Source organism: Hibiscus syriacus, unplaced genomic scaffold (assembly GCF_006381635.1).
Source record: "Hibiscus syriacus cultivar Baekdansim isolate YM2019G1 unplaced genomic scaffold, ASM638163v2 tig00000452_pilon, whole genome shotgun sequence".
Classification (NCBI taxonomy): domain Eukaryota; kingdom Viridiplantae; phylum Streptophyta; class Magnoliopsida; order Malvales; family Malvaceae; genus Hibiscus; species Hibiscus syriacus.
In genome coordinates, this window is record NW_024061787.1 from 1,795,404 (window position 1) to 1,867,492 (window position 72,089).

Consider the following 72,089-nt stretch of genomic DNA (forward strand, 5'->3'; position numbering starts at 1 on the left):
TCACCACACGTAATCGACTCTCGAATCCTTCAAAATGAATCTTTGATAACTCATACCAATTTTTGTCTTAAAAAATGATTTTTCTTAAAATTGTTTTAAATGATGTTTTTAGGTATTCAACCAACCTAGCCCAAAGGTCGATGACGGCTCCCAAATTAATTTAATCAAAATAAACACAAAATTTCAATTTTCCCCAAATAAGTCATAAATTCAAGGTTTTCATCGAAAACTTATTCGTTCATAAAAAAAGATGTTACGACAACTTGGAAACTCCGCTAGGGACACTTTAGAGAGTCAGGCTGTAAGTCGCTTATACATTATCGTAGTGGTGGAAATTATGAGTTCAAGTCTATAGTTAGCTTATGATCCTTTTATTTAAATTTTTCATTACTATACACTCTTTATGTAAATAGTTGTACTAATGTTTAAATTCATGTTTTCAAACACCTCACGTGCATTTGCATGACATAAGCTCTATACCCGAACTTCTTCCCAAGTAAGTAGGGGTGAACGTTTTGCTCTCGTAAGAATTTATTCTTCACATGAGCTTTAGCAAATAACCTCTAGGGTACACATGTCTTATACCTTTGTAGGGATTTATTCCTCGTATGGGTATAGGGAAGTGAATCCCCTCAAATTGAACTCGATCTGTTTAAGCCTATGATGGGTGAGGATTGACGGTTTGGCAACAACAAGGAAAATTCGAGTACCTTTCCCTGTTAGAGCCGAAACCATTCATATAGTGAACCATAAAGTGGTCACCCTAGGTAGAGCCATACAAAACCTCTTTTCGTTAGTAGGCACCAAAATAAGTGTACACGAAGGAGGAACGACTCTAAACCTTTACATTTTGCTTTAAATTATTTTCGAATAAAAGTTGTGAACTAGATACTATGCGATATGATTAATTTCTCGAAGTAAATCATTTTGGGTAGAAAGCATGTTCTGGTAGGATTGTTATTTAATAAAAGCATGTTTTCGTAGGTATCATGACTGGGTAGGTGCTAATTTATCTTTAAATAGCATTTTTTGTCTTTATTATCTCACCTATACTAGCTCATTTCTTCTCATTTTTGTGTCATTCATTTATCACATTTTTTGCATTGTATTCTCATGACATAATGGAAAGTTGTTGATCTCCAATTGACTATCGAATAGAAATGTTTCATAAAAGAAAGAAAGAAAATTTTTCAATCAAATAGCCGTATATACAAACGTGCACTGATGGCTAAAGAAAGTCTAGAGAGAACAAAGATAAAACATCAATATACTTTAGACCAAGCGAGAGTATGCCTATAAAGATGGACTATATTGTAATAGTGAAGACTTTTGTCTCTAATGAAACTTGTTTTATGATATTCTTCTTTAGGATCAACACTTTTTGCATTCGCATCTTTGCATTCTGTGTGGCATTTATTTAGGCATTTTTACATGTATTAATCATGGATACATGGATTTATTTCGTAGAGGACTCTGAGGAGGTGTTTATAATTGCACAACTTTATTCACACGATGCTAAGAATTGAAGCAAAATTTGAGAAACTAAAGAAAGAACTGGAATAGAATTTGCAAAGGATACAATCAGATTGGGAAGATATAATGGAGCAAGCGCAAAAGGCCACATATCACATCTTTCAAAACCAAGATAACCTGGTTGACCAAATTATAGCAAAATTGACTGGGATCAACCAAGAAAGAGGCAAAGAGAAGATTTCCTCGACCATGGAAACCTCTGAGTGTGTGATGGTACACACTAATCTACAACTACTCATTTCACACGAGAGGCTTCCAAGCCACCAATCAGGCTTCTCCACCAATAAGACTCAAGCAATATGTTAGTTCCTCAAGATATTCCTACTGATCACAACATATTCGATCCTGATAAGATGGGAAAAGCTAAAAATGAGATCCCTGAGAACTTAAAAAACTGGTGCAGAGAAACATTCAAAGGAGCGAGAGAACAAAACTCTAATAATGAAATGAATGCAGTAGAACTAGTCTTAGTTTCTGACTTAGTGCTCCAGCCAAAATTCAACATGGCTAATTTTGAAAAGTACAATGGAACCAGTTGCTCTACTACCCATCTCATTATGTTTATTTGAAGGATGCCTAGATACACTAACAACGATAAGATGTTGATCCACTGCTTTTAAGATAGTTTGACTGGACCCACTTCTAAGTGGTATACTCAACTGAGTCGTATTCAAATCCGCTCCTGGAAGGATATATATCATGCATTTTTGTGTCAATACAAACACATTACTGATATGGCCCTGATCAAACAATGTTGCAAATATGGGAATGAAGCGTAATGAGGGCTTCTGACAATATGCACAACGATAGAGGGATGTTGTATCTCAAGTGCATCCACCAATGATTGAAAGGAAGTTCATCACTTTATTCATCGATAGATAAAATCTCCATATATTAACCACATGTTAGGGGCTGCCACTAAGAGTTTTCTGACGTCATCATGTGTGGAGAAATGATTGAAACAGTTGTCAAGAATGGCAAGTTAAAAGTTACTAGCAGTTCTGATATTGAGAAAAGAGCTGAGATTAACACAGTGGGATCTTATATAGCTAATAAGGGGACCAAAACTCATAAGGTGTTCCTGAAAAGACTCTTATCAATCCAATTCCAATGACATATAAGGTATTGCTCCCAACGCTAGTGTGAGAAGAACCTTGTGACTTTATTTCAATCCGAACCAAAAGAGGCCCCATATCCTGAAGGATATAATGTTAACGCCATATGTAGCTATCATATAGAAAGATCAGGGAACACCACTGTGAATTTTGGGTTATTAAAGCGCAAGGTCCAAAATCTGATTGATTCAGGGGCATGGACACTCAACGTGTAATGGAGAATTCTGATCATTAATGGGCTCGACATCCATCAGGAATTTTTGTTGCACTCACATCAAAAGCATTTTATCTTGTTTGAACTTGTTTTTATTTATTTCTTCACATGTTTAAATATGCATAAGTCATTTGACATTCGAACATTTTAAATAAAATGTTACCATATGAGGTTACGAGCAATAAGAAAATTTTAATCTTGAAATTCTTTGAATATCAACTCAATTAAAAGCTCTTTAATAATTTAGGTTATAAATCTTTGAAAAATGACAAGATTGAACCCATAAAAAACAAGGACCATTGATCTTAATCTAAAAGCTACACCCAAATATCACACCCTTCTCTTACTGGGACCAATATAACCATCTAATACTACGAAGAGACAATCAAAGGGCTTGGCATTTATATATGTGTTAGGAGCAGAAAAATGGGTCATCTCATGTTTATAATCTTGCAAAGCTGATTAGATTATACTTCTAAGGATGACATTCAATGATGATCATGATCTTCACAGATGGAATAGTTGGGTAAATGAATTTATTTTAGGTCAGTTACTTGGAAATTGAACTCTAAAGATGAAATTCTCTTATCTCCATTGACACCCATAATATAACAGATTCTTCTTAACGAGCTTAAGAAATCTTGAATCCTGATACCCAGAAAATTAATGAAATGTTTTTATAAGGTAAATGGAATAAAGCTAGAGCTATTCCGCTAAAGCAATTGGTTAGAGAGATAACTCAAAATCCCTGGATTTATTAATAGATTATATTCAAATCGTGACATTGATCAGCTAGCTGACAGTTTAGTGTTTGCTCTATTGTGGTTGTCAAGTCAAAGACTTTGTGACAAAATGAATCCCTTAGTTATGCCAAAATAATGGTAAACTAAATCAAAGCAAAAAAATTCAAGAAAACAACAAAAGTTTAAGGTTTGAATTAATAAGAAGTATCGATGGATGATGGACTAAGGAGTTGAGAAACATCTATTATAGTCAACTTCACACAAACACACATGAATTATGTTTTTGGACCGATACTTCTGCACTGATTCTAAAAAATCTAGCAATTGACTATGCTAGTTGTGTCATTTTGTCCGTATCCGATCAAAATGCCAAGCCACGAAAGAGAGCATGTCATAATGTTCACAAGGACCGAAAAAAAGGACGAATCGATGAAACAAACCTTAAAATTTAGGTAACTAACCTCAAAACCAACCTTTCAATCCTGAAACTTGTCAAAGAATTGTAACTATGAAAGGCTAAAAGAGTAATTGATTCTTTTCATTTTCAATGAACTTATGTTTTGTGATCTGCTTCAATTGCGAGCCCAAAGATGGGACATTATTTTAGTTTCTTCAACAATAAAAAATTCACATATTTTTCAAAATTTCTTCATCGATTTTTTTTCAAATGAAGAAAAAAAAATTCAAGCAAGATAATCTCTATAGAAGTATATCTTGGAATTCAACAAATATCTCTTAGATACAGAAGTTCATGATTGAAGTTGGGGCAAGGGAAGATGAAATTTTTTGGGGGAAATTTAATGAGGTAAAATGAACAAATTTTCATAGGTTGAAGTTTGCAAGAGTACACTCTAGTGGAAAATTAAGACAACCAAATTAGGAAGAGAATGAAAATTACTCGTGCGTCCATTGATCAAGAAAACATGCATCGACATAAACATACACGTCACACGAATTTGTACCTTTGCATCATACATTCATCATCGCATGTAATAAAAAACTTTGTTTCTTGATAAATTCCTTAAAAGTCTACTTTAAGCCCTTTTTCACATAAGTTATTGTTTGTTTAAAAGCTCATTTTAGTCATTTTAGGATCATGTAGTTGTATATAGTTGCATTTGTGGTGGTATTCCTATTTTATCTTTTTAAGGATGTTGTATAAGAGAAAGGAGCAATTGTTTGTGGTGTGCAAGAAATAGCAAGAAGAAGGTCCCATTGGGAAGGAATGCCATGGTATCATATGTTGATGAAGAAGATTGAAATGCCTCGATATTTCTGGCCGAGAAAAGGAAAGAAAAATATTTTTGTAAAAGGACATCTGACACAACACGTGAATGATAGTTTTAACCGCCTACTGGGGGACCACTGCCACATGGAGGATAAGGTTCACGCACAAGGAATGACTCTAGGGGTATGATGGGTATTTGGAGTGCAACAACCTCATGATTACCCTTAGATATTTTTATTATATATTAAACCTCACAAGAAAGAAAAAAGGAAGAAAGATTTTCAACAACATTTTTTCTTATCTTTTCACCGTATCCCTTTCTTATTTCTTGAGTGGTGCTCCTCCATTGGTAAGCTCCAAGGAGTGGCGAGCTAGACATCCGAGTGGAGCTAGAGGATAGCTCCGGTGGCGCACATTGAAGGCTTCTTCTCCTTTTCATTTGCTGTTATTTTCAATTTATTATTGGGTTGTTTGGAACTAATATTTCATGGCTTGTTCTATGGATGATTCGAACTCAACCATGAACTAACCTTATTTGGTGGGGTTGTTTGATAGATGTTTAACTTTATTTTAAGGGTAGATTTATGTTTATCTTTTATATTTGCTTGCTTTGCTTATGAATGATTCATCCTCTAAGCTTGTAAGAGGCATGAGAGTGTCCATTTCTTAGATGAAGGCTAGGTGTTTGAGAGAAACTTAGCTAAAAATACTTGTAGTATTCGAGAGAAACACAAGAAAATATCCACATAAGCAATGAGCTATAGTATTTTCTTAAGCTTTGAACCAGCCTAGTAATACTATATCCTAATCACTTAGTACTTGAGAGAGACTAAGTATGATTTCAACGACTAAAAATGGTAGTTTTTATTAATAGCAGAAGCTCTTTAAGTAAACCCTATGGAGCAAGTCAAGTTTAGATAGATTAAATCTGCCTGAGAGATAAGTTTTAGCATCATTAATTCAATCCCTACTATTCATTCCAATGGAAGCTTGTCGTGTGAGGATTATCAACTTATCATTTATTTGTTATTTTTACTGTTTTTCATTGCCTTGACATTTCAATCATTCTCAACATTAAAATATGTTCTTGCCACTACATTTCCATTTGCTACACCATCAAACCATCAATCTATATCCACCAACGTACACTTTCAATTATCGTGACCTTTTTCATTAGTACATATCAACACTAACTATACTTAGATAGAGTAGTGCTTTGCTTTGGTTAAACTTTAGTAATTTCAACCAATCCCTGTGGAGACGATACTTACTCGTCACTTTATTACTTGAGTGATGTGTATACCTGCACACTATTTACGTATAATTTTATAGTACTCACAACATGCAACAAGTTTTTGGCGCCGTTGCCAGGGATTGACAACCTGAATTTAATTAGTTTTGCCAGAGAATTTTATTTTTGCATCTTTAATTGTGTATAACTTTCTTGATATTTTTGCTTTATTATTTTTCAGGTTTATTTAGTGCATGCCTAGAAGACATTCTAAATAGCCATTGGAACTGATAGAACCTGAGATTCAAAGACTCTTTAGACAAAGGAAACGTGCCCAACATGCTAGAGGAAATATGTATCAACCTAAAACCAAGGCATTGGTCACGATGACAGAATTCTGGATGTCGAGGCATTACAAAATGTTGAACCTGCTGATAGGCCTCGTATTATTTATGATCATTTAATTTCGATATTGGATTACTTGAATCCTGTAATTGTGGCACCTAAAATTCAAGCTGTACATTTCGAGCTTAAACTAGTCATGTTCAACATGTTGAATTCTATTGGGATGTTCGGGGGTATGCCAACTGAAGATGTTCTGAAATTTACTGGAAGTCTTGATTCTTTCTGCCAAGAAGGAGTGTATGAGGATGTTCTGAAATTAAAGTTGTTTCCATATTCATTGTGTGATCGAGCAAGGGCTTGGTTGAGTGGAGTTCCATCCGGTTCGCTAGAATCATGGGCTGATCTTTGCAAGAGTTTCTTATTACGGTATAACCCACCGAACATGAATACCCAACTAAGGAATGACATAGTATCCTTTCGCCAGGGCGACGACGAATATATGTATGAGTGTTGGGATCATTACAAGAGTTTGCTTCGAAAGTGTTCAAATCATGGTTTTTACGATTGGACTTAAGTAATTATGTTTTATAATGGAGTCAATGCACCCATGAGGATTATGCTAGATGTCTCGAAAAATGGGACATTGCTGGATAAATCACCTACTGAGGCGTTTACTATCTTGAACATAATTGCTAATAATGAATATCAATTTCCTTCCTCAAGGCTTGGGAGTGGGAGAAAAACACCTAGAGCATTTGAATTAGATACCAAGGATTTGGTGTCTGCTCAACTCTCAGTTATCACTAATATGCTAAAAAATTTACAACGTTCCACTGATGTGAAGGAAGTGAAAATAACTGGCTTGGCATGTCTGTTATGCCAAGGTAATCATCACGAGAGTGAATGCCCGACCAACCATGAGTCCATTTACTTTGTAGGCAATTTCAATTGAGGCAATAATAATCCTTATTCTAACACTTAGAATGTTGGATAGCGTCAGCATCCCAATTTCTCATGGGGAAATGAAAGAGCCCACAGTACTAGTCAGCACACTCGGCAACAGAATCAGAATGAACCTCAAGGTTACCAAAATGTTATGCCATGGTATAATACCAACAAAGAAGGTTCATCTTCAGCGAGCATTAGTTCATTGGAATCTATAATTCAAGAGTTCATATTAACTACGAAGACAATGATGCAAGACCATTCTACTTCAATTAAGAATCAAGAAGCTTTACTTCATAGTCAAGGCTCCTTACTTCAAAGCCACAGCTCGTCTTTGAGAGCTTTGGAAGGTCAAGTTGGTCAGATTGCTATGACATTGCAACAGCGTCAGCAAGGACAATTGTCAAGTGATACTGAAGTCACTAAAACGCATGGAAAAGAGCATTGCAACGTGTTAACTCTTAGGAATGGAACACAAATTAATCAACAAGTCAAGGTTAGTGGGAAACAACATGATGACTCTACTCCCACTGCTGACATGGGTGAAGTTGAATTACATGATGATATCATTTCTGAGAAGGACAAGGAGGAGGGTTCTACTAATGATCCTGCCAAGGCACAAAATTATGATGCCAAGGAAAAAGCAATTCCTATTCTTACAGTTAAGGAAAGTAGACCCCACCACCATTCTCGCAAAGATTGAAGAAGCATAATGATGAAGTTCAGTTCAAAAAGTTCGTAGACATTCTTAATCAGCTCAAGAGGAAAGTAAAGACTTATGAGACTGTTGCCATGAAAACATAATTTTGTTCTTCATTGAGTAAGTTGTTGCCAAAGTAAAATGATTCGGGCAACTTCATTATTTCTTGTTCTATTGGAGCTAATTTTGTTGGAAAGACACTATGTGATCTTGGTTCAAGTGTAAATTTAATGCCAAAATCTATATTCTTGAAGCTTGGCATAGGAGATGCAAGACCCACATCGATTATTTTACAACTTGCCGATAGATCCCATGTTAAACCTGAAGGAAAAGTCGAGGATGTCATAGTAAGGGTGAATAAGTTTGTATTTCCAGTTGACTTCCTAATTTTAGATTGTGAAGTTGATGCCAAGGCACCCATTATTCTGGGAAGACCTTTCCTAGCCACTGGTCGTATTTTGATAGACTGTGAAAAAGGTGAACTCACCATGAGAGTGGTTGATCAGTGTGTGTCTGTCAACGTGTTTTGAACTCTCAAGTATGTAGATGAAACTAAATAATGCCAAGACATATCTGAATTGAACTCAGTAATTGAAGAAGAAATTGAACAAATTTTCCAGAACAATTTTATTCTGCTAGCAGAAAAAGACTATTGGATGGATGATGAAAGCTTATTGGAGTACGACAACTTCCCAATTTTGGAGAAACAATCTAGCTTACTACAAGCTAGATCATGTATGAATTTTGAACCCCTGAATTTTGATGAATTTAATCCTCCTAAGCCTTCATTATTGCATGCAACTACTTTAGAGCTTAAGACTTTGCCAGGGCATCTTAAATATGTTTACTTGGGTAGCGATAAAACTTTACCGGTGATTATTTTCACTAACCTTAATGCTAAACAAGAGCAAAGTTTGTTAAGTGTTTTGATGCAACATAAGAAAGCAATTGGTTGGACTACGGCTTGCTTAAAAGGAATTAGTCCCACGATTTTCATGCACAAGATTCTGCTCGAAGATTGCCACGAAAATTCGATAGAACCATAAAGAAGACTCAACCCTGTTATAAAAAATATGGAAATGAAAGAAATTCTGAAATGGCTTGATGCTGGAGTGATTTACCCTATATCAAATAGCTCATTGGTGAGCCCTGTACAATGTGTTTGAAGAAAGGAGGCACGATGATGGTTACCAATGAGGATAATGAGCTATTACCTACAGGCACTGTTACTGGATGGAGAATATGCAAAGATTATCGTAAACTCAATAAATTTACAAAGAATGACCATTTTCCTCTACCTTTCATCGACCAAATGTTGGATCGATTGCCAAGCAAAGCATTCTATTACTTTTTGGATGGGTATTAGGGGTACAATCAAATTGCCAACGCACCAGAGGACCAGAAAAAGACTACATTTACTTGTCCCTATGGCACTTTTGTCTTTCAAAAGATGCCTTTTGGACTCTGTAATGCCCCGACAACATTTCAGCTCTGTATGCAAACTATATTTTCAGACATGGTTGAGGATTTTCTAGAGATATTAATGGATGATTTTTCTATTTTTGGAGACAATTTTGAACGATGGCTCGGGAATTTGGAAAAAGTTATCAAAAGATGCGATGAGGCTAATTTGGTCTTGAATTGGAAAAAATGTCACTTCATGGTGGCTGAAGGCATTGTGTTAGGCCATAAAATATATAACAAGGACATTGAGGTAGATAAAAAGAAGATTGAAGTAATTAAAAAATTGCCACCACCAATTTCGGTCAAGGGTATAAGAAGTTTTCTTGGACATGCTGGATTCTATAGAAGATTTATCAAAGTTTTCTCCAAGATTTCTATGCCCTTCTGCATATTGCTTCAATAAAACCAACCCTTTGTGTTTGACGAGTTATGCTTCGGCGCATTTACTAGGTTGAAACAACGATTGATCTTGGCACCTATTGCAGTTCCTCTAGATTAAACATCACCATTTGAGCTGATGTGTGATGCAAGCGATTATGTCGTAGGAGATGTTTTGGGGCAACGCCGAGGTAAACTTTTTCATGTTATATATTACTCTAGTCGCACATTGAATGAAGTACAATTGAACTACACTACCACTGAGAAAGAATTACTTGTCGTGGTATTTGCTTTTGATAAATTTAGACCATACCTAATAGGCACTAAAGTGATTGTTCACACTGACCATTCGGCTATAAAATACTTAGTGAACAAAAAGGATGCAAACCCTAGACTTATTTGGTGGATCTTACTTTTGTAAGAATTCGACTTAGAGGTGGTAGATAGAAAAGGAACTGAAAATCAAGTTGTTGATCACTTATCTAGGATAGAGAACAATTCTGAATGCCATGACACTGTAGATATTCAAGTGGAATTTCCTGATGAGAAAATTTTATATGCCATGACAATCCCGTGGTACGATGATCTTGTTAATTTTCTTGTTAGTAGAATCTTGTGTTTTGATTTGAACAGCCAGGGTGAAAAGAAGTTTAAACATGATGCAAGGTATTATTTTTGGGATGAGCCATATTTGTTTAAGCATTGTGTCGACCAGCTCATTAGACGATGTGTACCTAATGAAAAACAACGCGACATTCTATACCATTGTCATTCAGCCCCAAGTGGAGGCCATTTTGGAGAAGCAAGGACTGCTGCTAAGCTCCTGCAATTAGGCTTATACTGGCCAACTCTGTTTAGAGATGCTCAGACATTTTACAAATCTTGTGATTGATGCCAACAGACTGGAAACATATCCTTACGACATGAAATGCCACTGCAAAATATTTTGAAAATATAAATGTTTGATGTGTGGGGCATCGATTTCATGGAACCATTCCCATCTTCCGGAGGATATCTATATATCTTGCTTGTTATGGATTATGTATCAAAGTGGGTGGAAGAAATAGCAACATCAAGGAATTACTCTAAAACCGTACTCAAGTTTTTTCACAAGTATATTTTCACTCGATTTGGAGTACCTCGAGCTATCATTAGTTATGAAGGAACCCACTTCGATAACAAGTTGATTACCAAGGCATTAAGGACATATGGAGTATGACATAATATTGCCACGGCATATCATCCGCAGACAAATGGCCAAGTAGAAATATTCAATCGATAGATCAAGTAGATTTTAGAAAAAGTGGTGAACCCAAAGCGAAAGGATTGGTCGTCAAAGTTGGATGAAGGAATTTGGGCATATAGAACAGTATTCAAAACTCATTTGGGAATGTCACCATTCAAACTAGTGTATGGAAAGGCTTGTCATCTCCCAGTTGAACTTGAACATAAGGCGTACTACGCCATTAAGCGATTGAATTTTGATACTCAGTTAGTTGGGGAGTAGAGATTACTGGAACATAATGAAATAGAAGAGTTTAGAGCACAAGCATATGAGAATGTTCGAATATACAAGGAGAAAACCAAGAAGTGGCACGACCAAAAATTGATGCCATGGCATTTTCATGTGGGCCAACAAGTATTGTTTTATAATTCCAGACTCAAACTTTTTTTCTAGGAAGCTTAAATCTCGATAGTGAGCTAGTTTTTCTCAATAGAGCAGTTGACATTAAGAATATAGACAATGGGATGATTTTCAAAGTCAATGGCCAGCGTCTAAAAGTTTATAATGGGGTTCCACCAGTGCACAGTAAGATAGTGTGTATCTGCACGATGTTGAAGCATGCTCAACTAAGAACCAAATTTAGATGCCACGATATTGAATTTCGTTGACTGTTCATAAATAATAATTTTAATTTTTCCTTTACTTTTATTTTTATTCTTATTTTATTTTGTAGATAATTTTTATTTGTTTTGTAAGGACCCACAGTACTGCAGTCGTGCAAGGAGTGGTTACCAAGGGAGGAAAGGACAAATCAATCAATTGGAGGAAATATTTTTTTGATTTATTTCTTTTTCTTTTATTTTATTTCTGATTTTAACTTTTCTCTCTCAACTGTTTTGTCCCATCACCATCACCATTACTTTTACAATTTATTTTTTTCTTTTCCCACTTACCCATTTACTCCCCATCCCTTCATTTCTTTCAACCGTCCTATCACTCATTTCATTTTCACATTTTATTTTAATCTTTCCTCATTTTTTCTTCTTTTTCCTTCATTTTTCCCCATAGTCAAAATTCTTCAAGCTTTCAAAGTACTCAAAGCTTCTTTCTTTTTCATTTTTATTTCTTCATAATATTGGAAAAATGGTGCGTACAAGACCCACTGAAGGCGAAGCTCCCATTTTCTAGCAGTTCAAAAATGATAAAGCTAAAGCAAGGTTTCAAAACTTCAAAAATAGGATGTTTTTCTTTGAGTTGGGGTTTATTTTTACGGATAAAGTTGACGGCGGTTTTTTACCAAACGTGATGGACATAGTTGCTCCACACAAATGGAAAAAGTTTACAAGGCACCCTGGTTCAGTGAATGCATCCTTGGTGAAAGAGTTTTATGCTAACATTTCCAAACTAAACCCACCTTCCATTTTTTTGTGAGGTAAGCATATTCGGTTTACACCAACTGCGATTAATATATACTTTCATTTGCAGGGTGTTGAAGGCCAACATGCCAAGTTCGAAAATGACTTTGACACTGGCACTTATGAAGGAGTTTTGGAGGACTTATGCTTTGCCAATACCTCATAGAATGGTCCCCAAACTAGCTGTTATTCGGTTAACCGTGAACATCTCCAACTGTGTTCCAAGCTGTGGAACTATTTTGTAACACCCATATCCCGTATACCTTTCCGTATACAAGCTACAGATGTCACATCACTTTTTAAAACAGTTCCTCATTTGAAAACCAGTAATATTTTGTTTTGTTTATAAAACATTTTAATTTACTTATAATAAAATATACATTTACTAAGATAAACAACAAAAAGAGATGTTCAATACTTCACCGTTTTATAGAAGTTTAATTCAAAAGCTTTTTAGAGCATTTCTTTGTCTAAACCTATTACATGACAACTAAAATACATCAAAAGTCATAATGTTACTAATGAGGCGATTCCGCCTTAGATGTCTATTGATCTCCTTACTCAGTTGGTATTCCACCTACACGTGAAATAAACACACGTTACGTATTACTTAGTGAGGCATACTTAATCATAAGTAAAATTCTAAACACAATTTATTTTATTACAATTCACATTTCAAAGGATTCTTTCAATTAATTAAACATTCTATGATTTACGTTGCTAATGCTAATACTATCATTTCTCAACCATTACTAAAATTTGTGTGGTTTGCATACTCATTACCAATATAAAAATCCACTTCCTTATTATAAATTTCTTATGTTTATACACATATATTTCCCATACGGAAATTCATACACATAGTATGAATTTCTTATCCTTTTTGCACACAAAGTGCCCAATATGGAAATTCATACACTTAGTATGAATTTATTAACATTTTTGCACACAAAGTGCCCAATACAGAAATTTATACACTTAGTATGAATTTCTTAACATTTTTGCACACAAAGTGCCTAATACGGAAATTCAGACACTTAGTATGAATTTCTTAACATTTTGCACACAAAGTGCCCAATACGAAAATTCATACACTTAGTATGAATTTCTTAACATTTTTGCACATAAAGTGCCCAATACGAAAATTCATACACTTAGTATGAATTTCTTAGCATTTTTGCACACAAAGTGCCCAATACAGAAATTCATACACTTAATATGAATTTCTTAACTTTTTGCAAACTTAGTGCCATTTGGTAATCACCATACATACATCAATAATTCCTACAACTATGACTATTACAGCATCTATGTACATAATTAAATGCACTCACCTAGCTCGCCTTCCTTAGATATCCAAAATGAAAAGATGATTACTCCGGGACTTAGCCTTTGCCTTTGGCTTTACTCTACGTGGGAGCTTGATTTCGATCTATTCTATATTCATTAAATGCATGTATAATATCAGTTGTTAGTATATTTCCTAAAAATTATACATAACATTAATCAAAAGTACATATTATTAACCTTTCTACAACAATATCAACCTATCTTAAAATTTCTGGCTCTTCAGTATCGATACCCCTACCATGGTATCAATATTACCATACTATGGTACCGATACCATACTATGGTATCGATACCATTTTTTCTTTCTGTTTTAAAATGGTATCAATACATTACCTTTGGTATCGATACTCCCCCTTCGGTATCAATACTGATTGAATCAATATCAATACTACGTAGCTGATTCATGAAATTTTAGCCTATAGTATCAGTACTGTTCTATCATTACCGATACTTGTGCCCAGATTTTCCAGTTTTCAACCCGAGACATACCCAAAATTAGTCAATTTTCAGCACATTTACCCCTAACAAAACTATGCAACTCTTCTATACTTATCCATACTAACTTTCCTTGATTTAGAAACTTAAAACATCTAGTATCCCTCAAGAGCATTTGATTCTAAGAATCACACCAAAATTTATAACTTGTTTTTACACTCATCCAATGCTTCTATTCTTTCATTTACCTCTTTGGCAAGTCAATTCTACCAATAAACCTCAGTAAACACTCGCATATTAATATATCATTATAAAACCAATTTTCTAAAATCTCCTTTATTTCCCTTACCTCATTGTTTTAATCTCATCTAAATCTTCCTTAAGCTTCCATCATATACAAGGCTTCAATAACCAACCAAAAATGAAGGAATAAACTAGTAAATTGAAAACTCACCTTTGAGCTATGGAGGAGAGCTTTTCTAGGGGGAAAGAGGAAGAAAAGGAAGAAGACTTTGTGATAACCTAATTCCCTTTTCCCCTTTTCTTTAATACTAATTTAAAATGCATTTTAAATTCTCTTTCATTTAAACGACCAAAATACCCACTTAATAATCCATTTTCACAATTTAGTCGAAACCATTAATCCTAATCATTCTCATCTTTTATCATTTAATCGAATAAATCCTCCTATTTTCAAATCCTTTCAATAAAGTTCTTAATTCAATATTTGGGGCATTACACATTTCCTTAAGCACAAACTAATGCCTACATCCCACAATACGATAGTATCTCTTACTCGTTTAATGCTTTTACATTCGATCATGGTAACTTATCCTATTGATGTGGGTTAGATCATTGTTCAACAAGTGCATGAGTGTTTAGGTAAAAAGGCAAGTGCTTTAGCATTAACAAATTTGATTATTGCTTTGTGTCGAAAGAAAAAGGTAAGTGAGAATGCTTTTGATGAGATTTTATCTGGAGATTTTTACCAATATTGTTGGGACTTGAAAACCCAAAATCTAAGGCCTCTGCTTATGAAAAGTCTGCAGGTGATGTACAATCTAATGCCGAGGCAAGGATACTTACTCTCGAAGAAGCTGTAATGTAAAATCAGACTCACTCACACGTTTTACAAGGTAATATTCACAATTTCTTTGGTTATGTCAAATAGAGATATGTTGTGGTGGAAACGATGTTCCAAGAAATCCTTCCCCACGTCCAAGAGAATTTTTCAAGATAAAATTCTGTCTGGTTTCAATGTCGAGGAATCTCCCGATCTAGAGCAAGTTGATGACGATCCTCTAGTTGAAGAAATAACTCTCGACCCTCAATATTCTGGTACCCCTGACTCACCTGTTGTTCCTGCTGAAAAAACACCCAGTTCAATTCCTATACCTGACCCTTCTCATGCACAACGTAGTGGCCTACGTACCAAAACCTCAGCTAGACACATCAATATAGCGTATTACTACTCTACCTCTTCAGAGTCCAGCCTTGCACCACTGTGAAAGCGCACTAGACGAGGAGCTGTCAGTACATCCAAGGTAACACCACCACGCAAAACATGAGGTACCTCTACTTGCATCCATTTGCATTTATTTTGCATTTCATTGCATGGCATATAGTTTTTATTTATTTTAGTTATCTTTAAGCATTGATGACAATGCTTCCCTTAAGTTCAGGGGAAGTAGTGTTCTCAGTAGAGCATATGCATGATAACATTAGCGTAACATTATGTTATGGCATCAGTAAGTGGTAGGACAACTAAATAAAAGGTCTTGTTGATGCCCGATGATGATGAACTTGTAAGGCTAGAAATTGAATATAAATAACTATTGAGAATGATAGAACTGGCTATAGGGCTTGGTGCTTTGTGAATTAATTTTACATGATTTGTATGTTCTCTATACTTAGAAAATTTAGAAAAATTTTATGAAGGAAACCTAGTTAGTTTTGACATTGAAATTTAGTATTGCGCTTAAAAGATAAATAAAAAATAACTCCCTTATATCTGAGACTATGAATAAATGCTTAGGCATAAATGTAGAGGGACACTCCGCTTTGTCGTGGCATTGCATGGAACTCTCTTTATTAAATGAAAGCCGCGCACATATGAGTGAATGAAAGTAGTCACGGGATGACTCTACTTAACTAGCTTGGGGGATAAAGGTATGCTCCCTTTCACCTAGAGTGTGGGAAAGTAGGTTTGATGTACTGACTCCCTTCATAGCATCATTTGTAAAAAAAAGTTCAATAAAGAGGGAGTAAAATTGTGTTTAATGAATATGTAACTACCTTAGCAAAAACTAGGGGACTTGATTAGAAACCGTTTAAATTTGCTAAGTATAGATTGGATACAATCACATACACACACTACCCCAAAGAATCTTGACCTAGGCAAAAGTAGTTGAATTCTTGATATCTCTAGCATGTTGAAGCCAATTTTTATGAGGGTTAAAATTTAATTTTTGTTCTACTTTCCTATTGTTGAAAATTGCCATGACATTTTGTTTATGATAATTGATATCCATTGCTTGAGGACAAGTAATAGCTTAAGTTTGGGGGTGTGATAACTTCCTTAAAATTCTACTTTTAAGACCTTTTTCACTTTTAGGAACATGTAGTTGCATATAGTTGCATTTGTGGTGGTATTGCTATTTTATCTTCTTAAGGATGATGTATGAGAGAAAGGTACAGTTGTTTTTGGTGTGCAGGAAATAGTAAGAAGAAGGTCGCATTGGGAAGGAATGCCATGGTATCATACGTTACTAAAGCATATTAAAATGCCTCTGCATTTCTGGCGCAGAAAAGGACAAAAAGATAATTATGTAAAAGGACATCTGGCACAAGACGTGAATGATGGATGTAACTGCCTGCTAGGGGACCACTTCCACCTGGAGGATAAGGTTCACGCACAAGGAATGACTCTAGGGGTATGATAAGTATTTGGAGTGCAACAATCTCATCATTACCCTTAGATTTTTTTATTATATATTACACCTACCAAGAAAGAAAAAAGAGAGGAAGCTTTTCAGCAACATTTTTCTTATATTTTCACCGTATCCCTTTCTTCTTTCTTGAGTGGTGTTCCTCCATTGATAATCTCTAAGAAGTGGCAAGCTAGACGTCCGAGAGGAACTAGTGAGCTACGACGAGTCCTGATGGTAGAGGACAGCTCCGGTGGCATACGTCGAAGGCTTATTCTCCCTTTCCTTTGCTTTTATTTTCCATTTATTATTGGTTTGTTTGGAATGAATATTTCATGGATGATTTAAACCCCACCATGAACTAACCTTATTTGGTGAGGTTGTTTGATGGATGTTTAACTTTATTTTAATGGTATATTTAAGTTTATCTTTTGTATTTGCATGCTTTGCTTATGAATGCTTCATCGTCTAAGCTTGTAAGAGGCATGAGATTGTCCATTTCTTAGATGAAGGCTAGGTGTTCGAGAAAAACTTAGCTAAAAATACTTGTAGTATTCGAGAGAAACATAAGAAAAGATCCACATAAGTAATGGGCTATAGTATTTTCTTAACCTTTGAACTGGCCTAGTAATACTATATCCTAATCCCTTAGTACTTGAGAGAGACTAAGATTTCAATGACTAAAAAGGGTAGTTTTTATCAATAGTGTAGGATGCCATAGCTGAGACTGAGAGGAGATGTCGTGGCATTCTATTATGTTAGGTTCCTTTAACTAGAGAGAGCAGTAGCACTTTCAGCAAACCCTGTCGAGCAAGTGAAGTTTAGATAGGTTAAATTTGCCTGAGAGATAAGTTTTAGCATCCTTAATTCAATCTCTACCATTCATTCCAATGGAAGCTTGTCGTGTGAGGATTATCAACTTATCATTTATTTGCTGCTTTTACTGTTTATCATTGCCTTGACATTTCAATCATTCTCAACATTAAAATCTGTTCTTGCCACTACATTTCCATTTGCTACACTAACCATCAATCTATATCCACATTCACTTTCAATTGTTGTGACATTTTTTCATTAGTACATATCAACACTAACTATACTTAGATAGAGTAGTGCTTTACTTTGGTTAGACTTTTGTAATTTCAACCAATCCCTGTGGAGACGATACTCACTCATCACTTTATTACTTGAGCGATTATGTATACTTGCACATTATTTACGTATAATTTTATAGTACTCACAACACGTAATATTTCCCTTATCGTGAGATAATTTTTGTAATTTCCCCTCGAAGAAAAAAAAATGATTCATCATCCAAAAACGAGTAGCAAGAAATCATCAACCAAAAATAGAGAGAAATCGAGAGAGAGAAAAGAAAAATAAGGGAATGAAAAAGGAAAAAGAAAGAAAATCTTACCTTCGAGTATTCAACGTGGCAGCACCGGTGGTTGGACGACAGATCTGAATGGTGAAAAGTTGCTATTGATGAGGAGACTAACATACTTTGGAATAACGATGATTTGACGGTCTGATGGTGAGATTGGAGGTAAGAAAGATGGTAAGTCTCGACCTTGATTCATCAACACCGGGGTAATTTTTCAGTGAAACTAAGGTCGGGTCCAAATTCCCAGTGTCGATACAGACTTACCCTTGAAGTTTGGTGACGAACAGCCACCGGAGAACGGGAACGAACGACGGTCCTCTCTTTCCTAGTGGGATGTTGCAACACTCTTTCCTCTCTGCTTTTTATTTCTGGTATATGTGTTTTAATTTTTAAACCATATTTCATTTATTGGGTAAATTGCCTTCTTAGTCACTTGACTTCATTATTAATCATATGATAGCTTTCTTTTTTTCTTTAATTTTGGTACCTTATTATACATATGTTTCATTTTGGTCCTTGTATTTTAATATATGTGTATGTCTCATATTCTTTATGTATTTTATGTGTATACACCATATGTATATATTTATTTAAAATGTCCTTATATTTAATAGTAATTTTCAACATTTACAAGTATATTTTCAAGTTTTGAGCTTAGTATTTTATTTCTTTTGATTTTCCCCTAGTTAGTTCATTATTGTAATTGTTAATATTTATGATTTGTGCTTAGATTTTTTGTTAACTTATATTTTGGTCCATTGTTAGTTGTAGATATTTATTTATCTTCTTCAATTTTAACATGGTTTTTATTTCCTATCGATTTAGTCCTAAGATAAATTTTTATTTGATTATTCCATTTATTTGATGTTCGATTGCGCATTTATATTTGTATTCAATCTAATCCATGTTTAACAATTTTCTTTCTTTTAATTCTGACTTGATATTTTTTCATATGTTTATTTAATATATTTTGACCTTTATATATTAATGTGCATATTTTGTCCTTTTTTAGAACTAATATTTTTGAAAAATTTACAAAACAATCATTTTATTTGCCACTATTTTCAATGTCTCTTGCTCAAATATTTTCAAGAACACCTGTCGTAGAATGGGCGTGGAAAGCAGTACTTGATAGAAGTACTGCAAAGCGATACAACATTCGAACGAAAGTGAACTCGAAATAACTCAATTTTGTCTCATTTGAAAAGGTTGTAATTAATTCATTATTTTATTTTATTACAAATAATGGCAATATATGTCTCTTTAAATAGTATATTATTTTATTTAATTACCGACATTCAATTTATATTCGATTGACAATCTTTTTTATAATAATAAGAAGGGAATATTCTTGTATAGATGAGAAATAGATAGGATAGTCTTCCCATTGGAGGACGTGTAAATCTCGTGATTTCTTCTCTAATAAAATCATTTTCCCTAATAAATAATCTGAAATAAATTAATAAATTTTCAAAAGAAAAGAATCACACTTTAAATATTGATTCGAATATTTCCCATCACGACAAAATATTAGCGATTCGGTACCAATTTTTGGCGTTGTAGGGGTGCTAACCCTTCCCCATGCGTAATCGTCTCCTGAATCCTTCAAAATGAATCATTGGTAATGCAGACCAAATTTTGTCTTAAAAACTATATTTTCTTAAAATTATTTAAGATGTTTTTAGGTATTCGGCCAACCTAGACCAAAGGTCGATGGAGACTCCCAAATCAATTTAATCAAAATAAACACAAAATTTTGATTTTCCCAAATAAGTCGTAAAATCGAGGTTTTCATCGAAAACTTATTCGTTCGTTAAAAAAGTCGCTACGACATGTTAAATTACTAGTAATCAATGCATAACCTTTATGAAGGCACAGGACATAAAAATTCTTATTCCTGAGCAGAATTTTGGATACTAAATTACTAAAAATACCTTTTACGTCTAAGTTGTTTGAAATGTCTAAATTATATGAAAATACTAAATCAAATTAATGCACTAAAATACCCTCAAATATTAAAATGTACCAAATACCCTCATAAATTAGAAATAAGTGGATGTCGTTGGATAAATTATGGAAGCATAGATAAGCTTAAGTATTGTATAACCCTGTAGGGTTTAGAGCATGACCCAAGCACTTCGGTCATTATAGATACGATTGCAATACAGAAATAAAATAAATACCATCAATATACTTGTTTAATTCCTTAAGATTCGTTCAACGATGATTCTAAAGGTAGTTAGCTCAACTATTATAGATAGTATCAAGAACTAAATATTCATGAAGTATCTCAGCTCAAATGATTGGCAAATATCATGGTGTTGGAATCTGTTTAGTTCAATTTGACTTGATATATTGATAATTAGATATAAATCTCGAAAACTACAAATCATCATTTTACTCTTATTGGTTTAATTTACTGAGAAATATATAGGAATCAAAATGTTTGGAATGCCCCTAATGGTCTGAGTAATGAAATCACTTATGTTACATTCGATTCTTAAATAATTTTGATGTAAGGTTCCTCAATATCTTTTTGATGCACCCGAAATCCTAAATAGTCCTGAAGCATCAATTTCTAGATGTTTGATTAGATCTATTAATGAACGAACTCTTTTAATAGGGAAATGATTCTGAAATCCAATCAATCTATAGAAGTTATACATTTCTCTTCTTGATAATTATCAAGTGCCTAAAAAAACTAACTAAATCTTTTAGTGCGTTCCTTATGTGTTATATGATTTTTTATCTGTTATGAATTATGATTTGCTATCTGATTTGAGTTATGAATATTTTATCTGATCGAAATTCAGATTTCATGATTTACCGTTTATGAACTATGTTTACCCGATATAAGTTATCTAGTTACTTGTTTTTACAGAAAAATATAAATATGTCCATTTATGGATCATGGAATTATAGTTAACTATCTAAACTATTTTATTAGGATGTTTTCTGGCTAGGAGTCTAGAGTTATGGAGATTCAGCTCCGATCAAGCTGGTAATTCCTTACAGACTTAAGGTCACCCTTGGTTAGGCTCTTAGGCCCCAAGATACTCCCTTAGGTTTGCTCATATACTTATTGGGTATAGGGTAAGTTCTTATGGATACAATTATGGGGGAATACATTTTGGTGTGTGGGTAGAGGGCATTTATGGGATTTAAATAAAATTTATTGTCACTTTTACGATATTCTACTAGATCACAATTATGAGATTATAGTTTACTACTAAATCTAATTTTTATTAGGTACTGTCTAGGTAGGATTCTAGAGTATTTGTAGGTTCAACTTTGATCAAGTTGGTAATTCCTTATGAACCTAAGGTGACCCTTGGGTAGGCCCACACGCCCCAAGGTACTCCCTTAGGTTTACACGTGCACCCAATGGGCCTCGGGTAAGTCCTTATGGATGTAATTTTGGGGAACTATATATTGGTGTTCGGTTGAAGGTATTACAATGATTTGAAAATATATTTTCCTAAAATAAACTACTACTGTTTTTAAACTATATGAACACTCATTTCTAGTTTCGTGGAAGCACGCTATACACCCATTTATAATCTCTAGAATATGTCTCTCTGAATATTTCTTTTGAACTGTAGGTTTCTTATTGTTACCTGAAGAATTGATTAATAAACCTCAACTCATCACTATAACATGTATAATTCTGGATCAACAAGAAAGTTTTATGCCTTGTCATATATATATTTGTCCTTTAGCATCATCTGATAGTTCTACATTATTGAGCTTTCGAAAAGCTCGTTGTGTTACTTACCATTTTAGGTTAAAGGAATTGATCCTGTGCAGTTATCGAAATTAGTAATGGGAGTTCCTTCAGCTTTGTTTGACAGAGTATGGTACCAGTATAATTAGGGGGTATGTAGGTCACATTTATTTTCATACAAAGTTTGAAACATATACGATACTGTGTAAGATTAAATTATATATGAATGATTTTTGAAAATGTATTTCAATTTATAAATTGTTTTACGATTTTAAAATGGTTTAAAAGATATAGAAAAAAAGAAATAATACTTTCAAATAGTGGCCCTAATATGACACTTGAAATTGGATGGGGTCACCCATATCGGTTTGAGGGTGTTACACAGGGATTGGAGTGAAGTTAAGTAAAGAATATGCACACTAAATCTATAAACAAATAGTATATATATATATATATATATATATAGTATGAATAAGGTGAGATAAATGTTGTAACAAAATAAGAAGAGTGGGAAATGTTGTAACAAAAAACTAAGGGTTAACTACACAGATGATCACTTATGTTTCTGTGTTGTACACTTTTGGTTATTGATTTAAAAAACATAAGATATGGTCACTTTCGTTTTTATTTAATTAAGATATGTTCATCACGGGTTAATTGTTGTTAAAAATTAATAGAATATGTGATGTGATAGTTGGTATAATCACACATTTGATCCCAGTTATTTACATATTCTCTCAATTTAGTCATACTTTTAAATAAACTTTAACAAAAAATATTTTTTTAAATGAACATAAAAATAAAATATTTTTAAATTAAGTTAATAATAAAATATATTTAATACTTTAATATAAAAAATGTTTTTTAAGTTAATATTTATCAAATATTATGAATTTAAGTATTTATACACTAAGATACAACATATATACATGACGTTGTCTACTTTAGACCAAGAAATGGTCTTGGCTTAATGGTTAGATTCATGTTTAGTTTCCTAAGTGACCAAGGTTTGAATCTTTTTTGCCTCAATTTGCTTTCCTTTGTTTTATTTTAACTAGAGGATGAAACATTCACTCTTTGATTAGTTGAAATAAATATATTAAAATTAAAATAAAGTTAGTCTTCCAATCGAATAGTGACATGTGACATCATTTGATTGGAGGATTAAATTTATTTTAATTTATTAAAATTATGACTAAATTGAGAGAATATGTAAATAACATGGACCAAATGTGTGATTATATCAAAATATTTAATTTTTGTTAACGACAGTTAACTCGGGTACCACATATTAATTAAATAAAAACAAAAATGATCATATCTTATGTTTTTTGAAATCAGTGACCAAAAGTGGGCAAAACACAAACATAAGTGATCATCCTTGTAGTTAACCCAAAAGGTAATGTAGAGGAATGATGTCGAATTTTTTTTTTGAGAATTGGGTTATGAGATAAGAAAACGATAGGAGACCTCACATGTGTGAAACACTTAAGTAAGATAAACGACTAGGTCTACTATGGACTCCTATAACTTGTCTTTAATGATTGGTTAACATATCCCCTTAATATACTACTCGACAAAGTTTTACTAAGGTGATTCTAAGCTATCTCTATTAAGAAACTGATAGTGGACATGCCCAATCAATACATCTCTACGTAAACCCTAACAAGTTACTATTTATTAAGCTCAACTCTTTCTAGTCGTTGAAACCATATCCTTATCTCTAAGGTGAGTTAGGGTTTTTATTTTCAGTTCAACCCTGTCATCCACATAGATCTAAGCTTAACTTTCTCGAATATTAAGCATCAGACATAGATAAAGGCTAACTCTCGCAAGCTCTTATAAATCTAAGTAACCAAAATAATGAACAAAGCAAGTGTAAACCAATAAATGCTTCAACAATCATAAAGATAAGTTATAATCATTCATAATAAACCTAAATCTAATAAAGATAATTAATGGCTTGGTATAAATCATCTATCACCATTCGAATATTATAATTTGAAAAGAAAAATAAAGATAAATAAACTAACACTAAGGAAGAAGAATATCATGTAGCCATGAACCGCTTCTACCTTGATTCTTCTCTCAAAGTGTAGTTTGTTATCCCCTTAGAGCTTCAAAAATGGAGGTCACCACAAAGAATGAGAGAAGAAGAAGAGCATTCACCTTTTTCTCCCTTTCTTATCTCAAAAATTCCAACCTGCCTTTAATGTGGGTGTCATTTGCTTTATATAATGGGGGCTCCTTGGTTTTGTGCCATAATTCCTTGTGTGCCCTAAAGAAAAGATTCTTTTCACGTGTGGGGCACAACTGGCTTTGTAGGTTCACATGAACAACTACGACAAATATCCTTTTTTATCCTTTTTTACGTTTAGAAACGTTGTCCAAAATGTTGTAGCATAATTCCATTTTCCATCAAAATTGTTTAACATGCACATCCAACACTAAAATACCACCTTTCTCTCATAGCAACACTATATTATGAACAAATTAAGCTCATATAAGAAAACTCCACCACATGTATGATATATATATATATATATATATTTATACAACTAAATGAACTTGAAAACAAATAATAACCTAAGTAAAAAGGCATGAAATATACCCTTTTTACAGGGTTAACACACTCCCAAACTTAAGTTATTACTTGTCCCCGAGAAATGAGTAGTAGCTAACAATGAGAATGTTATGGCAATGTTCAGCATAAAGAAATGCTATGGCAAAGTTTTAATCCTAAAAAATAATTAGCTTCAATATGTTAGACATATCGAGACTTTAAGAACATTTCCCTAGGACTAGATTCTTCACAGGTGTCTGTGTAGTTGCATCCAATCTATGCTTAACAAAGTTAGAAACATTCTAAGCATGTTCTTTGTTCTACCTTAGTAATTGTTTAACCTTTAAGAACAGGTTTACTCTCATTACCTTAACAATTTTACAAGGGGAGTCAGCCTATCATACCTACTGTTTTAGACTTAAAATGAAGTGGAGTAAACGCCTCATCCCCTATTCTATTGAGTAAAGTTATCTCGTGACTACTTTCATTCCCCATATGCTATGGTTTTTATTTATTCAATGGGTTTCCAGGAAAACAATGCAAAGTGGAGTGTCCCTCTACAATTTATGCCATAGCATTTGTTCATAATTCAAAATATTCAATAAATAAAAGGGACTTTTATTTAAGCCTTTCATGCTTTCATTTATCATTCATATTCAAATATCAATTCATACTAAGGCAAGCAATATTTCTTCATAAAAAGTTTTAAAATCCTTAAGCATAAAGAACATGAAATCCTGTATAAATCAATCGTAAAGAATCAAATCCTAAAGTCAATTCCACCAATTCCATCAGTCGTGTACATTCAAATATAACCAAAAAAATTCTCATTATCAAACATCATCAACTTATTCAACAAATTGTCTCTAAATCAAACAAATGCAATAGCAAAATATGTTAACAACTACAAATGCAAATGACAATTATAAACACTACCTCCCCCAAACTTGGAGAAGGCATTATCCTTACTGCATGAATTGTAAATTAAACTAAACTAAATGAAATGCAATGCAATGCAAGGTACCTTGACTAAATATACTTTGTTGGTGGTTAGGTTGAACTTTACGCCATGTACTTGACGCATTTTTCCTTAATGCTACAATGGGTTGGTCAGTGTCGACTTCAATGGATGATTGTGTTTTTTCATCAGACCCCTTTAGTGGAGAAGTCCACACACGACTGATTGTACTCTTCAAGAGACCCTTTGTCATTGGTGTTGGAATTTGTTGTGGCATTGGTGTAAGAGGGAGAACATCATAAAGAATCTTGTAATCATCACATTCTAAAATAAGGGGTTCCGGCTCTTATGCTTGGCTTGACAGCTCTTCCAATGGAGATTTTCCTTTATCTGGTTGCGAGTAAGGGTTGCTGGTAGTGGGCTCAACTGTGGGTGGCTCCTTGTAAGATGTCTCTTCTTGATCAGTTTCCTTTTTTTTAGTAGCAACTTAATTTGGTGTCATGAGTAGGGACTCTGGGAAGAGAATAAAGTCAGTTGAGGTCTGGGGCAACTTCTCTTTGAATAAATATGCTAAGACTTCATACCTCTTCTTCATATAAGTGAATAAAGTTCTCAAGTTGCTCTTTATCTTCTCAAGTTGTGCCTTTGTTCATCGGGAGGAGGCAACCACAGAGGCCAATCTTGCTGCAATAATTGTTTTCTCACTACCATCAAGTGTTTCTTTGGGGCTGTCTTTATTGAATCCTATCAAACTTAGAATTTTATCCTTGGTCAAACTGCTCTTCTTGGGACAACCTCATCAAATATATCCTCGTAAACATTCTTCATTTGATAAAGAACGTTGATCAAGTTGGGTAAGATCAAAGAACTTGACTTGCTTTTAAAGCACGCATAAGCCTCATCAACAATTACATTCCCTACGTCAATTGGTCGGCCCATGATAAAGGAATGGATCAGTAGCATTCAACTAAGGGAAGTGGTGGTGTGGTGAGAGGTGGACATCAAACACATTTTGAGGAATGGTTATATAACTTGGCATTCGTCTTAAGGGTTTTCCTCTCCATGATCATTTTGTTAGTGGTGAAATCATCCCACTTGGATCCTTTGACGCGTAAATCCTAAAGGATTTGTTTATAGGTATGGGCATCCGTACTCGCAAATAAAGAGAAGTGTTGTCAATAATGTTTTTAAACTTGAATAATTTGTTGATCGTGGTAGCGTTGAATTTAATATATTATCCTCACCCAAAAACACTAGATTGAGCAGGGCTCATGAGATGGACATAAAATTCCCTTACCAAGGTTATAGTAATGGGGCTGGGTGTTCAACAAACGTTTTTCATTTTTTTTTTGTTCACAACGTCCATGATATTTTTACTGAACCCTTCCTCATCACCGAGATAGAAGATGAGGCCTTGCTCCAAGTAGACTCTTTATCCCTTGATTTTCTGGAAACATTTTCTTGTTGCCTTGTTTTAGAACTTCTCAATATGAATCTGTTGTGGCCCCTTCACACTGTTCGAAGCACTTGTGACATTCTTACATTGAGACATATTGACAAAGAATAAGAGAAGAAAGTGAGTTAGGGTTAGGGTTTATTTGATTGGTGTATGGAAAAAGAAAATGATGGAGTTAATGGAATTGAAGGAAAATGTAAGACAAAAAATTTTTTTGGAAGAAAAGAAAGGCAAAAAGGTTGTGGGCTAATTAATGGGCTAACGATCGAAGGGGTTTTGAGAGTAGTGGGATATGATGGGAGTTAATGGAAAGTACTAAATTAGGAGAAATGATGTGAAAGGTGGAATTATTAGGGTGGTTTGAAATTTAAAAAGGAAACTAACCCTTTTTTTTTATTGTCGCCCAAAAATTGTGAGATTTCGTGAGGTTCCCTTTTAACTTCTAATATTAGGTTAAAGACAAAACCTAAGCCCAAAGAAATAATGTATTCTTTCTAGGTCAAAAGCTTGGTTTGTCGTCTGCATTGTCATGAATTAGTTAACACGAAAAATAAAATGAAAAATTCAACATGAAATAATGAAATAAAAGATAAAATAAAATAAAATAATTTACTTATTGACATGCATAAGAAAAACACTAAAATGCTATAGCAAAAATTTAGGAATGGTGAAGAAATGCAAACGCTCATGCATCATAAAAAAGCAAATATGATTTATAGCAAAGGATCGAAGCACCATTGCATGCCTTCATTTGTTTCCCAATTACCTTGAATATAGTTCCATCATCAAGGTTCTTAATATATACGGCTCCATGCTAATAAATTTATGCACTTCGAATGGTCCCAACCATCTTGATTTTAGTTTCCTAGGGAATAACTTGAGCCTGGAGTTGTAGAGAAAGACTTGTTGTCCTTCATAAAAATGTTGTGGCAAAAGACTTTTTTCATGCCACATCCTTGTTTTCTCTTTGTATAGCCACACATTCTCATAAGCTTGGGCCTTGAATTCCTCCATCGCGTTCAGTTCCAACAACCTTCTTTCTCCAGCTAGTTGAGCATCCATGTTGAGCTTTTTTATGGCTCAATGTGCCTTGTGTTCAAGCTCAACCGGGAGGAGAGATGACTTTCCATAAACAAACTTGAAAGGGGGTATTCTAAAAGGTGTCTTGAAAGCTATCCTATAGGCCCATAATACTTCATCTAGCCTTAGTGACCTGTCATTCCTCTTGGGGTTGACCATCTTCTCTAGTATTTGTTTGATCTTATGATTGGAGATCTCATCTTGGTCATTGGTCTAGGGATAAGATGTTGTAACAATCTTGTGTCTCACCCCGTATCTCTAAAGGACTATAGCTATTAACTTGTTGTCAAAGTGGGTTCATTCATCACTTATGATGGCTCTTGGGTTTCCAAATCTTGTGAATATGTTCTTATAAGAAACTTCATGACGTCCTTGGAGTCATTTATTGGTGTAGCCACTGCTTTGAACCATTTTAATACGTAGTCCAGTGCTAGCAAAATGCAGAGATCTCCAAATGATGAAGGGAGGGTCCCATGAATTCAATCCCGGTACATTGAAGAGATCCACCTCTAAGATGTTTTATAATGGCATTTCATGCCTTCGTGAGATGTTCCCTGTTCGTTGGCATCTATTACAATTATAAATAGTGTAGGCAAATAAAACCCAGATTTTGGAACTTTGCAACAATCCTTGAATCTCCAAAGTGGCCTCCACACAAAGCTGAATGAAAATGGAATAAGATCTCTTTTTGTTCCTCTTCGTGGGCATACCTTCAAATCATATGATCCACAAATTGCTGGAATAGGTAAGATTAATCCCAATAGTAGAACTTGACATCATGACTGAATTTTTTTCCTTCCCTGGCTATGTAAATCAAGTGGAAAATACCACTAATGAGAAAATTAACAATGTCATCATACCACGGAATTGCCGTAGCAAATAATATTTTCTTATCAGGGAATTTCTCCTTTATCTCCACTACTTAATCGAATTGAGCCTTGTTCTCTAACCTAGAAAGGTGATTGATAACTTGGTTTTCCATGTCTTTTCTATCCCTGAACTTTAGGTCAAACTCTTTCAAGTGAGGTATCCACCTATTAAATCTGGGTTTTGCATTATTTTTAGTTGTTAAGTACTTAATACTTGAGTGTCGGTATGCCCTAAACTTATCAAATACAAATACTACAACCAACAATTCTTTTTACGTGCTTGTGCAGTTTATTTGTGCATCATTTTAGTTAGGCTAGCATAATAAATAACATGAAACAACAATGGGTGATAAGATAAGTGGATCCTTCAAGTACTTGAATGTGTCATAGTAATTGTCATCAAACACAGACGGCTAATTTTTGTTGTAGCAAAGTGCACAATGGCTTGGAGATTTTGGAGAAGTTTTTTAAACCTCCTATAAAGCATGCATGTCCTAAGAAACTTTGAATGTCCTTCATTGTGGTAATAGAGGTAACTTTCTAATGACCTTCACCTTTGCTCTGTCCATATTGATTCCTTGTCGAGAGATCTTGAGCCTAAAACAATCTCCTTGATTAACATGAAGTGACATTTTTCCCATTTTAGCATTAAGTTCACCTATTCACATCTTTTTAGCACTTTGGCCAGATTGCCAAGGAATAAATCAAAGTCGTATCCAGAGATTGAAAATTCATCCATAAAGATATTCAAATATTCTTCAACCATGTATGAAAAGATGGTTAACATACACCTTTGAAATGTATATGGAGTGTTGCAAAGTCAAAAAGGCATCCTCCTAAAGATGTAGGTAACTTATGGGCATTTGAAGGTAGTTTTCTCTTGGTCCTCTGGTGTTATAGCATTTTGATTGTATCCCTTGGGAGCCTTATTGAGCTTTCTATAATCCTTGTAGATTCTCCACCCTGTGATAGTCCTTGTAGGTAAGAGCTCATTGTCCTTGTTGGTTAATAGGGTCACACCTCCTTTCTTTGGAACACATTGCACCAAGATGACCCACGAGCTATCAAAAATTAGGTAGATAATGCCACCATCGAGCCAATTGATTATCTCTTTCACCACCACCTTCTTTATAACTGGTTTGAGTCTTCTTTGGGGTTCAATAGAATTATTATGGCATTCATCAAGCAAAATTTTATGCATATAAATAGTAGGGTTTATTCCCTTCAAATCATTAATAATCCAACCTAAAGCTTTTTTAAGTTGAGCTAAGACATGTATCAAGTTACTCTTTTGTTCATGTTTAAGACTAAATGAAATAATCACAAAAAAAGTTCCATTCCAACCCAAATAAACATATTTAAGGTATGATGGCATGGGCTTTAATTCTAATGTGTGTGGGTTCTCACGTGGGAATTTAGATGACTAAATTCATCAAAATCCTTGAATTTCATACCTAGTCTAGCTACGAGTAGGCTAGATTATTGTACCTCTATAGGAAATTCATCGAACTCCTCATCGTCATCTTCACCAAGCTTCAAGTAATCCTCCAATTTTAAAAAAATTATTGTAGCAAAATTCTACAACTTTCTCATCTACCATAGAATCTACATATTAAAGACGTTGACACTACTCGTAATCATTCACATATTTGAGTGTGTTGAAGACATTGATGGTTACCGTCCGATTAGCCACTTGCAAAGTAAATTCACTCTTTTCACAATAAATTAAGATTCGGCCCGTGGCTAGAAACTGTCACCACAAAATGATGAGTGCATTATTATCAGCTTCGCAATCAAGAATGAGGAAGTCAGCTGGGAAGCCAAACTTATCCACCTTCACCATTACATCTTCGATCCCCCCTTGGATGAACGTGGGATCAGTCTACCCATTATAAGATAACCGTGGCGGGCTTCGTATCTCCCATGCCCAGCTTAACAAATATTGATTTGGGCATGAGGTTTACACTTGCACCGAGATCTCAAAAAGCTCTCCTTACATAGTTTTCACCCATGGAGCATGGAATAATAAAGCTATCAGGATCATTACTTTTAGGTGGCAAACTGTTCAACACAGCCAAACACTCAATTATTGTGGCAATTGTATCAAGCTCTCCCACTTTCCTCTTCTTGGTGACTGTATCCTTCAAGAACTTCGCATATGCAAGCATTTGATCAGTGGCCTAAAAAAATGGGACATCGATGTAAAACTAGTTCAAAATATCCACGAACTTCTTGAATTAAAGGTCTTGATTTTGTTTCTTTCATCTTTAAATGAAGGGTAGTGGGGTTTATCTTTTGTTGTAGTAATATTTTGCCTATCATCCTTAGATTCGCTCGTTGAACCCTCAGCCTTGTTCTCCTTCGAAGGTAAGTATTATTGCAACTCAAATTTTTTGTGTATATTTTCAGTGCTAGAATCATCAAGTTTTTCTCCCCATACTTGTCTTCTTTGTTCTCCTGGGTGCCACTCTTTAAGGTGAGTGCACTACATTGCTCCTTGCTTGGAGCTTTAGTGACTTCAGTGTCACTTGGTAAAACGCCTTATGGTCACATATGTAAAGCCTAGGAAATTTGACCTACTTGTGTTTCTAAGGCTCTTAAGGAGGCATTGTGGCTTTGTAGTAATTCTCCTTGGCTCTTGATAGAGGTTGCATGATCATGAAATAAAGCCTTTATGGTCGTCATAAGCTCTTGGAAAGTTAATTAGAGTTTGAAGAAGATGTTGAACCCTTGTTGTTATTTTGCCACGAAAAAATTTGTTGAAAACCTGAGGGTTCAGTCATGTTATCTTGTCGATTCGAGTTTTTCGCATTGTTGGCTTCTTGATTCCCCCAAGAAAATTAGGATGTTGATATCATCATGTCTTGTAAATGTTCGAATAGGGGTTGTTGTTGCTCCTATTAAAGTTCCCCACGTAGTTGTTAACTCGTGACTCTCAGAACACTCACTTAAATAGTGATTTCCATTGTAAAGAACACAAGAAGAACTTGCAACCTTGACTTCCTTCACCTCACTAGGACGTTGAAAGTTCTTCAACATGTTGGTAAACGCTGATAATTGAGCTGAAACTGAATTTTTTGTATCCAACTCAAATGCCCTTCAGTCTTCCTCCCTGTTCCTAGTAGCAAATAAGGAAATTAGTAGTCTTTATTTACTATCCTATCAAGGATATCAAATGTTTCTTTAGGTGACTTTTCCAACAAAGTTCCATTTGCTAAAGCATCCAGCACCATCCTCATTAGAGAATTACACCATTGTAAACATAACAACTTGCGTCTAATCTTGGAATCCATGGTTTGTGCACTTGCATATGAGTCCCTTGTATACATCCCAACTCTCATACATATACTCGTCATCAGCTTGAAGAAAGGAAGAATGGCATTCCTAAGATGGTTGTTAATATTGGGTAGATTATACCACAACAAAAAGCTTTTGCATAGGTCTGTCCATGATTCCATCGAGCTAGAGGGTACTCCACTAAGCCATTCCCTTGCTCGATCTCTCAAATAGTATGGAAATAACTTCAATTTCAACACATCCTCATGTACACCTTGCTGTCGAAAGGAATCACAAACATCCAAAAATGCATGAATATATTATCTTGCATCCTCATAAGCCACACCACCAAATTGTCAAATAGAGTTCAACATGTTGAACATCACTGATTTAAGCTTGAAGTGGGCTACCTAAATCTCGGGAACTATAATAGCAGGGTTGAGATCATCCAACATGCGAGCTAAGTGGTATCTAATAGTACGTGGACGAGATACAACTCCTTTATTGTGGATTGTTGCAGTATTTAGAACTCTTGGATCCTCCACTTGATTTTGAACTCCATACATGGTTCCTTAAGAGCATCTTCTTTCACAAAATAGTCTTTTAATCTCATATTCAAAAGGTAGTAATGATTCTTCAAGTCTTCTTCGGGTCATGAAATAGCACAACATGTGAAAAGATTAATAAAAATAACAAATAAATAAACACAAAAAGAAGAAATAAAAGTGCAATAACTAAACCTAAAATCATCAATTGCCAATCCCCGACAACGGCGCCAAAAACTTATTGCATGTGTAAATGATTCACAAACTATGTAAGTATATGTGTTGCTAAGTAATAAAGTGATGAGTGAGATCAACTCCACATGAATTGGAGGGAAATTAAGTAAAGAATATGCACACTAAATCTTTAAATAAATAATGTATATAAATGGTATGAACAAGGTGAGATGAATGCTACAACAAAATAAAAAGAGTGAGAAATGTTGTAACAAAAAGGTAATGTATAGGAATGCTATAGTAAAATTGTGTTGGGAATTGGGTTATGAGATAAGACAACATAAAAAAAATAAAAATTAACAACTCTATTATTAATTCAAAATTTCTGAACATATTAATTATTAATATAAATTTACTAAAATAAAAAATAAAAAATTACCTTGCAACAAGAGGAAACTCAACTCGAGCTAATATAATTGGAATAAAAAACGAAAATCGGTACTACACTTACAATTATAATGGGACTAAACAACCCACTACATTTGTTTTTTGACACCCTGTCATCACGATTGTAATCTTGCAAAGTTCACAGTACAAAAAAGCTAAAATCACAAAACTCTAACTATATTTACGACACTCGCTAAAATTTTTCATAAATGCAAGATATTGAGTGTGCACAAAATTGTCAAATTAATCATGTAACAATATCCCTCCAATCAATTAGATAAGATATTATCGGGCAGTAAAGATGACCTCTTGCTCGGTAAAATAGTCATCAACTTTAAATTCACTCTCCAACTATGTCATCCATATTCGTAACCCTTCAGTGACATCTTTTAGTGGCATCTTTCCCAACAATTGCTCGTAAATTGAGTCTCGATTGTAATTGTTACATCTCACCAATGTTGCACCATTTGTCGAAATACAAAATTGGTAAGTCACATCTTCCAAAGCAATCATTGCTTCACAACTAAAAAAATTAAACGTTTGAGTTTCGGGTATCCAAAGTTTAATCAACCCTAAAATCAATACAGGCATCACCCCAAGTGATATGATCTCGATTATGTGTTTCGAACCATATACATTGTTGCCCGATCGTGATTCTAGTAAGAGATTGAATTGCTTTCTTTGAACAGAAGATGATGGAAGTTGTAGTTTGGATGGAATGGAAGTATGGCAAAGGTATGGATTGGTAATGGCGTGGAATGTGTAAGATGAATTGAAAAGAAAATGAATTATGATCCGTTAGCTATATATAGCTAATAACCAACAATATAATATGATGGAATCGAGGCGGAAAATGATGGAACGTGACCCGCTAGCTATAGGTGATCTAGGAACCAACGTTATAATAAAATGAAATGGAGGAAAGCTTCAAGACTGACAAGAAAACGATAGAGTTCTAATCCAAGAATTAAGATAAAAGAAACCTTTCAAAGAGTTTATTTTGCAAAAAGTTCTAATTATAAATGCCATGGATGTGCCTATTTATAGTGTCGATAGGCACCATATGAAGAGTTTTTACAATTAAAATAAAACAATCACCTAAATGCAATTGAATTCAATTAATGATTTGTCATTCTTCTTATCCTTTGATGAATGGCCCTGTAGATTGAAAATGGATAAATTAAGCTTTAATTTAAGATAATTCTAGCCTTAAATTCGTCCAAAAAGGAGGGGTAACTCTTGGGCTACCTTGTTTTACTTGCAAGTGCAAGAAAAGAGGATAAATGAAGTCATAGGACGAATGTGGACATCGTACATGTCCAAATCAGCTTGTCTCTTCAAAATCCTTTCTGATTTTATCACTTAATTTGGTGGTTAAATGAAATAAAATCAGCCTTCATTGCTTGTTCCTTTGTAGAATATGATCAACCTTCAAAAGATGATAGAAGCCTAGAAGGCTAAGTTTTGAATGTTGATTATTACATGTCCCCTTAATTGAACATGAATGGCCTTCAATGGGTGATAACATCAACCTTGAATGCCTTGAATTGGTGAATTAAGATGGCCATCAATTGCTTGTCTCTTAGTAGAAGATGAAATGGCTCAAACTCATCCAAATCATCCTTGTATAAAATTCCAGTAATGAAAATTCCAAGCTACACTGTCTTCAATAAATCGATCATATCTCAAGCTCTCGATATCGTATTGAGGTGATTTAAAAGGCGTTGGAAATCTAAGAGATAGAGGAATAATGTCCAATTGATTTCTAGACCCAAAAAAGTCTGTATCACATCCAAAATTAAAAGACATTCTGACTTATATTCCTGCATCTATTGAACCCGTTCAACTTCTCTCATGCACCTAGACACAAAAGTGAACTTTATTCAATCTTTAATTGAAAACATGCATGAAACAATTAAGAGTTAATTTAATAAATGAACTTGTTTGATGATTGAACTAGTTTAATTAATGAACTAACTTTATTCAATGAACTAGATGCATGAATGAAATAGCTTACTAAATGATCTAAATATGCATAAATGAACTACTTCCTTAAATTAACTAGATGCTTTAAATGCAATGCATGCTTAAATGAACATCACACTTATTAAATGCAATGAATGTCATGCAACTAATAAACTCATGCAAATTCATGTAATGAATGATATCATATGATAAGCATATCCTAAGTGGTAAATACAAACATATGATAAAATATAGTGCATAAATGAGCAGGTATAGGATGAAGTAAGGTAGAACTCCCTTTGAATCAGCCTTGGTAAACTTCAATGATTTAATCAGATCAAGACGAAAGTTAGGGCTAATTGGGATCACATCACTAAGACCACAAAGAAATTTAAGATACACTATGAATTTTTGTACATAAATAATAGTTTAAATTTTAAACAATAAATAATTTTTTTTAAAAACAACATTAATATAATAATTTGAATTTTTTTAAACAGGAAGAAAATAAATTTATCGGAGCTCAAGCGAGGAAATCTGGACAACATTCAAGACGTAGCCTTTCTTCTCAATAAGACATTCTACCACGAGTTCTTCAAAAAAAACCAATAAAATTTGTCTCAATCAAAATTTCTTATCAACAAATAACAATACAAACCTTAAACCCCAAAACCCCTATTTATACAACAAATCCAATTGTCATAAAAGACTAGTTCACTGTAGCTCATCACATCGGGGTAACGAGTTCTAATGGACTAACTGTTTATAATCGTTGGAATCTACTCGTTACCCAACGTTCAATAATGGCTACGCTGTTCAAATTCAAACGGAACTTATCACCCTCACATGACAAATTCTTTTTTTATTATATAAATAAACATATATTATTTTAATTAATTTAAAATTTTAATATGATTTTAATAGAACTCGTTACATAGACATAACAAGTTCCAGGGAAATTAATAAAACAATTCAACCCCATGAGCCTACGAACCTGAGTCCATTAATTAATAATATCCGGACAAACTCATCACCCCTATACTATAACAAATATCGTAGAATACAAAATTATGTTAAGGTTGACCTATTAGGCCAAATAATTAATCTACTTAGATTATTGACCCAACTTTACCTATATATACTTTTAACAGAAGTACAAATACTGTAAATTTATATTGTTCGGATGATATTTCATTTTCTTTAAAGCCTATATAATAAATACAATGGATATGATATGGATGTCAACTAACCCTTTATATCTAAAAATCCAAAAAAAAGAATTATCTTTCGTTTCAAATGAATGGGGAAAAAAAGCTTATTAAAACCTAATGCACAAAGAAAGCGAAAGGATTTATAAAAGAAAATTTCTTAACTTAGTATCGGCGGTGTGGTTATTTTGAAGAAAAAACCTCACTGCCCAAATTAACATTAAACCCTAAAATTACCGCCTCTGGGTGCCCAAAATAATGAAAAACTCACTGCTTACAGCAACAGAAGCAAGAATAATTAACAGTACTCCCATCTTTTATTTTTTCTTAAAAGGCAATAGTTTTAAGTGATTATGGTTGAGTTCAACTTTGAAAGAAGAATAAATACAATTTAATTTGCAATCTTCTGACACTACAATAAAAAATTTGTGCTGTCGGATTTCAAAATTTAATCAGTATGTAAAATCTAGAAAATAAGTGGGAAAAAACATGCCTTCAATAAAGCTTAGACTCTAAGATCCACAGCAACCAGACTTTTGAGCAGCTTGACCACCACTTGCTGCAGCGTCCTGCTGGTTAATTTTAAGTGTCGTCGGCTGAGACAAAGAACAAAGGCGAAACATGTCCGTGAATATATTCCACACAAGATGTATGTGTATTTGGATGGTCTCCGATCATATATCCATACACATGTCCGTGAACGTGTTGGACACAAGTACTTCAACAAACAAACAAAATTGAAATGATACACAAACAAAGTGACTCATGGTGAATAAAGAAGAAAAAAAAGTAAAGTACATAAATGGTCTCTAACTATAGGGGTTGCTTTGTTGAGTCCCCAACTATAAGACATTACTTTGTTGAGTCCCTCGACTATTAAAAGTTACAAAATGATCACCCGACTATTCATATGTTCTAAACTCGTACTTTTCTATTAAAAAATTTGACAGTAATCCGAGTTGAACGCTGCAATATGATAAATTCTAATCCCAATATCTAAAATGATTATCATAATCTCAGTCAACAGATTAAAATCCAATTCAAACTGCTGTCATTTTTTAACAAAAAAGGATAAGTTTAGAATATATGAATAGTCGGGTGACCATTTTGTAACTTTTAATAATCGGTAGACTCAACAAAGCAATGTCATATAATCAGAGGATAGTTTCGTAACTTTTAATAGTCAAAAGACTCCACAAAATAACACCTTATAGTTAGGGGACCATTTGTACACTTTACCCAAGAAAAATGTTCTCATAAATGAGAAAATACCTCAGCCTTGTTATCTGAATCTGCCAGTCTTTGCTTAATGTCACAGACTATCGAAAAGAAAACCTCTCCACATTCAAATTTGTCTTTACACTGTGCAAGATACAGATTATATTATTGGAACTTGGAGATGAATGTTGATTACGGTTGTGTTCAACGCTGATATGCTAAAATTTTTTGAGATTTCTTATATATTTGGAGGACATTATTTGATGCAAATGTCGAAATATGTGTTGAGCACAAGTGCTGGAAACAGACCTTTTTTAGAAAAATGAAGAGTTTGAGTAGGTAGAGTTAACAGAAGCAAACATGCAACTTACAGTTTCAAAGAACTTAATACCATACTCATCAGCAAGAGGTTGTCCCTTTGAAGTCGGCACAGCCTGGAAAAGGAGAACAATTTGAATTATTACCAGATATATATGTGCAAATTGTGTCATACGTGATGAACAATGAGGCCTAGCCTTTCAAGGCATTAGAATTATTGATGTTTTTATTACACATAACAACACAAAGGAAAGTCAGTAATACGAGTCAAGCAAAAGAGAAGAAGTTCCTAGAATCCGCACTTCCAAAACCTATGATCTAACCAACATGAACAATATAAGCGATTTCCATAGAAACTGAATACAGAAAATCTTACCCTTTTGCTCTCGTCCATGTCAGCTTTGTTGCCAACCAATACCTTGTTGACATTATCTGAAGCATGTTGTTCGATATTTTGGATCCAGTTTCGAATGTCTGTAAATGTAAAGAAGCTGGATTGATTACACTAACAAGGTACATATGGCCATTAAAGAAACTCCATTTCGAAAGAAAAAGAGAATGCAAGTCATCCACCCCATCAAAAGCAGGGATGAAGAAGATAAACCAAAGTTGAAGAAAACCGGACAGGCGATTATACCGATCAGTCTTCCAACTGGTAATTCAATCCGGTCTTTTATTGTTGAACTGGTGGATAAGCCACTGGTTCTTGGTTCAATCAGTCCGGTCCAATTTTTAATCTATAGGGTTGACTATAAACCAATTTCATTGCCAAACCCAAAGAGACAAGCATAGAAAAATGGATAGGGCTGAAAAATTTATAAAAGAAGAAAACAAAAATCGAATCGTACCAGATTTTGTTTTGTTTCATTTGAATATTGTTGAAGTTTATTCTGTTCCATCTCTTATACATAAGTTTAAAAAATTACAATGATTCAAACTGAACCGAATTCTCTTTTCTACTGAAAACTTCTATAATATGAAAATGAATATTTTATATCTAAATGAATGAAAATAACATAAAAATACTAATAATAAAAAGTTTTTTTTAGAAATAGTTTAAAAGCTGATATACCGACCTGATCTGAATTAGAAGACTTTGATTTGTATCAATTTGATAATCGGTTAAAACTGAAAGGACTATTAATCACATTTTTTAAGTCCGACACAAACTGTTACCACCTAATTGAAATTTTCACAGCATGCTGAAAAAAAATTAATAAAGTCGAGATATACTCGGAAAGATGACTCCTCAGTAACATCATATACCAGCAAAATCCCCATGGCTCCACGATAGTAAGCTGCTGGAAGATGATCCACAAACACAGTCAAGTACCAAACGAAATTTATTGTTTGAATAAAAACGAATCGAACGGGGCAAGCTTAAACACACCTGTTGTAATAGTTCGAAACCGTTCTTGACCAGCTGTATCCCAGATTTGTAATTTGATCCTCTTACCATCAAGCTCGATGGTTCTGATTTTAAAATCGATGCTGTCAAGAAAAATAGAATGGTCAATACGAGATAATGTTGTGGAGACTCAAAACAATAGGTGATAATGGTTCGGTTCAAATCGGTTCAGAAAATCAAACGAAACAAATTCATTTAAGTGATGGCCAAATTGAAACTGATCTGGATTTGATAAAAGCCAAACAGATTGAATACCGGCTTATCTTAACACAGATTATGATGCAGCAAACTCCATTCCTTCCTAAATGTTGTGGGTTCCAATTAGGAAGTGCATGTGCGCAACCAAATAATCCAAGTCATCCTCAATTAGCCTCCTATGTTATTCAGATTCAGGTGTGAAATTGGGGATTTGACATTGATATACTTAAACTTTTTTTAAAAAATTTTCATGCATTTAGATGTTCCTTAAAGGTTCATATCCCTACACTCATTTCTAGATATGCATAAGAATTCAATATCAAACATGAGCACTTCAAGAAAAATAAAAAATCAAAACAATATGATTACACCATGTTGGTAATGCTAAATTGTAAGTGGTCCTCTCCGCATTCAAGCTTCTAAAATGCAAAAAGGATCAAAATGATTTTACCATATAATTTTCAAGAGTTTTCAGGGATACAAACCCAATAGTAGTTATGAAACTAGTAGCAAAGGAACCATCAGAGAAGCGTAAAAGCATACAACTCTTCCCCACACATGCATTAATTCAAATAAATGAAAGTCCAGAAAAATACAAGCTTGAGTACCTAAATCCTGGCATGTTGTCAGCTTAAGATGTTTTAATAGACTATGTTATTTGGACTCAAGTGTGATATGAATAAGGATAGGTATCCAACATGAGTATGATTAGATATTTCTAGGATTTTTTTATGTATTTGGAGGATACTTGAAGGTCATATCCAATATTTATGCTCAGACATGAGTTCCGGACGTGAATATTTTATGAAAAATGAAGGGTCCAAACAACATGCTTAATAGATACAAACATTTTACACGGATTCACCCGAGGCCACATTAGTTTTACCTTATGTTACCAGAACTCATGTGTAAGTGTGAGACACGAGAATGTACTCAATGCAGGTATTTTAATCTTTCTCAAAAAATTTAAGTATTTAAAGAATACTTGGTAGATAATATCCTCATATGCATATGTCATCCAAAAATGAGTACTTGACAGAAGAAACGAAGAATTGTAGAACCAAGAAAAACAACTATTATTCTCACTAACAATAATGCCAGAGGAAACTCTAAAATTCATACTTAAACATTTGAAGTTTTACCGTGAACATGAATTCATATAGAAAGGTAGCTTTAAATACATTGATAGAAACGTAATGTCAAAACTCATATAGAGTTTGATATTGTCCCTCTTTATTCATAACAGCCATAACTAATGAAAAAGTTAAAGAAATAAATAAATATATATATATATATATATATATAATTCATGCGACTTATTTTTCATCTATCATCTTACAGAAAGGTGTTTCTTATCAAATGCTAACAACTGAGCCATACACACAATGATAAGTATTTAGATATGATTTACCAGAATATGAGACTTCAAAGACCTCCAACTACTTTTGAAAAAAACTTAAAAGATTGAAAATACCCATTTCATACACACACTTGACACTTACAGTCTGAATGTGTGAGACACAATGGTAATGCACTATATGGACACTTCCAATGTCACAAACTTATAATCAAACAAAGCTTCCTCCATTATGATCCCAATCTAAATTCACCAACATGTCTCAACAATCCATAGCATTTAATATGACCAAATTCAAATCTTGAACGAAATCCATTTCTTGAAACCAAAGACGATGCTAAAAAAAATAAACCACGAGGCAGATGCAAAATCAAAGCCATCTCAATCCTAAACCAAACATAGCATGACATTTAGTCACTTTCAAAATAAAATCCCAAATACACATTAAAAAAAAGTAACAGAATATCAAAAAAAGTTAACACCCAGGTTTCAATTTCAATTTTCAATATCAAGAAATAAAATAATTACATTATCCCAAAAAAAAGGTATAAACGTACCACTATCACCAATCAAAAGAAGCTTAATAAGGTAATCATAATCAGCCCGAGCTCTTGCAGATGCAGTAGCCATCGATCCTCGAAACCATATACAAAAATCTCAATATAAATATAAAAAATCTAAACCACTTCTCTTACTTATCTCCATTTAAACAAAAAATCATTTACAAAAAAAAATAAAAAAATAAAAATTTCGAAAATAGAAAAGAGGAGGAGAGAACCTAAGAGGCCGAGTGAGAGAGTCAAATGAATTTGGGAATTTGAATTTCCCGTTTTATATGTAAATAACAGTTCGGTTCTTGCAATGTGATCAATTTAAGTGTAAAATATAGCCCCGCTCATTCAATTATTAGTTTAGTTACAAATGTGCCACTTTTGTTTCCAAAACGTATAATATAGTCACTCAATTAAAATATTATTACAAATAAATCAATCTATACATCCTATCAATTTAGTTTTATTCGAAATAACTTAATAGATTTAATCTTCCATATTTAGAAATTTTATTAATTTAACTTTTTTGTGATACTTTCAAACTAAGTGAATATATTGAATCTGAGCAACAATTAAATAATTATATTCTATCGTAAAACAAAACAACTAATTACTAATGAATTTAAATACTAATATTTTATCACTCTACTTATGACAATTAGTTAATTATTTATTTTATAAATATAATTATTGTATAAATTTTTTTCTTTCAATCATATAGTGTGTAGACACCCATTTTTGTTTTGGACTTCAAGAGTCTTTATTACATTATAGAATATATATGATAATATATATAATTTCAAAAATATATAATATATATAGTTTTTTAAGATATATAATATAGTTTTTGCAAACATTTTTTTAAAACATATAATATATAGTTTTTAAAATGGTTTTTTTGAAAACATATATGATATAGTTTTTGAAAACATATTATTTTGAATATATATATATATAGCTTTTTTTAAACGGTTTTTGAAAGCGTATATAATATATATAATCTTTGAAAACATATTATATTGTTTTTGAAATATAATATATATTATATATTTTTTAATATATACTTATTATTACATATTATTATTATTATTTTAATTTCCTTTTTCCTAACTATTTTTATTTTTATTTTTTACTTTCATTTTGTTTAATTGTTTTTTGGGTTCGGGGTAACGAGTAGAGCATTTTGGGTAGTTTTTAGGTTTTTGGCCACCAGAGGCGATGGCAGGAGTGGCAGCCGGGCGACGGAGAGGGCCACCGGTGAATGACCGATGCTAGGCCAGTTGGGGAAGGTTGAGAGTGTTTTGGGAGAGTATTTTTTTTTGGTAAGTTGGTATAAAATGAATTTTTTTAACTTTTTAGGGGTATTTATAAGGGGCCACCTTGTAATTATAAAATAGTTTAATTATTTTCGCAATCCCTGCAAGTTTGATGTGTACTTCATTTTGGTCACCTGTTGTAAATTTTCCCTTGAATTTTGAATTGTTTCAATTTAATCCCTATTATATGTTTTATATTTTTACAATTTGACCCCTAATTTTTGGTTATTTCCTTGCAACTTTTAATTAACATCAAATTGACCCCTGATTTTTTAAATTCTTTTCAATTTAGTCCTTTTTTATTTTTTTTTATTTTTCTTCTTTTATCTATTTGATCTTTATTTATTCATTTTATTTCATTTTACAGTTTAACATTAATTTGATTTATTTTTAGGTCAATCCTAAAATTTGTCAAAGGTAAGTAATTTGGATCAAACTTTTAAATTTAATTTTAACTTTTAATTTTCGTAATTAAGACAATCAAGAAATCAAATTAGTATCGAAAGGGCAATACAAGGGTGCTAATCCATCCTTGACTGTAATCGACTCCTGAATTCAATTAATTTATGGTAAAATAAAGATCATACAGATGGTAAGTTAATGTGTTTGGTCAACCTTATTTTAAATAACTGATAGCGGCTCTAACACATCAAAAGTAAGTCGAAACCATATTCCAAGCCCACCCGAAGGATGGTTACGACAGCTTGGTGACTTCGCTGGGGACAGGTAAGTAAGTCAGGCCAAAATTGATTTCTGGTTTTATTCTTAAGCAAAAATTGTAAGTATAAATTATTATTTTTCGAATAAATTATTGTATTGATGTTTTTCAATGATTTCAGCTTTTCAAAATTCAATCTCAGGCTCTATTCCCGAGCTCCAAACCTTTTTAAGTGGAGGTGAAAGCGACGCCTTCATTGGAATTTATTCTCCGTATAGGACTAGCAAGTGACCTTCGGGATTTATATACCGTATGTCTTTGTGTGAATTTATTCTCCGTACAGACATAAGGGAATGTATCCTCTCGAGTTTAACTTGGTCCACATGAGCTTGTAATGAGCTTAGGACTGAGGGTCTGGCAGGCCCAAGGGGGCACCAGCAAGGAGAACTCAGGTACCTTCTTTTAGAACCAAATTGTGATCTTGCAAGGAATTAAAGCCCACCCCAAAACTCCATTTCAAAGCCTAGGATGTATTGATTTATTTATTGCTTTATTTTTTGTTCAAAGCACGTGAATTAGAAATATATGGGGTTAGGATTTGTTCAAGAAAATAACATGCGGGATAGAGATCATGTCCGGGTAGGAATAAAAACAAGTGGGGTAAATAACATGTAGGGTAGGAATTTTTATTTTATTTTATTTTCATTTTTATTTTACTAACTTATTTCCTTTAATTTTTGTTTCATTTCCATATTTTGTCATTTGCATCATCTAAAGAGGTGTTGACAGACAAAAGTGTTTGTTTAAACCCAAATAGTTGGCATTAATGGACAAAGGTGTTATAATACAAGAGTTCAAGAATGCAGAAGAACAGTTACGGTCAGAAAGGACTCATAAGGAAAAAGAGGACAGTCTGCAAGACAACCATATGTCATATCTAGTTGGCTACGCTTCCATAAGCCTCGAATAGAATGATACCTAAGAGTTGCAGAATATTTGGGATAGCTAGAAAGCTGACAGAAAAAAGAAGTTTTTCTAGCGGTACGGTGATATCACACACCTGCTCTACATTAAGGTAGGCAAACCTTTAATTCGAGCCCTTGTGCAGTTTTGGAATATGGGATATAGCTATTTTACCTTCAACCACGAAGACATTATGTCCACAATTGAGGATTACACCACTCTGTTACACTGTGAAGGAATCGGAATTGATCGGATCTTCATCAAATATATCGAGAGTCAGCATTTCAAAAATGGGCTGGCAAAGGTTGCAGAGATTGATGAGAAATTGGTCACTGACCGGATTCAACACAAAGGCAAAGATGAAGGAATTGCTTAGACTCACATCAAGCAATTAATGAAGAATCATCATGATGAATGGAAGGTGATCGATCTTTTTGCGCTGGATATCTACAGCTTGGTTATTTTCCCAAAAAACTGGGATACATCGAGGCAACTATGGTGGAATAGTTCGAACAACTGCCAAAGCGAGTGAATCCTGCTCCAACAATTCCAGCTGAAACTTTCCGTTCACTAAACCATTGTAGAAGAACTGGTCAAGGACATTTTATTGGATACACACAATTACTTCAGGTTTAGATCCATAGTCCTTTTTTGGAAAACGAATGACATTTCTTATCACCAATTCAGTACGACGTATTCACCCTTAGAGGGATTCCTTACACAAAAATGGCGAGAAGGTGTTCCAAAAGAAATATGGGTGAAGGTATTTATGCACCTCTAGGACAAGGACATCGTATGGAGAGCCCCTTGGTTGACTCATAGTGACATTCTATATCGGTGTGGGGATTCAGGCATAGTAATGTTACTTGGGATGTGGGGAGGAGTTGGTTATTCTCTACTGTCAGCACTTCGGCAGTATGAGGCACATCAGTTTGTTCCAGTCACACATGAAATACTTGGATCCGAGTTCGCATATCATGAAGGTAATTACAAGAATAAGGTTAAAGATAAAGTCGAGTCATAGAAGAAGATATTACGTACAGATGTTGTGTAGAAAATAAGTCAGGATCAACAAAATACCTTGGATTCCATCACTAGGGACCAAGATTCATTGGTTGACCAGATTATTGCCAGGTTGTCTGGCCTGAATCAAATGAATGCTCCTGGGGCAGGGGCATCTGAAACCTGGAATCTTACCAGGACTTCAAATGGTCTTATATACTGCAAAAGCACAATCTTCTATAAACAACCCTCAAAATATTCCATGTAATTATCTATTCCATACCTTGATGACAAGGACAAAGCAAACAATATGGAAAAAAAAGATAAAATGAAGACAGTTAAAGAAAATGACAACAATTACGGAGTTGATGCTCTAGAACAAAGTTTAGTCCCAGATTTGATTATTCCTCCTAAGTTTAAAGTCCCATATTTCAATAATTTTGATGGAAATAGTTTCAAAAGATGACATGATATGTCAGGAATGACCAGCTCCTGATTCACTGCTTCCATGAGAGTCTGGTGGGTTCAGTCATCTGGTAATAGAATCAGCTAAACCGTTAACTCATCAGGACATGGAAAGATCTTGCCAAATCATTCTTGGAACAATACAAACACGTGAATGACATGAGACCAGATCGTGCTATGCTACAAAATATGGAGAAAAAGTATAAAGAAAATTTCAGATAATATGCACAATGATGGAAGGAGTTAGTTATGCAGGTTCATCCACCTTTGGATGGAAAAAAAATAAGGAATCTCTTCATACATACACTAAAGGCTCCTTTCTTGGGGCATTAGGTTGTAATTACATCCGGGATTTTTTTTTGATTTGGTGATGGTCGGAGAGATAGTGGAAATGACCATTAAGCAGGGAAAGACAGAAAGATGTGGGTCAAGTAGAAGACCTCCCATGAAGAAGAGAGAATGAGAGATCAACAACATCAACGCTTTCAACTCCAGTAAAAACATTACGATCTCTAAATTAAAACCAACTATAGTTGTACCGTCAGGTACTTCTAGACAAGATTCACAAGAACCAATGAGATAAAGAGGAAAAGAGTATTTCAATCATATTTTCATGACATATAAGGAGCTTTATCAACAGCTTTTTGACACACATGTGGTGTCACCATATCTAGAGGAACTTCTAAAGCCCCATAACCCAAGTGGTATAATGAAAATACACACTGCGAATATCATGGCGGTGTCCCGGGGCATGCTATTGAAAACTACCTCGCCTTTAAGAGAATTGTCCAAAGAATGCACAACAGGAACTGGATTCATTTCAACAATTCAAAATCACCCAACATTGTACAGAACCCTCTGCCTAACCACCAAGAAAATGGGGTAAATGCAATCACTGAGGAGAAGGTTAAGAAGGTTAAAAATAGAGTTTTCGAAGTGTAGTCACCTCTGTCTTGGGTATGGAAGCAAATGATAAATGCGGGGTTTCTTGTACCACATCCTAGCACATTAGATTGCAAAGGTGGCAGTCATTGTTGTTATCACAATGATGATGGACATGATATACAAGAATCTGTCAAATTCAAAGCCTTGATCCAGCTAATGATGAACAGAAAAGAGTTGAAAGTTTATGATGGAATCAATGACACTCCAGAAGAGGATGTTCATGCAACTGGAGATGCATTTGAAGAGTGAATGTCATAATCGAAGAATGGGGCATCTTGGGACAAGACAAGAGGAGATCATCACTATTTCCACATAGTTGTGTTGCCTATGAAATAATATCTTGCTTGAATTTGTCTTTTATATGCTTGAACTTTTTTTTAAAAAAAATTGAGTAATATATAATTGTTTGAAATTTAGTGAATATAAAGTATATTGAAATGCATATTTTTCAAAATAAGGTTATATCCTTTTGATATATGCCGAGATCATATTCTTTTTTTTTAAAAACAAGATCCATATCTTTTACCTGAAAAAAGAAAAATATTTCCTCATGCATACAAGTATGGAAGTAGACAAGATGGGGCATCTCTGATGCATGACATTGCAAGACAAGTTAGATTGCATGTCTGTTAAGGACGTTCCGTGATGATAAACAATTTTCACAAATGGAATGGTGAAATAGACAAATTTGGCTTAGATCAGTTGCTTAGGAATTGAGCTCTAAAGATGATTTTTTTTTATTTTCACTAACACTCAAACTATAACAGATTCTTCCTGAAAAAGTTAGAAAATATCGAAATCAAAGAATTAATGTGATATTAACGAATGATAATTTTAACAATGTTGAGGGCACTCCGCTGAAAGTAGTAGGTTGTTAATCTTTGGAGGTAATGTTTGAAGAATCTATGAAGAAAATATCCAACTTTATGAAGTGAGTTTTATTTGAGTACGCCAAGTCGAAGACTTTCTGACACTTGAATCCTTTAATTAAGGGTATTCCACTAAAGTAATGGGCAATGTTAATTTCCCTAACTTTATTTGTACGATTACATTTAGATCATGACACTAGTCTCTATATGTCGAGATGAATCTCCCAGCAAAATCTAAAGTGAGGACATCAATTTTAACAAAGTATAATTTAAAGAAAGGCAATAAGGCCTGAAATAAACATGGATTTGAAATTAAATTTCGATGAAAGGTGGACTACACAAAAGAACTCAGAGGTTTTGTTTTTAGATCGATATTTCTATGCTATCTCTACTTAAGAAGTCTACAAAACTTGAACAAATGAAAGATCCCTGAGAACTGAAATAGAAATGCTCTCTAAAGGGCCTTGTAGTAGAGTTCATCAGTTGCGCTATTTTGTTCACATCCTATTTCAAAATCATGAAAATCAAAACCAAATCACATTGCCTTCATATATCACTCATGGATCTTGACACTTGTCAAAGGGCTATCATTTTTGAAAACAACTTGTGTGATTCGTTTATTTGATATTCAGTGAACTAATACTTTGCTTCAATTGCTCTGACATCATTTTTATACCAAACCTTTTTTTTTTTAAAAATGAGATATATCTTAGACAAGATATATTTTCTAAAACAATTGGTTGAAGGGCCTGAAATGGTGTGGGGAATCTCCAGGTTTCCAATCTGTTCTCTTTCTACCACTCGTGCCTTCTGATGTGATTCCTATCAAAACAAGAGCCTGATATTGTGAAGAAGATGCTAGCGTTACAATCCATGGCCAAACATGATCAAAGGGACAGAAAAATAATCATTCTAACTAATCATTTCAAAGTGAGTATGGTTGCTTCATCCAACACAGTGTCTCTCTTTACTATGAAGATGGTCGTCCAACAAGGTGCAAGAGACCTACATCAATGAGTTGGCTGGAAAGAGTTTAGCCCGCGATGACGAGAAAATTGTTCACTATCGGGTCCTTCCTGAAGCATGAGTTTATTGTCGTACTTGAGGATGACATATCAAAGATAAACAATGGGAATGCAAGCCCTGATGATAATGATAACCCAAATGAGCGTGAAAGGAAGAGAGTGAGATGCTTATAACTCAACAATGTTTAGAGTAAAGATAAGCATTGTTTCCAAGATTCTCATGCAAGAAATTTGAAGTAGTCTACGAGTACAAGAAGCTGAGAACTCATAAGAAGCAATTAGAGTGCTTCATATAATTTCAAGGCAACATGCCTTCTTGCTTGCCAGTCTTTTTCCATGACAATCATAATAATTTTACAGATTTAGAGGAGGCATCCTTGGCTGTAGAGGTTGTCGTTTGAGCTTCCAAGCCATGTAAGGAAGCCTTTCACTAAATATTGATGTGTCAACCATGATGTTGATTCAACCAGTTCCAGTAGTTGATCATCAACTGAAATGCAAAAGAGTCTTACTCCCTCGAGTAAACAAAGGCTAAAGAATCCTTAAGAATCTCTTGATTAAAATCAATCCATACAATCAGGAGTGCAAGATCACTGGATTGAGCCAACAAATGAGCAAATGTCAGATATTTACCATGAAGTCATCAATGTTGAGGCATGATTGATTCCAAGGACAAGACCAGCAGACAAATAATGAGATTTCGTCCAACAAATAAAATAAGAACTAATTCATTTTGCATACATCTTAGACATACTTAAGAACATCACATTTATCATTTTCTGTATACATAATTTTTGCAACTTTAAAGTCAAGTTTCAACCTCATGATGAAGGATACTCGATTCAAAAGCGTCTTAAAAAAAATTGATGGTGATTACTTAGCGGCGAGGAGCTACACCTCAACCAACTTGTTCTATAGAAAGATCGACGGATCTTAGAATCAGCTTAAAATTAGGTTCCAGAGCCAATTCAGAATGAATTTAGTTTAGTTTAACTCAACGACGAGTGGCTAGTTTCCAGTTAAAGTTTTCAAGCCAGATTTCAACTCCACAATGGATGATATACGGCTGACAGACACCTCACTTGGCTTTCTCTAAAAAAGGAGTCACTCGAAGAACATCCCACATGACTTTCCTGTGAAGAGGAGTCATCCAAATATCATCTCACCTAGTTCAGATCCGCGAAGGGGAACCACCTGAAGAATATACCACTTGGCTTTCCCGCGAATTGGAGTTATCCGAAGAATAAAGATCGACTTAAATCGTGAAGGGGAGTCGTCTCTGATAAGTGCTTTATTTAGTTGATAATTTTATTTTAAATTACTTCTTAATCATTGGTTTTTGTGGTTTTTTGTTCGTTTTGATTCAATTTTTGTGCAGGACACTAGATTCTGGAAATTGAACTAAAAGGACAAAATTCTATAATTTTTTTATTTTCGGAATCAAAGCTGGACTAGTGGGCATGATTTTGGGCATGAAGCATCTGATGTGGCGATGACACCATCACCTTTTAGAAGGTCCAGTCAGCACTTCTAGAAGAATGAATAGATCAACCGCATGTTTCTACAATTCATATTTTAATTAAACTTATGTTTTATGATATTATTTTAAATATTATATTTTATCTTATCTTTATTTTAGGTATTTTAGTTTAAATAGTTTTAAGTATTTTAATTAGAATTTATTTCTTTATTTTAGGAATTATCTTTACCTTGTTTTTAGGATTTTGAAGGTTATAAATATCATCTCAGGGTAAGCCTAAAAACATATCTCTCACGTGGGAGAAAAGATCGACTTATTGAAGCACATTTAACTTCTTAGGAACACACTTAGCAAAACTGTTTGCTAAAACTAAGATCAGAATCAGTTATTGTTGAAACAGCATAATCCGAGTCGACAGCTTTTCGAGCCTCAACGTTTTTAGATCTTCAACATTGTTGTTGCTTAGATCAATTCACAAGTCGATATGTCCTTGTAGTACAAAGCATAGTCACAAGGATATGTCCTTGTAGACAAGTAACCAGCGTGAATCCTGAAGTAAAGATCTATTTCGATGATCCGAGGAAAATGAGTCAAAGCTGAAAGCCTGAGGCTACTTTTTACAATAAGTCTTCTTTTCAAACTCAAATTACTATTTTATTCAATTTATTATTTTTTTAATATTTATTACCTTTATCTTATTTTCAAACAGTCTTTCAAATCCCTATATTTTATCTTATTCTTATATAATCTTTATTTTTATATTTTTTAATTTATTTTTAATCTTGAATTTCAACTCTATCAAAACTCTACTGTTCAAAAACAAAAAGATAATTAAATCAAAAACTGCATAGTCTCTGTGGGATCGACCCTTACTTTCAACTTGCTATATTTTCTTTATATTTCTTTTGGGATTACGGAATAATTTTGAACTGAAAACAATGTGTGTCAAATTGGTGCCATTATCGAGGACTAAAGGCAAGTACTGATTTATTTTTCTTTGTTTTTTATTTTTGACCAGAAGAAACTTGGGAGAATTGAAAGATCTTGACCCAGAGATCGAACCAGGAGCATGAAGAATTTAAGCACAAACGCTTCGAGAAAAAAGGAAAAACAAGAAGAGCATAGTTCATAAACAGAATCAAATCCATAGACAAACTCTGAAATAGACACATATAACGAAAGTCAAATCCCGATGGCAGAAGAAGAACAAATGATTTGAGAGCTAGCCGCAGCTCCTACCACTCAGACGCCATTATGCATCACTTTTCCTAATGGTGGGACTCTATTTCAACTAAAGACGGAACTTATTCATATTCTTCCCACTTTCTAGGGCCTTCCCAATGAAAATCCTCACAAACACTTATTGGAGCTTCACATGGTTTGCACTAGCATGAAACCACAGGGAGTTACCGAAGATCAAATTAAATTAAGAACTTTTCCTTTCTCTTTAGTCGACTTGGCTAAAGGTTGGTTATTTTATTTACGTCCAAATTTAGTTAATTTATGGGCTGACATGAGTTGAATTTTTCTTGAAAGGTTCGACTAAAGCAAGCGAGTTACGAATGAGCATTCTCTCCATTAAGCAAAAGACCAAAGAAAGTCTTTGTGACTATTGGGAACAATTTACAAAGCTTTGTGCAAGTTGTCTGTGACAAGGATTAAGTGCGCAAACGTTACTTCAATACTTTTATGAATGCCTTTTACCTATGGAGACAAAAATGATGGATGCCGCTAGTGGAGGAGCATTAGTCAACATGACCCCAACAATAGCGAGAGAGTTGATTTCAACCATGGCCGCCAACTCTCAACAGTTTTCAAGTGAGCCCAGCCAACGGGTTCACGAGACAAGTTCATTTCCCTTGAAAATAAATTATATAAATTAACTGAAGTAGTTAATTCACTTGTTGTAGGAAAATATGGGGTAACAAGAGCATGTGGGATATGCACGAAGCTAGACTATTTGACAAACTAATGGCCGATGATACAAGAAGGAGGCAAATCAAAAATCAATGCCATTGTAAACTTTCAAGGTCCTCCACAAAGACCATACAACCCGTATATCAATTCTTATAATTTAGGATGGCGAGACCACCCAAATTTCAACTATGCATCGAATCAAAGGCCAGCTTATCAACCAAGACCTCTCTGTCAACAACAAAAAGCAATCATTGGAGGAAATCATAGAAAAGTAGCAATTTCATGAGAAAATATGGATACATCCCATGTAAATCTAGTTGCATTCCAGGAAAAATTATAAAGCCAAACCGAAACACATTTTCAAGAGTTGGATAAACAAGTGAGCCAACTGGCTCAAACTGTGAGGAAATTGGAATCAAAGGAAGACTACCTTCTCAAATGGAGCTAAATCCGAGAGAGAATGTTAGTACCATCACAGTCCAAAGTGGAACAATATTATCACCCGAATTCTAGAAGAAAAAGTCGCACATCAAGAAGAACAAGAAGAAAAATTTGAACATCAAGAAGAACAAGAAGAAAAAGTCTCACATCAAGAAGAACAAGGTACATCTAACGTACATCGTTCTCCTTCTTCTTCTCATGAAATTGCACCATCCTTCCCATCAAGATTATTAAAGCATGATAAAAAGATATGAAGAAAGAGAGATCTTAGAGGTGTTCCAAAAAGTTCAAGTTAACATACATCTTCTTGAAGTAATTCTACAAGTACCATGATATGCTCAATTTTTAAAGGAGCTTTGCACTACAAAGAGGAAATTAATGGGGCAATAAAAGGTAAATTTGGGAGAACATGTTTCCGTAATTTTTCAATGAAAGCTCTCACCAAAGATGAAGGCTCAAGGTATGTTCGTCATACCTTGTAAAATAGGTAATTTTAAAATTAAACGTGCAATGTGTAACTTAGGAGCTTCAATTAACGTTATGCCATTTTATAGTTATAAAATGATTACTAACAAGCCTTTTAATGTGATGGGAGTAACCATATAGTAGGTTGATCAGTCTGTTATCTATCTAGTGGGAATGATAGAAAATGTCTTAGTGAAAGTCGATGTATTATTTTTTCCTACAGATTCTATGCCATTGACATGGAACATGACAGGTCAGATACCTATTCTGAAGTACTCTTAGGCCGACCCTTCCTAAGCATCGCACATACAAAGATCAATGTTAGAAGTGGTACACTGATAATGGAATTTGATGGTGAGATCATTGAATTTGATGTTTACAAAGTAATGAAATACTCGGATCGAGTTGAAAGAATTAATTATGCTGATATTTTAAATCCTTTAATTGATGAATATATTAAATCTAATTTTTCTTATAATATTTCCAGGGATCTTTAACTTTGGCACAAAGAGGAAAAAAGAGTTTAAAAATATTTATTCAATCAATTCTGATTTATTTTTACCTTCCTTTAAAACTAAAATTTTACCTTCTGTTTTGCAAGCACCTGAGGTAGATTTAAAGCAGTTATCATAACACTTGAAGTATGTCATTTTAGGCAAAAATAGAACCTTACCAGTGATCATCTCGAATAAATTATCCAAAGGAGAAGAGGAAGCTTTGGTAATTGTGTTACGTTCGCACAAAGAAGCCATAGGATGGACCATTGCCGACATAAAAGGATTAAGTCCCTCGACTTACATGCACAAGATCAAAATCAAAGTAAGAGCAAAGCCATCACGAGAAGGACAACGCCGATTAAATCCACCAATGGTGAAAGTAGTAAAGAAGGAAATTTAAAAACTCCTTGATGTTGACGTAATCTATCCGATATAGGATAGTAATTGGATAAGTCTGATTCATGTGGTTCCCAAGAAAACGGGATTCACAATGGTCGAAAATCAAGAAGGGGAGTTAGTGCCAACAAGAGTTCAAAATGTATGGCATGTTTGAATTGATTACAGGAAGTTGAACTCTCTTACTCAAAAGGATCATTTTCCTCTTCCCTTTATAGACCAAATGATTGAAAGATTACATAGGAAAATTCATTATTGTTGCCTTGATGGTTTTTTAGGTTTTTTCCAAATCCCAATAGTGTTAGAAGATCAAGAAAAAATGACTTTTACTTGTCCCATCGGTACATTTGCATATAGACGAATACCCTTTAGCCTTTGTAACGCACCTGCCACCTTTCAAATATGCATGTTGAGTATATTTTTTGACTATGTGGAGAAAAGCATCAAAGTCTTTATGGATGATTTCATGGTTTATGATAATTATTTAGTGAATGTCTTGATAATTTAACTAAAGTGCTTAAAAGATGCTTAGAATATAATATTGTTCTAAACTATGAAAATGTAATTTTATGGTTGATAAATGATTAATTTTAGGTCATATTGTTTCCTCAAAAGGGATTGTGGTTGATAAAGCTAAAATAGATATTATACACTCACTTTCTTACCCTACATCTGTGAGGGAAATTCGCTTTTTTCTTGGCCATGTGGGATTTTACCGCAGGTTTATTAAAGACTTTTTAAAGATAACACAACCTTTTTGCAATCTTCTCCAAAAGGATCAGGACTTTGATTTTGATTCAAAATGCAAGGCGTCTTTCGATTCATTAGAGGAAAAGCTTATTTCATCCCCAATTGTTCAGCCACCAAATTGGAATTACCCCTTTAAACTTATGTGTGACGCATCAGATACTAGCGTTAGAGCCATTCTCGATAAAAAATAGGGAAAGAGCCACATGTCATAGCCTATGCATCCCGTACTTTGGACTCGACTCAGAATAATTATTCAACTATGGAAAAAGAACTTTTTGCTATAATTTTTGCTTTAGAAAATTTTAGATCTTATTTGATTGGCACTAAAATTACTGTTTTTTCTTATCATGCAACTCTAAGGTATTTGATGAGCAAAACCGAGGCTTATCTGATGGATCCTGGTTCTACATGAGTTTCACTTGGAAATCAAAGACAAAAAAGGATACAAAAATCTGGTAGCAGATCACTTAAGTCAAATTCCCCTTTCCATAACTGATCAACCACTTCGAGAATAATTTTTTGAAGAAAACCTGATGGTGGCGCAAAGCATAACTCCATGGTTTGCGGATATGGTTAATTATTTGGCCATAGGCAAGTTACCATTAGATTTGCCAAGAGCTGAAATCAATCGAATTAAGTAAGAATCCCGATATTATATTTGGGATGATCTTTATTTATGGAAGAACTGCTCGTATCAGGTAATTCGATGACGTATTGCCGAAAATGAGGTAAATTTAATTTTATAATTTTGTCACTCTTATTCTTGTGGTGGTAATTTTGGGCCAAAATGTACATCTCATAAAATTCCTGAATGTGGTTTCTTTTGGCATCACATCTTTCGGGATTCTTATTTTTTTCTGTAAAACTTGTGAGAGATGTTAACGTACAGGTAATTTAAGCTGTAGAAATGAAATGCTTCTTAATCTTGTACAAGTTTGTGAAGTTTTTTATGTTTAGGGAATCGATTATATATGTCCTTTTATTTCTTCATTTGGAAATACTTATATTAATTTAGGTGTAGATTATGTTTCCAAGTGGGTAGAAGCTAAAGCTACTCGGAATAATGATGCTAAAACTACAGTTAATTTTTTTGAAAAAAAAAATTCTATTTTGTCTAGGTTTGGCACGCCACAGGCTATAATAAACGATAGAGGAACTCACTTCATTAACCGAGTCATCGAGTCGCTAATGAAGAAATTTGGAGTAACTCAGAATTGTTACCGCTGACCATCCACAAACAAATGGACAGGAAGAAGTATCGAATCGGGAAATTAAAACAATTCTTAAAAAAATTATTAAACCGAAAGGATTGGTGTTTAAAATTAACTGATGCACTTTGGTCATATCGAACCGCTTATAAAGGTCCCATTGGGATGTCACCATACATGCTTGTTTTCGGTAAACCATGTCATTTACCGGTTGAGTAAGAACATCAGGCTTACTGGGCCATTAAACAGTGCAACATGGACATGGATACAGTTGGTGAAGTTCGAAAATTACATATTCAAGAACTTGAGGAAATCCGAAAAAATGCATACGACAGTGCTCAGATATTTAAAGAAAAAACAAAAGAATTTCATGATAATCAAATTTCTTTTAAAACATTTTTTATCGGTTAAAAGGTTCTTTTATTTAACTCTAAATTTAAACTTTTTGCAGGAAAACTCAAACCAAAATGGCTCAGATCATTTACAGTGACTCAAGTATTTCCTCACGGTGCTGTCGAAGTTAAAAATAACTCAAGAGTTTGATTTAAAGTTAATGCTCAAAGATTGAAGTTGTATTATGAAAATGCTCCTCTTGGTCTAATCGAAGAAGTCAATTTAAAGGAACCCGTAGTCTGGAAAAAAATTAGGTCGTCGAGCTAACGACGTTAAAAAAAGGCGCTTAATGGGAGGCAACCCATTTCGTTTAATTTCATTTTACTTTTTTAGCAAACTTTATTTCATTTCATTTATTTTATTTTATCATATACTTAAATTTATTTTACTTTTCTCTGAACAGATTTGAATTCCGATCGAATATATGATGAAGGAGTAATGTCTCACGTCTGGATACAAGAAGCATGCACACATTAGCATATCCCAACCCCATATGGCACACGTTAGCATTCCCCAAGTTAAATTTTTTATTCCCTCTTCTGCTGAAATTTATACTTTGGGGGGTTTTATTTTTTTTCCATTTTGGTGGGACCCACCTTAATCTGTACATCTATTATTATCTACACCTTTCTACAATTTTAAACCAACTTCAACTCTACCACACTTTGACCGGCCAAATATCTTCATCCACCCAACTCCTCTTTATTTTCTTATATTATTCCATGGACCCACCTATCACTTTCAAACCCTTTTAAAGTCAACCTATCCTTTTCTTTATTTCCCCAGTGACTTAGCCCTTATTAAATAAAACTTTTTCCTTCTTCATTCTTTATTTCCCCTGCCGCACAACACATTCACCATCTCCATCTACTTTGCAAAAAATTGGTTTACCAATTTATTCTCAAGTGCCCACACCGTCGATTATAATGCGGGACACCACCTCTCTAGCGCCGATTCTCGTTGCTCCACCACCTCTCCATTTTCCATAATGGTGCAAACAGCTACCAAGAAAATCAGGGGGTTCTACCGTCACTCAACCTTGAAAGACGTTGTCAACACGCCGCTCCGACTATCATCGATGTTTCAAGCGATTCTGACTCGCTTCCTTCTCGAACTCATCATTCGACGTGGTGGACGCCGACTGCAAGGCTCTCCACCGAGAGTTCTAGCACCCACGTATGATATCATCACATATCCTCCTTTCGTCGGCCATTCTACCTCCCACTACCATCATGCTACCGGTTCGAGTAATCCACGACCGTCCAGACCTTCATCACCAGCCACCTTGATATTCTACTCAATGTCGTCGGGTTTCACTTCCCGTTCCATGCTAGATGTCACGTTCCCACCGTTTGCAGCACATGAATAACCCGAGGTAAATTTTGAACCTGTCGATAGTGAACCATTAATAATGTGGCATCCTATTTTTGGTTATTTCGAATATTTTAGGAATTGATTCAATTTCTCGGGTGGTGTATCACCTCAACCGAGCCCCACATCCTCACATGGACCCAAGCCTTCCTTGTCTCTTCACTCACCTGGGGAGCCCCAACATCCATCCTTTAACGCATGTTCGGATGAATCCGAAGGGATACCAGACGAAACATTTGATCCTTTCGATGAAAGGAATCGAAGAGGCTGAACCTATTCTGTACCACCCTAAGAGATACTGCAAGGTTACCTCAATTTTAATGGCAACGAGGCTAGGAGTTTCGATAACATTCATCATCGTAGGTTTCAAGTTTGTAAGTATATTTTATCTCATACACTTGACATTTTACATTTACGTGATGTTGTGATGCACTATTTTGATAGAATTGATTGGACTCTCTATTCAAATATTAGATGCGCTACTTATTACGAGCTAGTCTTTGAGTTCTATACCCCTTTCATTTTTCTACAAAGTCGTACCGTTTACATCAATACACATGATGTTATTACTTTTTGATTGCTAGGGCAATACTTTAAGATGTCATTAAATGATTTTAACTTCTCTATGGGGTTCATGACTAATGTCACAGACCATGGATATCTGACATCTTTACGTGAAATTCTGCAGGACTTCGATACTGATATGGCTTATGAAGAACTTACAAGATTGACAGGCATTCATTTCGATGCACGTGTATCAAAGGTGTGGTATATTCACAACCTCGTTCTCCGTTATATACACCGATTCCTTGCTTACAACTATTTCGGTCGTAATGATACTACATCTTGTTTAAGTAAGGTTGAATTGTTTTTTTTGGTGTATGTAAATTGGCACGAAGGTAAATTTAGGATATTGGTTTGCTCGAGCCCTCACATGAGTTGTACGAACCACTCAACCCTTGATTCTTGGACTTTATATTACACATTTAGCATCTCATTTATTTCTATTGACTTTTGACACTGTGAATTTTACTCATGCTTTTGTTATGGATCAACTTGATGTTAGGTGTTTGGACTCAATGGGATTTCTCGTATGCACTCCTATTGCCCTTCACATTGTACCTCTCGGTACCATTACACCTTGTAATGGGTGCGTTTATATGAGGAGGATTGAACCACCTCTGCCAGCCAGCTCCCTACCGGATATACGAGCCGAGATGCAAGGCATGTCTGGTCGCCTTGACACTATTAAAGCCAACCCTACTGAGGTTCTTTCTTACCTTCTCTCAGGTTCATCTCGACGTGGTTGTGGCCGCGGTCGCCACTAGATTGAGGAGTATTCCTATTTCCTCTCTTTGTTTTTAAGTTTGATATACGTTTTGGGAAAAACGGATTAAGTGGGGGGAAATCTAAGCATGTCAAATTTGTCGCTTTCTTATTTGCTTGTGTGAAATTGAGTTATTATGATATTGATATGTTGGGATCGCTGGTTTCTATTCATGAACTTCACTTTATACTCTTACTTCTTTTTGGATTGTGACCATGTTTTGATCGAATTTAAGTTGCATGATGGGGATTGGTATAGCTGGTGAAATGTTTTTGTTGAGTATAGTTATTTCATGATTTTTTTATGGAGATAAACTATAATCAGTGTATGTAAACTTTTCTTGTGAGATTCGAGCCTAACGAGCATACATTTTCTTTCTTGCTCATTGTTTGATTTGAATGTAATTGACTAATTAGGATATTCTAGAACTTGTAATCACAATGTATGTCGAGACTACATGTTGAGCATGATGTTTTAATGTGATAGGGGCACCTAGGATCAACCCACTTTTCCAAAAAGCCTACCCATTTATACATCCACTAGTGAACCACATTTGAGCCTATTTCCCTTTCTTTGTTTTTCACCTCATAATTAAACCCGAAGTCTTTCTTTTTATTTTTCCTCTCTTTTCACACCCTTGTCGAGACTTGAAATCTTGTATCACTCTTGTACCACAAAAAAAGAAAATGAAAAAAATAAAAAAATGAGAAGAAGGAAAATCGATTGTTTCAATTGCCTTTTATCTATTCTTTTTCCTTGTTTTATTTTTCATTGTGCTTCATGTTAGTTCGTGGATTATTCCTAATTGTTTTAGTATCTTGTATTGGTACTTAAACCGATCATCATGGCCTTTTCCCTACCTTAACCTAAGCCCCGTTACACCTTATTTAAACACCCTTGATTATTGCATTATGCTCATTTGTAGTAGTGGAGACATGATTGGATTCCAAGCCTATGGTAATATTTTGGTTAGTTCTGGTTTGAGCAATTTCATTTACCCCAAACACTTTGAGCGGATATGTATGAATCTATATGAGGTATTGAGTCATGTTTCATTGAAGTTGGCAATTAATTGGGATAGCTTACTTACTTTAAATTTTCTTAGTTGTGTCTTAGCTTTATTGTAAATTGAATTCGGCAATTGTCATGGACTTAGTTCAATTAGAAGTTTGAGGAATAACATGGAATTAAAGATGGCAACTTATGATTTTGATGTATTAATTGATGAATGCTTGAGGACAAACATTGAATAAGTGAGGGGGAATTTGATAAGTATTTTATTTGGTTAATATTTTACTTTTAAATTACTTCTTAATCATTCGTTTTTGTGGCTTATTTGTTCGTTTGATTCATTTTCTGTTCAGGACACTAGATTTTGGAAATTGCACTAAAAGGACAAAATTCTACAGTTTTTTTTATTTTCAGAATCAAATCTGGATTAGTGGGCATAACTTTGGGCATGAAGCATCTGACGTGGCAATGATGTTAGCACCTTCTTGTAATACCCCAAATATCGAATTAAGGACTTTATTGAAAGGATTTAAAATTTGAGGATTTATTTGATTAATTGATAAAAGATGAGAATGATTTGGAATAGTGGTATAGACTAAATTGTAGTAATGGATGATTAAGAGGGCATTTTGTTCCTTTAAGGGAAAATGAATTTAAAACCCATTGTTATCAAGGTATTTAAAAAAGGAGAAAAGGGGAAACAGGTAAGTTAGCTAAAAATTATCTATTTTCTTGTTTTTCCCTGTGGATAGCTTTCCTTCATAGCTCAAAGGTGAGTTTTCAAATTACTAGTTTATCCTTTCATTTTTGGTTGGTTTTTGAAGCCTTGAGTATGATATAAGCTTAAGGAATGATTAGATGGGATTAAAACTATGAGATGGAGGAAATAATGGATATTTTAGAAAATGGGTTTTGAAATGATATATTAATATATGAGTATTTATTGATGTTTGCTGGTAGATTTGATTTGTCAAAGAGGTAAATGAGAGATTAGAAGCATTGGATAGGATTAAGAACATGTTACAAAAAGTGGTGTGATTCTTAGATTTGAATGTTCTTAGAAGATTTTAGATGTTTTAAGAAGCTAAATGAAGTAAAGTCAATATGGATAGGTAAAGAAAAGTTTAATAGTATTGTTGGGTGTAAACATAATGAAATTTGACCCCATTTGGGGTAATAATCGGGTTAACAACTGGAAAATATGCCACGGGTATCGGTAATAATAGAATAGTATCGATACTATAGGCTTAAAATAGGAAGAACATTTGGGTAGTATTGATACTGATGCAAGCAATATCGATACCGAAAGGGGGTATCAATACTGTGAGGAAGGTATCGATACTATTGATAACAAAATGTAAAAGTTGTATCGATACCGTAATAGAGTATCATGCCATAGCATAGTAGTATCGATACCATGGTAGGGGTATCGATAATATTGAGCCAGAAATGTTAAGATAGGTTGTGATTGTTATAGAAATTTAATAATATGTATTTTTGAGTATTATTTAAGTATAATTGTTAGGAATTATACTAACAATTGACATTATACGTGTCTTTAATGGATGCTTGAGTAGATCGAAATCAAGCTCCCAAGATAAGCAAAACTAAGGGCAAAGGCAAAGTACCAGAGTAATCAACTTTATGTTTAGGATACATAGCGAGGAAAGCCAGATGAGTGCATTTAATTTTGTAACTATATGTTGTGTAACTATATGTGATTGCTTAAAATGTGCGTGGTGATTACCAAATCGACACTAAGCGTACAAAGTATGGAATTCATCATATGTTAATGAATAATCGTTTCGACACTAAGTGTGCAATTCACGAAATTCATCATATGTTGATGAATAACCGTTTTGGCACTAAGTGTGCAATTCATGGAATTCATCATATGTTGATGAATAACCATTTCGACACTAAGTGTGCAATTCACAGAATTCATCATATGTGATGAATAACCGTTTCGGAACTAAATGTACAAAGTACAAAATTCATCATATATTGATGAATAACCATTTCGGCACTAAGTGTGCAATTCATGGAATTCATCATATGTTGATGAATAGCCGTTTTGGCACTAAATGTGCAAAGTACGAAATTCATCATATGTTGATGAATAACCATTTCGGCACTAAGTGTGCAATTCACGGAATTCATCATATGTTGATGAATAACCGTTTCGGCACTATGTGTGCAACCCACAGAATTCATAACTTAATGTGTGTTTATTTCACGCGTAGGTCGTAATACAAGCGGAGTAAGGAGATCATCGGACATCCAAGCAAAGGTCGCCTCATCAGTAACAATATGACATACATGTCTGCACTTTTGATGTATTTAGTTGGCATGTAAAATATTTAGTAAAAATGCTATAAAAACATTTGATTTACCATTTTGTAAAATGATGAAACATTTGCATGATACTTTTTGTTATGTAATTAAGTTTAATGAATGTTTTATATTAGTCTTAATTAAAATGTTTTATAAAAAGAAACAAAAATTTACGGGTTTTTTAAAGAATAATTATTTTAAAAATGATGTGACATCTATATCTCGTGTACGGAAAGATATACGAGAGATGGGTGTTACACTTCTAAAAGGTCCAATCAATGCTTCTAGAAGAACGAATGGATCAGCCGCACGTTTCTGCAATCCGGATTTGAATTAAACTCATATTTATGATATTATTTTAAATATTATATTATATTTTATCTTATCTTATCTTTGTTTTAGGTATTTTAGTTTAAATAGTTTTAAGTATTTTCGTTAGGATTTATTTCTTTATTTTAGGAATTATCTTTACCTTGTTTTTAGGATTTTGAAGGCTATAAATACCATCTCAGGGTAAGCCTAAAATCATATCTCTCAACAATTGAGAATTTATTCTTCTTCTTTCTAGTTTTATAAAATTCTTTCTTTTATTTTCTTTTCTTTTTCAATTTCTCATTTTTTATTTTATTTTAAGTTTTCCAAATATGCTAAGAATGACTTTTTTCATGCTTAGCTAATTTTTTTAAAGCCGAAGGCTAAAGCGATAACTCAATTCCAAACGTGAGAATTGTAGGTACTTAAATCGCTTCGATATCTCTCTATGTTTTCTGGGCTTATTTTTAAATCAAAACAGTTTTCAAAACCAAAAGTCGACGTTGGTCTGGATGTTGTTATGGTTAACGTGGGAGGAAGGATTGGCTTATTGAAGCACATTCAACTTCCTGGGAACACACTTAGAAAAATTGTTTGCTAAGAGGAAACTAAGATCGGAATCAGTTATTGTTGAAACAACATAATCCGATCGACAGCTTTTCGAGCCTCAACATTTTTAGATCTACAACATTGTTGCTGCTGAGATCAATTTACAAGTTGATATTAAAGATTTCACTTGGGTATTCGGTATACAAAGTATAGTCACAAGGATATATCCTTGTAGACAAGTAACTAGCGTGAATCTTGAAGTAAAGATCTATTTCGATGATCCGAGGAAACTGAGTCAAAGCTGAAAGCCTGAGGCTACTTTTCACATAAGTCTTCTTTTCAAACTCAAATTACTATTTTATTCTATTTATTTTTTAAATTTTTATTTGCCTTTATCTTATTTTCAAACAGTCTTTCAAAATCTCCCTATTTTATCTTATTATTATCTCATCTTTATTTTAATATTTTTTATTTTTTATTTACTTTTAATCTTGAATTTCATCTCTATCCAAACTCTACTATTAAAAAACAAAAAGATAATTAAATCAAAAACTGCATAGTCTCTGTGAGATCGACCTTACTTTCCACTTGTTATATTTTCTTTATATTTCTTTTGGATTAAGGAATTATTTTGACATTAAAACGACACGTGTCAATCTCACATGACTTTCCTGTGAAGGGGAGTCATCTAAAGAATTATGATCGGCTTAAACATGCGAAGAGGAGTCATCCTTTACTTAGAGGAACCATTCATAGTATAGAAGGGTTATACGTCAATGAAAACTTTTGAGTTAGATTCCATTCAGCTTGAGGGCATATGAATTGCATGGTAGTAGCGAGGAACTAATTTCTGGTTGAAGTTTAAACAGAGGTCTTGAAGCCAAGAAAAAGACCTATGTTGGTTGCGATTTAGCAACAATGAACTATCTCCCAGCCTAATTTACAGCATAGCGTAGGTCGAGAAAAGTTATCTATCAACGAAAACTTTCGAGTTCGATTTCATTCAGCTCGAGGACATATCAACTGCATAGTACCAACGAGGAACTACTTTTCGATTAAATTTTAAACCGAGTTCTTTAAGCCAAGAAGAATACCAAGGCTCACAATGATTTGGCAACAAGAAGCCACTTTCCAGTTCAGATTTCGATCTAGATTTTAACTTCACAGCGAAGGATATCATGCTCGAAACATCCAAGATGGACTCAACTTCACGACGAATGAGTCACCCACGATTTTGACTTCACAGCAAATGAGTCATCCGCAACATAGTTCAACTCAAAGATGGACTAAGGTCGTCTAGTCAAATCTCAACTTCACTACGAATGAGTTATATGTAACTCAACTCAATAGCAGGGAGTCATCTTCTATTTTTAAGTTGAATTTTAACTCTGCGGCGAAGGATATTCGATAAAAAAGAGTCGACTCCAACATTGAGTCAGATTTCACACTCAGAGATGGATGACACTCACAGGAACATGCTTGCTTTCAAATTCCACTTGTACCAAATGAAAATTTGTGTCTTTTTGTCTTTTCCCTATTTTGTTACATAATAATGGGCAAAGAGGGGCAGTTGTAGACACCCATTTTCATCCGAGACTTTAAGGGTCTTTATTACATTATATAGTATATAAGATAATATATATAATTTCAAAAATATATAATATATATTGTTTTTGAAGATATATAGTATAGTTTTTGAAAACATATTTTTGAAAAGATATAATATATAGTTTTTAAAATGGTTTTTTGAAAACATATATAACATAGTTTTTGAAAACATATAATATATAGTTTTTCAAAAAACAATTTTTGAAAACATATATAATATAGTTTTTGAAAACATATTTTTGAAAACATATAATATAGTTTTTTTAAAGCGGATTTTGAAAACGTTTATAATATATATAATCTTTGAAACATGTTATATTTTTTTTGAAATATAATATATATTATATAGTTTTTTAATATATACATATTATTACATATTATTAGTATTAGTATTTAATTTTCCTTTTTCCTAACTATTTTTATTTTTTACTTTCATTTTTTTAATTGTTTTTAGGTCCAATAAAAAGTCCAGAAGTTCAAGTCCAATAGAGGGAGCCCAACCGAGTAAGCAGGCCTGATCCAGTATGCCAACCTTACGAGCCCAATAGTTCGAAGCCTAAAGCCAGCAAGCTAGGTTTTGTGATTAGCAGGGGCACCACATCAACCAGAGTCGTTGGATCTGGCTCTTTGACCCAATGGTCAAGATGCATCAAATTAATATTCCAACGATGCGTGAAGGCCATACGCTAGCCAAGCATCCATTGGCCAGGATTTCCGGCACCAGAAATGGGAAAATCGCGAAAACAAATCGGAGCAAGTTATGGAACAAAAAAAGTCATGACGAACGGGACTGTACCATTTCTTAAAAACTCGATAACAACCACCACAGGTGGGGTTATATAAACCTCGAGAATCATCAAAGAAAAAGACGAAGAAAAACCGAAGAGAACAACAACCACAACGAAAAAAAAAAACAAAGCGGTACCATCAGAGCAAAAAAGACACTAAAAATATGCAGCAAAAAACCAAAGCAACACACCACACAAAATTGAAATACCCAAAGATATCAAGCAAATATAAAAAAACAAAAATAAAAAGAATCAAGGTAGAGCGTCGATTTTGGTTCGGAAAGTCGTCGGTCGCCATCGAACAAAGGTAAGAACCGGAAAGTTTTTTTAGATCTACATCGGTAGGGGTATTGCTTGGGTGTTTAAAGTTATTTTTGGGTTTGGGGTAACGAGTAGAGCATTTGGGTGGCCAGAGCAGTAGTCGGGTGGCGGAGAGGGTCACCGGTGAGTGTCCAGTGCTAGGCCGGTTAGAGAAGGTTGAGAGTGTTTTGTGAGAGGGTTTTTTTTTGTGAATTGGTATAAAATGATTTTTTAAGTTTTTAGGGGTATTTATAGGGGTCACCTTGTAATTATAAAATAGTTTAATTATTTTTACAGTCCCTGCAAGTTTGATGTATAATTCATTTTGGTCACCTATTGTAAATTTGTCCTTGAATTTTGAATTGTTTCAATTTAATCCCTATTATATTTTTATATTTTTGTAATTTGACCCCCTAACTTTTGGTTTTTTTCCTTGTAGCTTTTAATTAACATCAAATTGACCCTTGATTTTTTAAATTCTTTTCAATTTAGTCCTTTTTAAAAAAAATCTTCTTTTATCTATTTAATATATATTTATTCATTTTACATGTTAATATTAATCTGATTTATTTTTAGGGAAATTCTTAAATTCGTCAAAGGTAAGTAATTTGGATCGAACTTTTAAATTTAATTTTAACTTTTAATTTTCTCAATTAAGACAATCAAGAAATCAAATTGGTACCGAAAGGGCAGTACAATGGTGCTAATCCTTCATTGACTGTAATCGACTCCCAAATTTGATTAATTTTGGTAAAACGAAGATCAGACAAATGGTAAATTAAGGTGTCCGGTCAACCTTATTTTAAAATTAAGTCGAAAATTAAGTCGAAATCTGATTCCAGTCCCACCCGAAGGACGGTTACGACATATTGAATATGAAAAAAATCTAATTAACATTATAAAATTAATATGTTAATATATTTCTATTGTTTCCGTCATATACATTTATCTCTTATTAGATTTTTAAACATAAATGACTTAGATAATTTTATTATTTAAATTACATTATATATATATATATATGTGTGTGTGTAAATTAAAGCTAATTTCAACTCATATTTTAAACTTATCAATTTTCGTTCTCAAGTTTTTTGAATCAAAATAATTGTAAAATCTGGTCTAGTAAAAAATTAGATGAATAGTATTACATAATTAGATCAAAATTAGATCAATAATTATAATATTAGATAAAAATTGATAGCTGAAGACACTTAATTTCATCCATGCTCATTGAATTAGTATTACATATATATATTATGGTTTTACACATATATTTATTTATTTTATTTTTACATTGTGACAGGCCCAAATAAAATAGCCCAGCAAAATAATCTGGTCCAACAGTGACCCAAAGTGCAGGAGATTAGGGTTTTCAGAACCCTCCTTCATTCTCTCATCTAGCGCCGCAATGAAGGAATTACGTCCCAGCCGAGGACTCCTCACCACACAGCCATGTATCACTCTGATTCTCTCGGCCTCCAACCAACGTGAGCATATGGAACTCCAACAACTCGAGTTCTACGGCGCACTCATCCACAACCAACACAACAATATAGTTAGTGTATTTCGGTTTTAAAAACAACCTAAAAAATAGGATTTTTAGTCCTATAAATTCATGTAAGCAAATCCATTTGTAACTATGGATTTTCATATGAAATAAAAAGCAGAAACTTCCGAGCAAAACCAGGAGTACTATCAAGGCAAAACCGAAACGTTTTTGAGTTTTTGAGAAGAACCAAAAGGTAAAGTCCATACATTTCTTCGTTTGGGTTGCTTGCATGTCATTGTGTTGAGTTTTTGAACCCCAAAAAGCATTTTTCGACCAATGAACAAAGTGAGACCATTCTTTTCCGAAAACTATTTTCTAGATCTACGTTTTCCAAGAGGTTTTTTGAAAAATCACTTTGCTTTTCGGGTTGTGGAAAGAAAGGGCTATGAAAACAATATGGGTTTCGGTGTGGACCATCGCCGATGAGCGACGGCGAGGCAGTGGCCACCAACCGGAATATGGGAACCAGCGGCGGCGTTCATCTCTCGGATGAACAAATGAGAGAACTCTGAAGATGGGAGGGGAAGTTTCGGTGTGGACCATCGCCGATGAGCGACGGCGAGGCAGTGGCCACCAACCGGAATATGGGAACCAGCGGCGGCGTTCATCTCTCGGATGAACAAATGAGAGAACTCTGAAGATGGGAGGGGAAGCGTTTTGTGAGGGAAAGAGAGAAATTGCATTTAAACCATGATTTTGTTCTAATATGGCTACCCAATTCATTTTTCTTTTCAATTTAGCCCCTGCTTCATATTTTAGTCTTATGATTATTAATTTTAACCTTTTTATTTTTATACATTACATTTATTATTATTTCTTGTTTACTTATTATTATTACTCTTCTCCTTATTTTAATTTATATATACTTATATACATTTTATATCTCTATTATGCTTTATGTAAATATATACTTTTAATATTTTTATATGTTTATTACTATATATACTCTAGTTATTTCTTATTTGATTATATATATATTTTATACTGTATATATACATTTTCATCATTTACTTCTTTTACCTTTTTTTTAATTTTCATTTTATTTCTCTCTTCTTGTTTTTATTCATTGATTGTGTATAGATTATTACTATTTTATTTATTTATTTATTTGTTTTTTTGTCTATTTTTATTCTTATTTTTGTTCCTTTTTATTTTCTCACCCTTTTTATCTTCATGGTGAATTCCTTATTCCCTTTATCCCTCTATTTTATTTATTTTCATTTTTTTCCTCTAACACATCTTATGATTTTTTAAGGGCATTTTCGTAAACGCATCAAGGGTAAGTAATTTTGAATCGTTGTTTTACCTTTCAATTTAAACTTATAATTTTCTTAATTAAAGACAACTGGAAATTACGTAGTATCGAAAGGGCGGTTCAATGGTGCTAATCCTTCCTTGACCGTAACCGACTCCCGAGCTCGACACATCTTTGGAAAGACACAGATCAGATAAGAAATAAGGTGTCCGATCAACCCATTTGGTTTAAAATAAATGATCGGTGGCGACTCCAATCCACATTTTTCAAGTCGAAGCTCAATTTCGGGGCCCAACCGAAAGACGGTTCCGACAATAACTTTTAACCTAATTTAATTATCAGATATTCAATTAATTAGTTCATAAACTTTAGGGATTAAGTGCCTTGGGGACTAACTAGAACGACTAATTGGAATAAAGCAACATATGGTATAATCATTCCATGTTCATCAGTAAACATTCGAGCGATAAATTGAATATTCTTTAAACTTACCCTTTTGTTGGTATTGATAATATTCATTTAGTATCAATACTTAGAATAATATTGATACTAGATCAATGTCGATATTAAATTAATTTCCAAAATATTGAGCCTAAAATTGATATTGATATCATGATCTAATATCAATATTGATTTAGAGTTTGGGATTTAAATTCCTGTAATTATTATCAATACCTAGACATCTAGTATCAATACCACTAAGATATTATCAATGCTCAATGTTAGTATCGATACAAAAAATAACTTCAAAATTTTAATTTAAGCATACAATATCAATACCCTTATTTTGATACTAATACCATATGCACAAAATGGTAAAAATCATAATCCAAACATACTCCAACTTCTCCATGCTTGATCTATACTATATGCAACATATGTATCATACAACAACATGCCAATAATGCTTCATAATATCAATTTAACCCATGTTTCATCAACTGCATACACCTTAGGCTTTTTTGAATTCTAATGGCCTATCTTACCATTTGCATATTATACTCATGCTTTTAATTCATGCATCCTATCCACAGAATCTGCTACGTATACTAACATCATAACATCAAGTAATATACGTCATAGTGCCAAACAATCTCATACATCGCCAAAATACATCAAACTACTATTAAGTATACATAGACACTATACTAAGAGTTTTAGGAAAGATATTTACATTGAAAAAAATATGACTTTCAACTTATCAATGAAATTGTGATCCACTAAGTAGAGTGATGTCCTAAAATCAATAAAACACAAAGTATGCTTATGTAGCTTAATGAAGTAGTCACACTACAACAAAATAGATTTTTAGCGGCGTTTTCTCAGTCATATTACGACGTTTTTCAGTTATATAGCGGCGTTTTTAAGCGTCGCTAAAAACCTTTGTGGCGCAAAAATAAAAACTGCAAAAAGCGCCGCTGAAGGTTAAGTTTTTTAGCGGCGTTTTTTTGATGATGATGAGCATAGCAATACTTTGTATGGAAAACCTACTAATATAAAAATAACATGGAAACTTAAGCATCTTCAATAATAAGCATAGAAATAGACATATACAAAATTATGAAAGAACATTAAACATAAGACCAAGGATACTAATTCAACAATAGATATATGAATCCTTACAACACTGCCAATAAGTGTAAATAGCATGCAATAATGGCTAATCTTTTCGTCATTGCGATGAACATGTCCTAATCCAACGGCTCTCTTGCAATTGTGTTAATGCCTTAAAGTTTAAGGTTTTAAAAACTTAACATGTTTCCATCTTTGGCAGTTGATTCTTATACCTATCCATCCAATAGCTCTGATGATAGCAGCGCCAATGCTTAACATGAGAAACTCTAATCTGTTGGGTCAGGCAGGTTAGGTTTCCATTATGGCCTTTACCTTTGTTGGACATTTGACCTTTTCTTTTGATCTTCAGACCTGCTAGATTAGGCTTGCTTGCTGGACTTGGACTCTGATTGGACCATGGATATTTGGACTTGACCTTATAATATAATATAATATAATATAATATAATATAATATAATATAATATAATATAATATAATATATAAATATAATATAATATAATATAATATAATAAATATAATATAAATAATATAAATAATATAATATAAATATAATATAATATAATAATATAATAATAAATATAATATAATATAATATAATATAAAATAATAATATAATATAATATAATATAATATAATATAATATAATATAATATAATATAATATAATATAATATAATATAATATAATATAATATAATATAATATAATATAATATAATATAATATAATGCCTATTATATACTAGCCAACAAGTGTTGGTACAAATGGTTGGAATTCAAAATTTTGAGCTTGTAAGGCCAAGTTTGAATCCTATAACTGTCACTCTTGGTGGGCAATCTGTTAATTTATGTGTAAATCTTAATTGGGTCTTAGGTATACCCTAGCACTGAGCTAGGGGAGCCACCCCTGACCTAGATTTTTTTGTACCAAAAGTAATACGTACTATATACCATATATAACATATATACTATATATATTTTCAAAAACTATATGTATTTTCAAATATATATATATATATGGTTAATTTATTTTAATTTTAAAAATAAGACTACCATGGAACGAACATTAAATTCGTTTTTCTGATAAACTCACAACGAGCATCAAACATAAAGCATTTTCATGCAGAAAAAAGTTGTTCTTAAGCACCTACGATTTTAACCCAAAATAGTGTATCGATTCAATCGTAAATCGTGAAGATCATGTAAGAAGTTTAAAGAGAATTTTCTGTTGCAATAAATCCGATACGATTCTAGTTGCCTTATCAATGTCAAATATATGTTAAAAGTAAAGATGAACTAAGAGTAGGCAAAGACAATACTAACCATATATAACGATAAATTATGTATTCATTTCTGATTACAAAGAAAGCTGCCAA

The 72,089-nt window shown here is 33.7% G+C and overlaps 1 protein-coding gene across 1 annotated transcript; it reads right to left on the reverse strand.

Annotated features, from left to right (window-relative positions):
- Positions 1–37,409: 37,409 nt before the first annotated feature.
- Positions 37,410–42,026, reverse strand: LOC120205470 (ras-related protein RABE1c-like). Its single transcript, XM_039205339.1, has 6 exons — positions 41,954–42,026; positions 39,667–39,734; positions 38,810–38,938; positions 38,487–38,549; positions 38,170–38,259; positions 37,410–37,493 (listed from the first exon to the last, which is right to left on the reverse strand). The coding sequence occupies exons 1-6, from the start codon at positions 42,024–42,026 to the stop codon at positions 37,410–37,412; spliced, it is 507 nt and encodes a 168-aa protein (XP_039061270.1).
- Positions 42,027–72,089: the final 30,063 nt, after the last annotated feature.

Coding starts and splice junctions, on each gene's coding strand:
- LOC120205470 (XM_039205339.1), bottom strand. CDS start 42,026: ATGGCTACTGCATCTGCAAGAGCTCGGGCTGATTATGATTACCTTATT. Junction 38,550..38,809: donor ACATGGACGAGAGCAAAAGG/GTAAGATTTTCT, acceptor CTCCTTTTCCAG/GCTGTGCCGACTTCAAAGGG. Junction 38,260..38,486: donor GTATTAAGTTCTTTGAAACT/GTAAGTTGCATG, acceptor TATCTTGCACAG/TGTAAAGACAAATTTGAATG.